The 59,517-nt window shown below is 42.5% G+C and overlaps 1 protein-coding gene across 1 annotated transcript; it reads right to left on the reverse strand.

Annotated features, from left to right (window-relative positions):
• Positions 1 to 23,102: 23,102 nt before the first annotated feature.
• LOC130134844 (uncharacterized) lies at positions 23,103 to 46,580 on the reverse strand. Its single transcript, XM_056302587.1, has 2 exons — positions 46,019 to 46,580; positions 23,103 to 23,344 (listed from the first exon to the last, which is right to left on the reverse strand). The coding sequence occupies exons 1-2, from the start codon at positions 46,578 to 46,580 to the stop codon at positions 23,103 to 23,105; spliced, it is 804 nt and encodes a 267-aa protein (XP_056158562.1).
• Positions 46,581 to 59,517: the final 12,937 nt, after the last annotated feature.

Below are 59,517 nucleotides of genomic sequence, written 5' to 3' on the forward strand. Positions count from 1 at the left end.
CAGAAACATTGTGGCCAACCTTTGCAAGTGAAATTAGAATTTTTTGAAGTGCCTACATGACATTTTTAGGAAATCCTTAGTTTAGGGATTAAAAGTGGTTTCAACCCCTAAAAAAATCTTAAAACCCTAAAACAACATAAATCATGGAATGAACACGCTTTTAGAGCTTTACTAGGTATTGAGTGTTTTGAATTGGCTTCCTTTTAGAGATAATTTAGGATTGCTTTGCTTGATTGCAATTGATTGTGGTGTTAATGATGATTGATTGATTTTCCATGATTAGAATGGTTAGAATTAGTGGATAGACCTCGGAAACTCGTGTGACACGTTAGACACATTATATCGTTTTAGGTACCGTAATGGCGTTAGAGATCTCAATTTGAGATCATTAGTGTAATCAAGTCCCTTTACTCAGAATCTCTGGTTCACAAAATCGTGGTATTTCTCTCATACCTCGATTAGATTTCTAGTCAATCTACCAATAATGACTAGTGGCGACTCCAAATCGAAAATTTAGATTGCATAGAAAGATAAAAATTACAATCCGCTGTCACATGAGGTATGGTCTGGGAGAGGCTCCCGTTTGTCGAGTGATGGGATGTCTGTGGGACATTTTGGCGAAATATCCGTATCGAACCGTACTAGCTCATTCAGGGACAGTTTCCCCATTCATGACAAATGGAAGTACTTCCTTAGCGTGACAAAAAGCGCGGCACGACACTCATGATAGCTTGAAGGGATCAGTCAAGCTAGTGTTCTTGGTACTGATGAAGATAGAAAGATCCTTGATCCTATCATTGCATGTCATTCAGTTGGTATCGTCACTGAAGATCATCAACCAGGTCACTCATAATCTGCATCAGTGATTGTGTGCATTGAATCATCATGGTGATGCATTGGCTCTAATGATGGTGAGATATGCATTAGGAGATGACTGTTCGTAGTATAGAAAATAGCCATTACAGGACTAGACTCCGTTGCTTGAAAGCAGGATAGAAATCAGAAAAGCAGCGGACAATTTTTCTACTTAAGGATAGTGCATCAGACTCTATTTTAGGAAACCTATGACAATATCATGAAGAGATTACAGGAACAGTCCCAATCTATCTAAAGGTCTCTAATGACTCTCAAACGGCTAGCTGAGCGTCCTTGAACATCTCCAACGGATAGATTGAAGACTTCAGTATGTAAGGAGTAGCATAGCTTAAGAAGAGGGTTAGACACATGGGATACTATTTGTACGATCTACGTTAGAAATCGTCTCCGACCTTGTTCTGCATTTCTCGCTATATTAGTTTAGTACTGTAATAGATGATAGTCAAGTCTATACATGTAAGTGTAGTGAGTGTATCCTGATAGTGTGATCAATCAAGTGAAAGGAACATCATTAGCAAATTGTAACTTGCACTCCTGATTACTAGTGAAATCTAGCCGTTGTTAAGGTTGTTTAGTTGGAGAGTAGATGTCGGCTTAGGTACAAAGCCAAACCACTATATATCACTGTGTGATCCTTGTACTACACTATCTTCTTTGCAAGAGTTTTCTCTGTTCTTCAGAAGAGTTCACCCTATCCATGGAGATAGCTAAACCCTAAAATCTCTAGTCTCTTCTCCCCCTTCTTGCCCATGGCGTGCAAAACAACACTATACCATCCTCCCACTTACTGATTCACGGAACCATTCCACCCAAACCGAATCCTCTCTATCGCTTGCCTTACCCAAAAGTAGAACGAGTGAGTTACTATCAATCCATCCTCTTTTAACCAATGTTCACCAGAAGTGACATGCCACCTTAGATTTCTAGCGCTTACGGAAAATGTTTTAAAAAGTAATGTCACTTAAGTGATCAACTGATAGTTATGGCACCAAGTGATCGTTGTTTAAAAGTCATGGCATCAAGACAAAAATTATGGCACTCAAGTGAGCGTCGTGGAAAAGTTATGTCACTTGTGGTGTTCTAATCCTTATAAACATATATTGAAAGCCTCTATGTGGTGGTAGATGGTGATTTTGTTGTCCATGCAATATGCACAAGAGTTTTGAAAATAAAAGCTTACAAATTGGCCCAATAATAACTATAATTGGGAGCCATGCTCCTTGTTTAAGGAATGATGTATTCGTGACACGATGCAAGTAATGTGCTTATTTCGAAGTAATTACAACAATAGTTTGGACCCTTAAAAAATTAATAAAAAATGTCCTATGCGGGTGTACTGTGGTTGGAACTGTTGAATAGAAATTACAAGTTGTCAAAAAATTTACCATTTTAGAAATCAACTAACAACCCAATGAATAGTGACAAACGTGACCTACAATCAAAAGGTTATGTAGCTATCAGCTGATTGTCTAGCTTGCAAAAGTTCATTATTGTAGTATTTATATTTTCTAGACGGCCTAAGTAATTTGTTGATTACACAAGTCATCTCTCTTGCCCTTGATATAGGTATGGTTACAAGTTTTAAAATCACAATCAATTGTGCAAAATATTATTTATATGAGGTGATATAATGGTTTCTAGGAGATATCGTGTTCGTATAATCTTTCACTGTCGAATTGAAATATAACAAATATGAGTCATTCAACAAATCCGGTTGTGACATTTTACCTTTCAATCTAATATTGAAGGCTTCGGACTTTATTTGGGCCCATCATGTGTAACATGATGAGAAAGTCCCTTCATCATAAAAGTTCATGTACGTAAATTTTCGAGTGGAGCTGAACTTTATTCGGGCTCATCACATGTAACATGATGAGAATCCATGCTCACGAGGAGCTAGGCCCATGAAGAGAAGACCAAATAAGTCAACAACACGTAGGTCCAAAAAAGAAAAAATGAAACGACAAACCAAACTAATTGAGGCCTTTATAGCACCATAATTCCTTCCAAATGGATCCCTGATTGTCACTACTTTAATAATTGAGTTCAATCAGATTATTAAGTTCAATAGCTTTGCACTAACCATGACATAATTACACTATTTGAAGGGTGGAATTTAGAAGGAGGTGAAAAAGTCAAGGACTTCATCATCGAGGCCGTCCACATGATTAAGACATCGATTGGAAAAAAGAAAAGAGAGAAGCACAGAAAAAAGAGATTTTCGAGGAAACTGGGGCAAAACAGAGTTTCTGTTGTTTATCCTAAGTCCAAGTTCTAGGGCTATTGACCGATGACCAGAGTGTCGAATCAATTCGCACAATGCGAAACCAGAAGGCGAATTTAAGGAGCTGCTCGGTTTCGTTGGAGTCAAGCTCGCTGTTGCTATCGCCTTGACTTCCATTGGTTCACAATTTCTAGTTCTCAGCATTCACACCGTGACGGGGACAATAACATAAATGGGCCGTGTCGTCTTTGAATTTTTAATTTGTTCAATCTGATCTCTAAATTTTAATTCAATGTGCAATGTCGTCCATTAACTTTTAATTTGTTCAATGTGGTCTCTGAATTATTTGCATACTTGATTAGTTCAAGGACAACATTATACATTGGGTCAAAGTTCATGGACTATTTGTGTCATTTCTCTTTTACAAACACTCTCACACTCTATTGAGAGACTGAATTAGTTCGTTGCTTGAGCAATGACCTCGAGAAGTCTACTTGATATTTAGCAAAGCCTATTTCTTGGCAATACTTATTTGAATTAGTGACAAACAATTTTTAATTGGCAGTAATGATTCGGAAGCAGCAAAACATAGCGTCATCAGACCTGATGCTCGTGAACAGCTCTGGCTTATCAGTAAACCACTCGGGGATATCGCGCACAATCTGAACATTGTCTTTCAGATAATCAATAAAATGATCCACATCGGAAATATCCTCAAATTTCCTGTATGGATATGGAAAGATCTATTGAAAGCACGCAAGACGTTCCACGATACCAATTAAAGCATAAAAAGTTCGTCCATAACTCCATCTTCTTTGTTGTGATCCAAATTTCTTCACAAGATGTCATCCTATCTAAGAATGTGCAATTGGTTACTGACGTAACTGGTCAATGATGAATGACTAAGAAAATACATAGATAATTCTATGTTGGGGGAGTCGACCCATGTCCACTATCAACTATCTAAAGTTTTATTTGGAAAAACTTTCCCAGTAGAGCCGAAGCCTGGTGTGAAGCTATTGGGAAAACTTATTTCCTGATAGACATACTCGAAACATATTCGATCAACGCGGAAAACGTGCCCACTGATCATCAACTTGTATCACCGATCGTACAGACGCATCACATAACAAACATGCCTGGTATTGTCACAGATTAAATGCCACTTTGCACTTGAGAGTGATCTTCGATCGTCTTTCATACCCACTTGCATTCCAAAGGGAAACCAGAGAAGACGTTACTTTCGAAGGGGCGTGTTCTTATGCATATATGAAAAATCATGTTAGTTTTTCCAAGGGAGGTCTACTATTTATAGTAAGAGGCAATTAACCATCTTGGGGCCCTTTGTGGTTCATGGGTCGGGTTTGGCCCATCTTGGGCGACCCACCCATTATGCCTGTAACATTCTCAATTTCAGTCCTTGGGAAATGGCTATGGATCAAATTTGGTGGTTTTCCCAATCGAAACCAATTTTACTCTTGTTCTGGAAAATCCAGATTCAGATCCTCTATACCCCTTTCGTTTTGTTATTTTTGTGTAGACTTTTGTGATCCGAATTTTCAAACACTTCCTTCTTAAAAGTTTCTCCAAACATCTTGAAGTTTTACATACTTTAATTTAAGAATTTTTGGACTTGATATGAGTAGTACGATAGCCCAATTTTGGACCGTGTAAAACTGCCCAGAATAGGTATTTCTGTGATGTTTACACTTTCTCGATTTTCTACAAACTTTTGTAGGCATAATTTGAACAAACTTCCTTCACAAAAGTTGTTGAGAACTTCTTTCTCTATAACATATATAAATTTGGGAATTTTTAGAGATGATTTGGATTATGAAAAGAGTTTACTTTGAGAAGCAAGGGTTCTATTCCAGCGAACTGTTTTTAGTCTGTGTTTGATCTACTAAAAGTTATGTTTACAGAAAGATTCAGATGTTGTGTTCTTCATATAAAATGTTTGTTAAGGTCGTTTTTATGACATATTCAAATTTTGGAATTTTTGGAGTTCATTTACTATGTTTTTAAGCCCGATTTCTAGAATAGTACAAAAACTGCCGGTTTTGTCAGATTTCAAAGATTCATCATTTTCTATATGAGAACATTTGAATCTCGACATGATGTCTTCTGGTGATTTAATGTGCTCATTCTGAGATTTCAATTGAGATATTCTAAGCTTTGATTGGAGGTCACACGAAGGGGGAAACCGAGAGGGAGCTGAGAGACAAAAAGGAGGGTTCTAGAAAGACAAAACTTGGTGAACAAGTTGGCAAAGCTTGGTGAGCAAGTGGTCAAAGCTTGGGGAGCAAGTTGGCTTGCCTATAAATAGGCTTGGTTCCCCCTTAGTTACCACACTACTTCCCCGTCTCTCTCTCATCTCTCACCCTCACGCCAAACACTTCTCTCTCTCTCTCTCTCTCGCTATTTGCTGCCGCCAACCGCCGTAGACGTTTTATTGTGATTATAGGTGATTATAGGTGAGTGAATTTCCTAACACTTGGATAAGGTGGTGTGTTACGTGGTTGGAAGGCGGCATGTAAGTGGATTCCCTAATCTCGGGATGGAAGTTATGATGCGTTGTTGGCTTGAGTTCTCACCCGAGCTTTATTGAGACTTGCGTGTTGTTATTTGTCTCGATGTTGCACGTATCGCTTGTTACCATGCTTGATGTTTCCATCTATGCTTGTTGATTTATAAGAGGATAGGACATAGTGTTACGAGTTTGGCTCGAGTAGTGACCGTGTCTGTGATGCTCGATGTTTGCATGAATGCTTCTTATTTTGCTTCATAATTGTAAGTCAAGACACGTACGAGTCATGAAACGGGGTGTCGTATGGTTTCATACTCATGTTGTGGCGTCACGGGACGAGTTCGGCTTGGTGCGGTTTACATTAGGATGTGTAGATCCTGGCCAAGTTCAGCTCCGAGCCGGCGCTCGGCATGCCGGACCGAACCACGTGCCCTCGACTGCGACCCGCATGTTAGGCGAATGTTCTAGAGATCATGATTACACAAGCACGGCACGCCGTTGGGTTTGATTGCATGGACTAATGAAATCAAGATAATAAATCGGCTGGTGTGAACCATGATCTGTGATCACTAAATAAAAGAAGAAGACCGTCCTCACATAGCGTTGGCGGTGATGCCTCGATAAACTAACGCCGGGATGCCCTAGTTGAGCTAGGATGCCTGGGTTGAGCCCAGATGCCTCGGTAAACTAGTGCCGGGATGCCCTAGTTGAGCTAGGATGCCTTGGTTGAGCCCGGATGCTTAGGGTGAGCTAGCCCCGAGATGTCTCTATTGAGCCGGGATGCCTTGGTTGAGCCAGGATGCCTAGCATGAAGCTGGATGCCTCGGTTGAGCCGGGATGCCCTGGTTGAGCCAGGATGACGATACATGAATCTTATATGTGTGCTAGTATGTGATAAATGAAGTCTATATGTGTGCTGGTATGTGTGGTTATTGAGAAGCCGAATTTATGTGATCGGATAAAGGTGAGTTTCCATGTGAACATAGCAAGGGTAAGGTCAAAGTCTTTGCTATTGATTTGCCATAGACATAAAGTGGGGAAAATATTTGTATGCGTTAGTACAACAGCGAGGCATCATCCTGCACGAGTATTAGTGAATTTACTCATTGAGTCTCCCCGACTCACTCCCGTTGTTTTTCCTCTTTTCAGGTCTGTAAGACGGAGGATGACGTAGAGGAGCTAGGATTAACCTCGGCCTTCACTTGTGATATGATTTGTGCGTGGACGGCCGATGGAAAAAGGGCTTGTAAAATATGTTTAAGTAAAATGGCAATAATGTGTCTTGCCTGTTATGTTTTTCCTGATTTTCAGCTGTTATTATGTTTGGAATTGTTTATACACGTTTTCGCATGTGTTTAATAATCAAATGTTACATATTAATACAAGGTTTGCTCATGATGCTTGTCATAACCCCATTGTTTGTTCTGCTTGTGATTGTCCCGAATTAATTGCTTCCGCTTGTGCTTAGTCAAAGATAATAGCGAATGGGATGTCACACTAATAACCCCGAGGTAAGGACATTACAATGCCTTTCATCTATCACTCGCCCACGATGGGCTAAACACAATTCTCTTCTTTGTAAAGTTCATATTGGCAAATAATCCGTGCGACCAGCATACTAGGAGAGCTCGTTGCTATACATTTGTTAGGAATATATAACATCTCAAATTGGGCATTATCCAGAGTAGAATCAGCCACATTTGTATATCTCTTGATCTCTTTTAGTATCTCGTATATTGTATATACAATTATGATTTACTCAAAATCATAATTGGTCGACCTGTGAATACAAATATAGAATGTGACATTATAAAACAAATTGATCTTCCTCTTTCCTTAAACCTCTTCATTTCAGTCCAACTCGCTTATCTACAAATGCCCCATTAGACCGAATAATCATGATCATCGGCAACATCCTAAGATAACAAACATTGAATAGAAATTTTGAGAATAAGTAAGAGTCATGAGAGCACTTAATTGAGGAACTATTGTCCTCAAGAGTCTCACATGGCTTAAAAAGTTCTGATCATAACTTTTGCCAACTCTTATTGGTCGTCCCATGCATACGTAATATGAAATACGTATTACGGTATTCTCTCCTTTCCCATAGAGTGTATGTCTTTACTCTTAATACTATACATATGATAGTTCAGACATACTCAATGTCTAACTTGAGTTTACAAATCTACTCTATTCATAAGCATCTATCAGAACTCATATCTGGTATTAAAGACAGCTAAAGTGAAATATGTACGTCATTTCACTTTTGGACATAATAATCTATATGTCCTCATCTTAACATTCTGTTAAGGCGACATCCAAACTTCAAGCTTAAGCTCTCAATTATCACATAGACTTAAAACTGTCTCATCTCTATTTATCACACAGCGAGTAGAGGCAATTACTCGTGTGAGTGGGCTAATCTCTTATATGTCCGACATACCTTTTCAATATAATGCACTCAGCATCGACATTCATAAATGTCATACAAACTCATAGGCATTGATAATAACAAACTTCATTAATAGTGAACATTCAGGGAAAATTACAATATTCAGTACATCATATTCTACATAGTCCTAGAGATCTCACATGACCATGTAAAACTTCTCTAGGAATCGGCTTCGTCATAAGATCTACTATAATCTTTTGCGTAGATATGTACTGCGCGTTCGCTTCCTTTCGTGCAACCATGTCCTTGACATAATTATATTTGATATCTACATGTTTGGTCTTTCCATGGTACTTAGGATCTTTAGTGTACACTATTGCTACTTGGCTATCACAATAGACCAATAATGGGTTTGCAGCATTCTTAGTAACACCTAAGTGATCCAAAAATCTATCAAGCCAAACAGCTTCTTGTGCCGTTGCTGATGGAGCCACGAACTCGGCTTCCATTGTGGATAAGGCCACACACTGTTGCTTCTTACTACTCCAAGATATGGTACCATTATTCAGTAAGAACACATATCCAGAGGTGGATTTCCTTTTCTTTAAATCTCCTCCCTAGTCAGCATCAGTATGGCCTTCAAGGTGCAGATCACTTCCTTGATAAGTCAGCGCATAGTCGGTACTTCGCTTTTGATATCTCAGGATTCTTTTGACGGCGATCCAATATGCTTGACCTGTATTGAAGTGGTATCTACTTACCATTTTAACTACATAACAAATATCAGGCCTCGTACACATCAAAGCGTACAACAAGCTTCCAACAGCACTAGCATATGGAACTTGTTCCATTTGCTCTTTTTCTTGTGGAGTCTTAGGGCACATTCTGTCGCTCAATGTTTCACGTTGCAATAGGAGTATCTATCGGTTTACAGTCTTGCATACGAAATTGCTCAAGGATTTTATTCACATACGGGATTTCTTTAAGCAATCTCTTGAAATCTTAACTCAAAGAATGTATGCAGTTTCACCTATATCTTTCATCTCAAAATTGGAAGATAATCAATTCTTAACTGTATTAACAAACTCCATATTGCTTCCGGCAATTAGTATATCATGAACATATAATGATAAGATCACAAATTAATCTTTGGATCTTTTGATATATACACAATTGTCTTCACTAATCATTATAAAATCACATGCCATTATGGCATTATGAAAACGTATATACCATTGTCTCGAAGACTGCTTAAGGCCATATATCAACCTTAATTATCGATACACCTTGTGCTCTTGGCTTTTTTGTAATGAAACTAACAGGTTGTTCCACATAAATTTCTTCCTCTAATTCTCCATTGAGGAATGCAGTCTTTGCATCCATTTGATGTAATTCAAGATCCATACTAGCTACTATTGCCAAAATAAGGCAAATAGAGGTAAATTTAACCACGGGAGAAAAAATTTCTTCAAAGTCAACTCTTTCTTGTTGATTATATACTTTCGCCACAAGGCGAGTCTTATACCTCTCTATTGAGCCATCAGCCTTACGCTTTATTTTGAGAACCCATTTGTTCTAATGACTTTGTGTCCTTTTGGAAGGTCAACCAATTCCCAAACTTGGTTTGATCTTAATTACTTCATTTCTTCTTCCATTACATGCATTGATTTTTCCTTACCATGGCATATTAGAGCCTCATTCACATTCTTCGGTTCATCTTCATCCTACAGGGCGATCATGAAAGCTTCTCCTTCGATGTCAAAACGTCGACGGGGAATCCTATTACGACTTGACTGTCGTATGGGAGACTGTACTCCTGATGACTCATCACGTTCCATTGCGCTCTCACTCGGATTAGATATTGGTAGTATCGTCTCATTAAGTGATTGCAATTGTGACTGGGTTGCACTCAACTCCCCACTTGTCACAATGCTCTCACTGACTTGACTATCACAATCCACAGATCCGTATAGTGAGTAATCTCTACCTACTTCACCCTTTTTAGGAAATTCATTTTCTAAGATGTGACATCCCATGATTCAAACTCAGTTATACTTCTGCTTTCTTGCTCACTTATGAACACATACCCTTTTGAGTGCTCTGAGTATCTTATGAAAATACTATTTTTACCTCTTGGGCCTAATTTTCTATACTTGTGAGAGGATTCACGAGTATAGGCTGCACAACCCCAAGGTTTTAGAAAGTTTAAATCAGGCTTTCTGTCTGTCCATAACTCATATGGAGTAGAAGCAACTGATTTAGAAGGCACACAGTTAAGTATGTAGGTAGCAGTTAACAAAGCATCACCTCAAAAAGTGATAGGCAAGTTAGCTTATGCCATCATTGACCTAACCATTTCTATTAAGGTTCTGTTTCTCCTTTCTGCAATACCATTTTGTTGAGGATTATGTGGAATAGTTAGTTGTCTTTCTATTCCCTTTTCATCACATAAATTTCTGAATTGATCTGACAGATATTCTTGACCTCGATCGGATCTTAATGCTTTTATTTTTTTGTCTAATTGATTTTTCACTAAGCTCATAAATCTTTTAAAGTAATTGAATGCCTCGGACTTAAGAGAAATCAAATCGACATGTTCGAATTGAGTATGATCATCAATAAATATGATGAAGTAAACAGCCCCATGCCTTGCTCTTACATTCATTGGACCATAAATGTCTGTATGGATTAATTGCAAAGGAAACTTAGCTCTTGTTCCTTTTCCAAATGATTTTCGCGTTATTTTTTCCTTCTAGGCAATGCTCACATATGGGTAAATCAACCTTTTTAATGTTGCCCAATAAGCCATCTTTAGCAATCTATTCATTTTTTGTTGGCCAATATGATCAAGTCTAGCATGCCACACATTCACATCATTCTCATAAAAATCAGAGAATGTAACTAAGGAATAACTAACATTAACTTCACAATAGTTAACATCTAACACAATGAAACCATCTAAAAAATATCCGTAACCATAATAACTTGTACCTAAAGACAAGTCTGCACCACTGTTATAGAAGTTTACATTAAAACCAAGTCTTACTAAAACCAACACTGAAACTAAATTCCGACGAATCTCTAGAGCAAATAACACATCATGTAGGAACAATGTGCGTCCACCGCGCATCAGTAGTTGACAAGTGCCAATGTCTCTGACCTCAACTCTGGAATTATTCCCCACATATATCCATTCCGTTCCTTGTGGAACTCGTCGGAACTTCACGAAGGCTTCTCTACCCTTCGTTACATGGTCTGTGGCTCCCGAGTCTACAGTCCACAAAGGATTAGATTCAGTTAGAAATACTGAACTAGATACATAAGTAGCACTTTGATGAATGCTAAGGGTTTCTACTTTCTTTGGCTCACCACAGTAATGAGCAAAGGGACTCTTCTTGCTATAATTGTAACATTTCACCCTTGAAATTTTCTTCTTGAAAGGACGCTTTTCTTTCTCCCGTTGGTTGAGCCTTGGTTTCTTCCCTGAAGGACTTGCTCCCTTGCCTTTCCACTTCTTTGACCTAGCAGGGTGCTTCCGCTTGGAGCTCGAAACTCCATGCGAGCTAGAACCAGCAAAGTAAATATCAGTTTCTAGCTTAGCCACCATGAGGCAATCTTCTTCCAGCTCAAGATGTCACATAGCATCCTCGAAGGTCTTGATACCCTCATTGTGGGTCAAGTAGATCTTCATATGTTTCCAGCTTTGAGGCAATAAGCGGATTACTACCTGTACCTACTGTTCATCAGTGAGTATATGACCGGCATCCTTAAGCTCACTTATCATAGTCGATATATGTCTCAAATGTTATTTCATGGTCTTTCCATGAGACATCTTGTCTGAGTTGAAACGAATAGTGAGTTGTCTCAATTTGATCACAGAAGTTCGACTAAATCTTGTTGCCAATGCGGCCCACATATCTTTGACGTTCTTAAAACGTCCGAACTTTAGCATGATGTCATTGTCCATGTTTCTTAGCAACGTAATGCGAGCAAGAGAGTTATTCCTTTTCTAAACAGCAAAGGTATCTTTATCCCTTTTGTGCTGGGCAGTAGTCCCATCCTCAGGTTCTTCCACAACCTGGTTAAGAGCTTCGAGTGCCTTTTGCTTTTCCAACACATATTGAATTTTGAGACTCCAAATCTCATAATTGTTGCCATTCAATTTTTCTCCCTTATTAAGTTCAGCCACTATGTTCTTAGTTGCTGAAGCCATTGTATCTGAACATTTCAGACATATATGCACGAATTATTAATGCCTATCTTAATGCTTCATCAGTATCATAATTACATAAACTAATCACATTAATGAATAGTTTCACAAAAGGTCTTAGAGTCGACAGGTCACTAAGTTCCCAGTCATCGTCTAAGAATCCTAATTTGAAACTGTCATTAACATAATCATTTATGTAAAAGGAATTTGGTTCTTCAAAAGTTATACAAACTTTTAAGAACTTCCCACATAACATGCCATATAATATGGCATTATCAAATAAAAGGCCACAAATTTCCATAACCATATATTTCATAAGATATTCACAAATATTCAAGAACATCTAATATGAACTTGAAACATATCATAAGTGATTCCAAATCCTAAAGGAATAGTATCAAGTGTACCTATCCAACATATAGAAAGACTCATGAAATTCCTTAGGGAATTTCATTTTCTTTGGAACAAAAATAGAGGCTCCCGAAAAACCCCTAGATTCGGGCCATGGTTTGCGTCGAGACCTATTCAATGCAAGGGTTGACGTCCTCATTGCCCCAACCCATATGTACTCTTGCAGACAATTCTCTACAAGCATCTTATGACTTGGACCCTTTAAGGTTTCTCCAATCTTATCAAGCATTCTTCCCAACTCTTCAGGAATAGTATATTTAGGGCTCCGACCATCACATATTCTGGCATTTTGAAACCGTTCCAAATGATATCTTGTATTATTTTGTTGACCTTGATGATGTGTGTCATCATGTCATCACCAGCGTCCCATTGATAAAGAGTTAGCTTGATTCTAAATTTCTCAAGCCTCTCCTTTTGAGCCGCCGTTCTTGGGATTATCGGAGTGTGTCTCCAACGTACCATTGTTCTTGCAACCAATACAGAACAAAAAGGATTACTCATAATCCATAATACATTAATATAGGAAATGCTTATTCATATACATGTGACCTAGCACTTGTATTTCAAAAACCATAGAGAAATACTAGAGAACATGTCAAAAAAAATATACCCCAAAGTACGCATACATAGGGTTCATCATGCATTTTCACATTCATAAGTGCAGCAAACATGTCATATGAATATACTATAACGTAGAACATTCCAATACGAGCATGCCGATAGCAAGAACTCCCAAATCGGAGTTCAAATGACATCGTACGGGCCAAAAAACTGCGCGGGGTCATTTTGGCTGGTCTGAACCCATCCGATTTGACTGGTCTAACCGGTCCAACCGTTGGCCGGGTCGGGTAAATAGGTCTCCGGGTCGGGTCAATGGTCAACAGGTCTCCAGTTCGGGTCTCCGGGTCGGGTCGGCTAGGATCCGGATCAACTAGATCCGTGCCCCGCTGACGTCAGCATCTGCGGTTGGTAGTGACCGATGCACCGCTTCGCCACGACCGCTCGTGGCATTCATGCACCGTCGTGCCCATGGTGTGTGTTGGCGCATGATGGCTCATGCGGCCTCTTCCGACGACGCGCCACCCCTCATTTTGCTCATCTCGACGAGCACTTTCTATCTATATAATCAAAAACAAGTTTTGATGAAAGACACAAATCGAAACATGTATGAACAGTACGTCGACACAAAGAAAACGGGCAAAAAACGAGACCGAAATGAAAAACAGGCAGTATACACTTCAATGTTAGAGACCGTACACATGCATGATTGGGAAACAAGTAAGCGGGTTGTGATACCAATGTTGGGAAAACTTATTTCCCGATAGACATACTCGAAACATATTCGATCAATGCGGAAAACGTGCCCAATGATCATCAACTTGTGTCACCGATCGTACAGGCATATCACATAACGAACATACCCGGTATTGTCACAGATTAAATGCCACTTTGCACTTGAGAGTGATTTTCGATCGTCTTTCGTACCCACTTGCGTTCCGAAGGAAAACCAGAGAAGACGTTACTTTTGAAGGGGTGTGTTCTTATGCTTATATGTGTTGACACCTGATTTTTTAGCTCATTTTTTTTCATATTTTCAAAAATCTCAAAATTAGGACTAGGCATCTTGGCCAAGCCTAGAAACCTATTTCTAAACCAAAAAATAATTTTTTAGCATTTTCCTGCATTTTTCCTTAATTTCTTTTAGTCAAAATAAGTGAGAAAATCAAGAAAAATAGCAAATGGAATCAGAAAATTCCATAAAAATAGTCATTTGTCTTATTTTAAATCCAATTTCATTAATACATCATCAATTTTGAAAAATCTCAATCGGGTGTATGTTTTTCCCAAAATTGGGCAAAATCAAACCCAAATTGAACCAAAAATGCAATTAAATCTTTTCTAGTCATTTTTAAATCATAGTGTCTTCACAACAAATGATTCTGAGAGCTTGGATTACACTAATTGCACAATTTGTCAAAGAAATCAGAAAACCCCAAAATTCAATTGAAAATTAAGAATTTTGAGCCTAAATTGGGAATCGTGCCCAATATGAAATTTTCGAACTATGAGACCATCATTTCCAGGGTTAATCAGATGTGGGTAATTCAATTTTGGCATCAATTTTGCCTAATCAAGTCATTAGGGCATCAAATTGAGTAAAACTCTATTAACCCGAATACAAAAATGTGAAAATCTTGGACATGATCATCATAAAAATTGGGGAAAATCACATATTTGGGTTCAAATATATGATGAGGAATTGAATTTTGGGGTTTAATTTTGAAAATTTGGTCAAAATTAAGCTTAATTTGCGAATTTAGACCAACCCGGGTCTGCCGGGTCGTCCCGACCCGACCCGACCCGACCCGGGTTGTTCATCTTTTTCGCCTTACTCATTCAAAGACCCATTAAACCCAGAAAAAAGCATTTCAAGCCCGTGACTTCACCAACCTTAATCCCACCACAAAAACGTGCGAAATACCGATTTAATAGCTGGATAATCACCGGCTGTCATCGGTTATTCAGTCTAACCGATTCAAAGTCGGTTCTAACCGAATTTGGGCGGGAATTTTGATGAACAAAAACGGAAAAAAACTTGAACATTGGAAGAGGGGGTGTTCGGAGAAATGCCAGAGAGGGAGAAAGAGAACACCAGAGAGCAAGAACGAAAGAGACTGAGAAACAAAGGTGTGTTGAGGTCTCGTGGGCCGAGTGATCGGCGTTTTCCCGGCGGAAAACGCTGGCGAATCGGTGCCGATCGTGGATCTCCATACTTGGAAATCCAGTAGCGAGTTGACCGTGAAGCCCTAAAACCGAGCTCCGGCCGGCGAGTCCAGACCTTTCCCGATGGAATTGAAGACATCAACTTGAAGCCTGAGCATCAAAGAACAACTTCACGGGCGCAAATTAGTCCGGGAACTACGATTTGTACACATTCGAAGAAGGTAAATATCGCTCGTGATCATTTTTTTTTCCAGAATTTCAGAATAGTGTTTTAGTTTGTTTGTGCATGTTTTTCTATGGTTTTACTATATTAGGTGCCTAAAATGTGTTCTAATCATGTTTTACTTGGTTTGATTGCATTCTTGATTGGAAAACACGCATAAAACGTCTCGGTTGCTCATTAAATCACCTCGCCGGAGATCGGGAGTCCTCACCGGAGCGTCACCGTGGCCTTAGGCCATTCAAGTTAGTCTTCCTTGATCTTTGCTTGATGTTTTGTTAGTGATTAGAATCGGTGTAGACGGCTAAGGCGATTAGAATAAGAATTTAAAGCTTGGAAAAGCTTGTTTTGGTAAATTGCGACTTAGGGTTTTTGAATCGGTTTTTCGCCGGTCAACAGTAGTCCGTCGGTATAATGGTTAGGCTAAATTGATAGTAGATGATCAAGACAATACTCAGAACCTAAAACAATGAAAAAAAACTCACCGGAAAGTCGTCGGATTTCGATCCAAAGTCACGGCCACGAAAACACTAAACTGCAGTCATGCCCATTAGGTGTTCGATCAAATGCCTCAATGGAAAAGGCATTAAACGGCGTCGTTTTTTGGGTGTTGTGTTCGCCGGGGAAGACAACCGGCGCCGGCACCGGCAACGCCTGATTCAGTCAAGCCGAACCGGGTTGAACCAGGCCGGTCTGGTTCATTTCCCGGCAGGAAATTTTATAAAATAAAAAAAAATCTAAAAAAAATCTAAAAATATAAAAAAAATTACTAAAAAATTCAAAAAAATTTCATAAAAAATAAAAATTCAGAAAAATTTTGGAAAATCAGAAAAAAATTCAGAAAAATAGGAAATTCACAAAAAAATAAAAATTTTCTGAAAATTCAAAAAATTTTCAGAAAATTCATAAAAATTCAGAAAATACATATAGAAAATATGAAAAATTCAAAAAATCTAAAAAAAATTGAAAAATTGGAAAATTCATAAAAATTTTCAGAAAATCATAAAATCAATTCCCGGTTAATGAAATTTTTAGAAATTCAATTTTTGAAAAAAAAAATCAAAAATTTTAAAAATTCACAGAATGGTCCAAAAACACTGTGGCCAACCATAGAAAGTGAAATTTGCATTTTTGGAAGTGCCCAAGTGGCATTTTTAGAAAATTTCAAATTCAGGGGTTATAACCCCTAAAAAACCCTAAAACCCTAAAAAATGTAAATCATGAAATGAATAAGCTTCTAGAGCTTTATTAGGATTTGGATGTTTTGATTGATTTCCATTTTTAGAGACCATTTAGGATTGATTGATCTAATTGACATTGATTGTACATTTAATACTTGTTTGGTTTTTCCTGCGATTAGAATGGATAGAATTAGTAGGTAAGTCTCTGAAATTTGCATGACACGTTAGACATCGTATCGTTCTTAGGTACCGAAAGGGCGTTAGGGATCTCGATTTGGGATCAATAACGTAACCAAGTCCCCGACTCAGAATCTCTGATTCGTAGAATCGTGGTATTTCTCCCGTACCTCGATGAGGTTTCTAGTTTACCTACCAATAATGACTAGTGACGACTCCAAATCACAAACTTAGACTAAATAGGAAATGACCATCCGCTGTCACGTGAGGTATGGTCTGGGAGAGACCCTTACATGGAAATACCTCCTTAGCGCGCAAATCCCGAAAGCCCCCGAAAAAGCGCGGCGCGACAGGCTTGGCGACTCAGCTGGGGATAGCCTTTTCTAAGTGAACTTAGGCCTAGATAGAACGATATGCTTGTGTTTTGTGCTTGCAAGGATCCCAGGTACGTCCTGCTAATAATAGTGTTAAATGATTTTGCAGGCGGGTGGTATAAGGGGTGTAGTCTTTGCTAACCCTTGTTTTGCAGTTTGGTGTTGGGATTGAATGTGTTTTGAATGAATTTTAGAAGTGCTGGTTGGTTATTAATTGCTATGCATGCCTTTAAGTTGCTTTAGTACTACACCATTAGCACATACTACCTGTGGCCCAACCCCGGCTACATTTAGGATTACCCTTAGGAGGTATGTGTTTAGGCGAAACTATGAGCCGATTGCTCATGGGATCATTCAAATGCAATACCGATCACCGAGGTGGAATAATATTCCATTACTTTAGGTCGATTGCCTATTGGAATGGAATCCCTTGTCTATTAAGGTGGTGACCTTGAGTCTTTAGCATATCCTACCCTTTTAGGCGTCAAAACTTCATTGGTTGCATTCGCTTGTTTTTGTGGTTGTTATACCTAAAACCAAACAAAAATGTCATGATAAGCAAGTATCGTTCCATTCCATTCTTTTACAATTATGCATGTTAGTTGGCACGTTCTCAAAAAAATGCCTAAATGACATTCAATGCTTGGTCTAAATGCCCTTTCATTTTAGAATGCATGATTAGGGCGTCATATTCCATTTGACAATTCTTTCATTTTTAGATGAAATGTATAGGTCCATGGCGGATTTTCCATGTAATTCAAGTGCTTATTTGTTCATTTCAATGTATTCGAAGTTGTAAACCATAGTTTAGGACTTTATGGTCTAAATAGAGTATGACAGAATGGGCATTTACATCACACAATGAATTTGTCCATAATCTCAACTATATGCTCTTTTAAGGTTTAAACGGACTCAAAATAACATTTGCATTACTTTCGAGGCATGCAAGTGTACTTTACCTCCGTTTTACCTCGAAAGGACATATGATTGAAATGGAGGCATTAAAATTGATTTGTAATCCATGGTGATTAATAACAAATCTTTTTGCATGATTAGGCTCAATGGGAAAACTAGACATCCAAGTAATTTCCATTCCTCGAAAGGAACTCGTTGCTTGGTGGAAAGGCATGTCCAAGGACAATCAAACTTATGTCCAAGAAAGACTTGGATATCTTCTCGAGCTTATGCATGTGGAACATCAAGTTAGCTTAGTTCAAGCTTTGACACATTTTTGGGAAGTTTCCACCGCCACATTCCAACTGGAGAACATAAATTGGTACTAACATTAGAAGAATATCAAGCCGCCATTGAAATTAATTCTAAACCTAGGGTCGTAGAGCCACCCATTGGATTTAATCCTGTGAGCCCTTTAGCCGAATTTCTTAACCTCAAAGCTTCCAAAATCGAAAAGTTAATCAAATCAAACACGGGTAGATTTCCATTATCCTTCCTAGTAGACAATTTTTCAAAACTTCCTAGGGAAATGGGAAACACTTAGGACCGGGTATTCATTCTAGCTTTCTTCGGCTTTATTCTATTCTCCGTATCCAGAACGGGATTAGACCCTTTAGTCTCTGTGATCGCAAGACAAGCATGTCTTAAGTGGGACTTCTCTAATATGCTTCTTGCCCAAACCGTCATTTTCTTAAACACATACCAAAATCGTGGGAGGGGTATCTTTCAAGCTTCTACTGATCTTTTGTCATTATGGTTCTTCTCACACATTCGACCATGGTGTCGTTTCATGAACATTCGCGAAATTTGTTTGGCGACAAATCCAATCGAACGATATATTCGTCTCCAAAGCAAATTACCCAAACAATATTTCTTAGATTGGGCCATTTTCATTAGAGCCCTAACTCCTGATCAAATCCAATGGCGGATTAATTGGCCAAAAATTAGCAAAGCAAAGATCACAAGCCGAGAGGGAAATGTGGTACCATTGCTTGGTTTGAGTGGAAGAACAGCTTATTGCCCTCTAAGGGTTATAAGACAATTCGGGATACTTCAACAAGTTCCACCGATATGGAATCCCGAAGAGTTCACCTTTGATATCCCAAGTGGAACTATACCTGAAGAAAAGAAGAATAGCCTTCAAGCTAAAATTCACAAAATTATCTTATCTTTGGATAACCCACTCGAACAAATAATCGAGTAGACAAAAAGCTTGGAAGAAGACATGAAGATTTGCATGGCCTCCAAAGAATACATCAAATGGATGGAAAATAAGCGTCCAATTGATGTCAAGCTATATGTCCCATTGAGCGTTGTACCGGATCCTATAGATGAATATGTCCCGGAATACATTGTTCCAAATATGCCTGGAGTGGAACCATACATTCCTGAAGAGGTCGTGATCGATGTAGAAGAATGGGAATCTCGAGCCAAGGAATGGGAGGAATATCAAAAGACAGAAGCTACCATAGCTAGCAAGAAGCTTAAGATTGGATGATTTAGATTTCCATTTGAGTTTAAAATCTCGATGTTAAACAATTTCAAATTTTATATGCAATGATTAGTTGATCACTTTTTAAACATGCATGGATAATTTCAAAACATGATTTCAAAACATAAAGGAATCACCATGGATTACAATTCTTTGAATTGTATGATTGCTTGAGAAAGATATTGATGAAGAATTTTATACAAAGCCAAGGCTTGTATGAAATTTCTTATCCTTGACAATCTCATGAAACCATACAATTAAAAGAATGTAGGGTTTCATGATTATTTTACTATGCTAATATCGGGTCTTTTTTATGAAGCAGGTTGTTTAGCAACGGAAGGTAAAAGACCTCGGACTCGCTTACAAGTTAGAATGGTGGAAGAAGAGACTCGTGCTCGACTAGCTGAAGTCGAGAACCAAATGACCCAAATGGTTGCAATGATGGTAGAAATGAAGGCTTTTATTCCCGCATCTCGAGGATCTTATCCTGCTACTCCAAATGTGGGAACTTCAAACGCTACCGAAACACCGATTGAAGACCCAGTCAGAAACAAAGAACCGGTTCAAGAAAATCCTCCAAAGACTACGCCTGAGGTGGTAAATTTGGAAGATGATGATCAAATCAAGAAGACATCCAAAACAAAGGATGAAGAAGAAGCGAAAAGATTAGCCAAAATTGAAGAGTGCTTAGCAAGCCAAGGTTATGAACTTCAAAGGTTCGACAAGTTCTCGCCGTATGCGAAGGTGGTTGTTCCAGAAAATTATAAAGAACCAGAGTTCGTGAGCAAGTATGATGGCACTGGTTGTCCCAAAAGCCATTTGAAGTATTATCTCCGTAAGATGGCGAGATATTCAGATAACACACCACTTCTTATTAGCACATTTCAAGATAGTTTGAGAGGAGCGGCCCTTGCATGGTACACATCCCTCGACATAGAAGACTTCACTGAATGGGATCATTTGGCAGGAGAATTCTTTCGCCAGTACAAGTTTAATGTTGAAGTGCTCCCAACTAGAGAAGATCTCATCAGAACCAAGAAACGAAAGAATGAAGGGTTCAGAGCTTATGCTCAGAGATGGAAAGCTGTTGCCTCACAAGTAAAGTCCGCCATAAGTGAAGACGAGCTCATTGAGCTCTTTCTAAAATCATTGCCAATTGAGTATTATGACAAGCTTCATGTATCAGGCCGTCAAACATTCACCATGTTGGTAAAAGTGGGTGAGAGAATTGAATGAGGATTGAAAGAGAAGAAGGCTCAAGAAATAGCAACACGAAGGCCTTACCTCGCGAAAAAAGACAAAGAGCCCATCCGAGAAGTGGCTATGGTGTCTAGCCCAAATACTCATCAAGCATCATTTCCAATGTAATCAAATGTCGCTTGAAAAAATCCAAGGCAGTTCGAGCCAAATAAAAGACCCATGAAGCAATACACACTATTGCCCCGACCCCTGTCAAAACTATTACCAATGCTTTTAGAAAGGCATTGGTAGCCAAAGAAGTACCGAGAGACAATCCCGTAAGATTTTCTTGATACGATGAATCAAAAACCTGCACCTATCACATGGGAGAAAGGGGACATGATGTAGATAATTGTCCCACTCTAAAGTACAAGGTTCAATAGCTCATTGACAAGAAGATATTGAACTTTCAAGAGCCCGAGCCAAATGTACATCAAAATCCTCTTCCCGAGCACAATACGGTAAACATGATCAAGGATGAAGAAACAGTGATCAAGTCTGACAGTGAAGATGAATATGAGGTCAAGGTTAAAGCTTATCGTTTAGGAGATGCCCGCTTTTGTCAAGAAGCACTCCTAAAAGGTGAGATCATGGACAACTTAGGAGAAGACTCCGGAAAATAGAACTTCCAAGTGAAATATACCCTACCGTCATGGGCATTCAAAAATGAAGTAATTGTATCTGATGGCTGGGGTGGTATGGATGATGAAATCAGCCTTGAGGAGAAAGCCCTGCCTAAGAAGGAAATGCTTCAAGATGAAACAGATAAGGATGAAAAGGAGAAAGAAAAAGTCCGACAGGGTGAAAGGCGTTTCACCCACAAATCATCTAGGGAAGGTGAAATCGTAGACTTATTCGGTCAAGACAGCGGTAAATATAATTACCGTGTCAAATATACTCCACCACCATGGGCGTTTAAAAATGAAGACATTGTACCGGACAGATGGGGTGGCATGGACGAGGTCCCGATCAGCCAACTAAATCTCCAGGAGAACGAAGATCGGGAAGAGAAAAAGAAGAAAAAGACTCGCCGAGGTGATAAGCTATTTGTTCGAAAAGCATGAAGATAAGGTGAAGTTATTGATTTTTTGGGTAAAGATAGTGGCCGGTATAATTACTGTGTCAAATATACACCCCCTTTGTGGACATTCAAGAGTGAAATAATCACACCTGATGGCTGGGGTGGAATGGATACTGGCAAAGTCAATAGAAGCATGGTATCCATGATTACATCATTTCTAATCAAGCTTGAGGAGATAGATAAATATAAAGAGGAGGAAGATCCTGTCAAACCAATCACTATCCAACTTCCCATTGATCAGCTAAGGATCGAAGAAAAAAAACATAATGTCACGCCCCGAACCCCGACGAGGGCGCGACACCCCAAGATCGGTCAAAAAGTGCGACGTCCCAGGAAACATCGCCGACCCAACCCAAAACATCATAATCAAATGCAGCGGAAACGATTACACAAATCCCTGACGATATAATCATGGGGTAATAGGGAGAGACAAATCACCAAACCATCAAACACTATATTACACCCACAATATACAATATCCAATACAAGCTAGCACACCAGCAAACTTTCGAAACTAACGACCGCCAATAACAAAAAGGGACTAGCAGCCCGGTAGACTAACCCTTTATCAAAAAGACTCCTCACCAAAAATAGGTCCAACCCCTAAAACTCCTAACTAACCCCTAGTCGCTCTAGATGGGGGGTCCACTCAGAGTCAGATTCATCGAAGTCAGTCTCATTCCCTGAAGACTCCGAAGACTCAGCAGGCTCAGAATCAGCTTCGATCACAATGGGGTCATCTATATCTCCCGATTTCCACGGGACCTCAGCCGGTTCCTCATCCTCAAGCTCCACTTCTTCAGGCTCTTCCTCCTGTTCCGCTTCGGGCTCTTCTTCTTCGGGTTTCTCCTCGGGCTCTTCCTCGGGCTCCACCTCTGGATTCTCCACTGGCTCCATCTCTACGGGTTCATCGTCTGAGCCTAGATCCATTGGAATCGGTCCTTGGTAAGGTACCTCGAGCTCGGGTTGTGGTTCAGCCACCATAGGTACGGACTCAGCGGGGGTAATCGAAGGGGCCGACTATGCAGGGCCAGGGCCGGTACTAGTCAACTCACCATCAAGGGGAGGAACGGTAAAAGGATCCCAGTCTCCAAATGCATTGTAGGGAGCATCAAAACCTCTAGCAGGCCCGAATTCCTTTGCCCCATCCCGGAAAGTCCAGGCTGTATAAGTGTGAGTCTGCCACTCTGGGACACCTACGTCTACCTGAATCTCACTGGTGTGCTTAATCCAAGTATACTGTTCATCTATAGGGAACTCTACTGTTGAGTGGTCAAAAAGCATTGGTATTCCAAAACGGTGAGGCGGCTAATTATCTATTATCCAAGTCTGAGGTCTGAAATGGTTTTAAGTAAAACCATGAGATCACATCTCAGCAAGTAACACCCTAAACCCAACCTAGGCTAACACGTATCTCTGGTCACATTCAAGCACGCCAATCACACAATCAGTAAACCAGAACAATTGCAGGCACCAACAATTCAACTTGATACACACGAAACTTCACATGCTAAATCAAACGCTACCATTGACAACCGATAACATGCCATACTCAAAGATGCCATTCAAACTAAAACCACACCAATATTCGCATAATAGATACAACATCACACTTTCATCATTTCACTCAGGCGCACGCATCCAATTCATTTCTGACCCGCGTAAACACGCCTCAGGTCCAACAACACTTCTATAGCCCACGTAAACGAACATGCCTCAGGCTCAGTGTCTCTAGCCCGCGTAAACGAACACGCCTCAAGCGCAACACCGATCTCCTTTTTTTATAACACAACCCGCGTAACACGCATTAGGTTGAACAACACTTCTATAGCCTGCATAAAAACGCCTCAGGCTCGGTGTCTCTAGCTCGCGTAACACGCCTTAGGCGCAACATCGTTCTCCCTTTAACGGCATAACCCGCGTAAAACGCATCAAGTTGTGTAACATCCTGAATTTCGACCAATTTCAGGGATCAATGAGATTGATATTATTCTCATTTAATTTTAGTAAGTCTCACCCGGAACGGATCCTTCATGGGATACTGACTAATAGGGAATGGCTAATTAGGAAAACGGTACGTGGACAAGGGACCCGATCGCGAATCGAGCACTGATTCCGAGGAACGACGAGGGAATATTTTGGGCCAATGTGGGCCGATCCTAGGAGGTGATGGATTTAGTTTGGCCAGTGACGTACGATCGGATCGCGGGTGATTCCGCACGATCGAGAGTACGCGTGGCGAACAAATCCCGAACTTGAACCGAACGATCGTGACCTCCGGAACTAGCGATAATTCCGCGCATTCTCCTAGTAATCGAGACCGTCACGACTCGAGTAACCTTAGGTCGATACGCGTAACTCCTAAACAGCCACCCATTAGTGAGAGACCCTAAAATTGTAATTGAGCAATTTTGATCGTGAAATTGGATCCGGACTTGGACGTCGAATTTCGTGGGCGTGTGCGACTATTTTGTGAGAACGACGTCATTTTAGTGTGGCCAAATATATTTGGGGTCAGTACGGTCGAAAAATTGAAATTCGGCCCGAAATCGGAAAATGACGATTTTGCCCCTAGGCCTATTTTTGGTATTCCGCATTTTGGGAGAATTATTGGAGGGCAATTTGGGGATTTAATTGGATATTTCAGCCCAATAATTCAGAAATATTTTGGACTAAAATGCCCTTGGATATTTTGATAAGGTTTAATCCTAACCTTTGATTGTAAGGGCAAGATGGGCATTAATCAAGGATTGATCAAACCTCCTCATTACACCCCCAATAATTTATATTCTCTCTCACCCTCTCTCTCTCTTCATTTTTCCCTCCCCCTCTCGCCGGCCATCTCTCTCTCCCTCTCAATCTCGTCCATTCCTCTCTCTCTCGGCCGAGAGCCGCCGCTCGCCGGAGGAGCGCCGCCGTCCACGCCACGGCCACTCGCCGTGCACTGCCACCCCCACTGATCACCCCCTCACTCTCTCGCCGTTCTCTCCCTCCCTCGTTCGGCGTGAGGACCACGCCGGAGCCGCCACCGTGGGAGACCGACCGCCGAAGGCCGCCGCTCGTCGCCGCCGTGCCCGCTGCCAGGAACCGCCGGTTCAGCCGCCCTTTTCAACTTAGGATTAGGTGAATATAATCCTCTAAACCCTAATTAGGACAATTATGCATTTCTAGACGGGTTTAGGGTAATTTAGTGTTTGATTAGTACAATTTAAGGGTTAATTAGACCGTTAGAGCTTGATTATTGGATTATGGACTAGATGAGAATGTGCTAATTGGTGGCTGCCTTATCGGGATTGATTGGGACCAAGTTCGGCTATTTTGGGGGGGGGGGGGGAATTATGGTGCCGATCATAGTGGCTGGTGTTGTGATAATTTTGGTGGATTAACTGGTCGTGTATGTGGAGAATTATTGGCCTAGACAGACCTGTCCATGGCTGTTCATACCGGGGATTAATTGGACTAAGATCGGACGAGTTGGGGTTTAATTGTGTATGTTCGGAAATGCCTTAAATTGTCTAATTGGTGGCTGATTTATGCTGATTTGGAGGCGAATTAGAAGCAGAGAAAGTGCTGATTAGTGGCTGTCCACATCGAAGATTAATCGGATCAAGTTTGGACAAATTGGGAACTAATTGTATGATTGCCGGGAGTGCCTTGATTGACCGATTAATGGTTGATTTGTGCTTGAGTGTGCTCAATTGTATATTGCCATGCCGCGTCTTTGTATGGCCAATTAGTGCGGTGTGTGATTGGCCAATAATTGGCGTGAATTCTAGTGCCCAAGTTTATGAATTGTGAATGCCAATTGCGTGTTGTGCCAAATGGTGTTAAATTGGCTAAGTGAGCATGTTAATGCGAATAATTGGGCACGTGTGGTTGAATTGGATTATTGGTTTAATTGGGCAAGTTCTTGGCGGCATTGAACACGTTGTAATGCCCGTTGATTTTGGCATATTTTGTTGAGGTGCCTATGTTGGGATTTGATGCTCATAGTAGATTGCATTATTGCTCGAGTGCGGGAATTTCATGGCCACGCATTTCGTATGCTGAAAATGGGCATGAGACAAAAATTGTACAAGTATGCGGGCCTGACATGAGCATGTGATCACTCAAAATGCCCTGATACGTTTTACGCGGGGTTCAGATAAAACTGGCTGTGTGCATGTGTGATCACTAAGAACCCTGATGCGTTTTACGCGGGGTTGAACCGTCCTGATGCGTTTTACGCGAGACGATGCCCGGTTCTACCAGAAGACGGCCAGCCTGATGCGTTTTACGCGGGTTTTGGTCCGTAAGGAGATCGGTGTTGCGCCTGATGCATTTTACGCGGGCCAAGAAGTGTTGGTATTGATTATAGACCTGATGCGTTTTACGCGGGTCAGACCTGATGCATTTTACGCGGTTCGGGCTCTAATTGAGAAAATGAGCAGTGTGCCAGTGTGCAGTATTGAGCTCGATCATGATCATGGTCATAATGACGGCATGTGTATGCAAGAGTGGTTGGTAAGTGTGCGAGTATGTGCGACTCGTTGATTTGTGTGCGGCACAGGCACTAATGAGTATGAGCATGCGTATTGCGTACGTGTGATTAAGTGTGATCTCGTATGTGCCATGAGTATTATTGTGCTATGTCTAACCTACAAGGTCAGTGATGTACTCGATCTGGACCCGAAGGCCTAGGTTAATTGTTGTTACTTTGGCTGTTGCACTGTTCTGTGTTTAGTTTGCCTGTCAGGAGGTGCATGTTAGCTTAGTTTAGGTTTAGGGGGTTTTACTCGCTGAGATTCGTCTCATTGTTGTTAAAACCCAATATTTCAGACCCCCAGCCATGAACCCAGGAGGCTCGCCTCTTCGTTTTGGGATCCCCAGTCAAGTGGATAAGCAAGAGGTGGAGTACCCTCTAGGAGATGATCGATCTTATATCAAGCACTCGAGTGTAGTTTGGATTGACGAAGGCGGAGTATACCTGAAGCCGTATTCCTATATAGCTTGGACATATCGAGATGGCTTAGAGAGGAGACCGATCCGTTTTTGGTTCGTGGTGTATATGTTGTTGTATTGGATAATGTATATGTTTCCCTAGTTAATACTAGTGAATTTTTGTTATCCCATTGTGTGTTGGTTGGGGCTATCCTTGGTCTGTTGTTTGATATTGTACGGGTGTTTTCATATTGCTTCCGCATGTGCCTTGATCTTTGCGTTGGGCGTTGGGTCGGCGATGAGTCCTGGGACGTCGCACTCAAATTCGACCTATGTTTGGATGCTCGCGCGCCGTAGGGTTCAGGGCGTGACATCCCCGTTTGATTTGGTATCAAAGCAAGGTTAGCTCGGTCCAATTCGTTCGAAGCCTGGAGTGATGAGGAGCGATGACCTTGGGTAGCTTATAGGGAGACCTTTTGTGCTAAGTGTACCTCCTGACTATCTGTGCTTTGATTGAGTGCATATGTGAAATGACCCGTAAAGTGCAGGTGCGGCAGGACCTCATGTAAGTACGCGTACCTCCTTGAATGAGGTCTTGTGCTGTTTGAGCTTAGTCGCATGCTGAGTGGTTGAATGATGTTTTGATTCCCTGCCTAGGACCTTAGACCGGTTTAGCTTGGTTCAGGTCTCTAATTCCTGAGTGAAATCATAGCAGGTATGTGAGTGGTGATAGAAACCTAAAAGGTTGAGTTTGAGAGGTAGAGATATAAGGGGCCAATCAAGTTTTGAGAACCAAGCAGCAATGGACCCGTGAGTGGATAGGGTTGTGAGGGCACTTGAGGAAATTGGTAATCTTATAAGTAGGCAGGCTCAAGAGCGAGCTGCCACTAAAGCTCAGGCTGTTGAGGCCGCTGCAGCTGCTGCTATTGGTAATAATGAAAGTCCTGATTAAGGTCAAGAAAATGCAAGTGATTGGTAGAAGGCCACCAGATGAAGAGTGTTTCCTGCTGGTACCACTCAGATTTGGATTGTGTTTGTTGAGGCCTTCAAAGGCAAGTGCTATCCCGAGAGGGCATGAGAACGGAAGTTGGTTGAATTTATGAGGTTCCATTAAGGACAGATGACAGTGGACCTGTATGAAGCTGAGTTTGCTAAGTTATCCAGGTTCGCCCCAAAAATAATGAGGGACCCATTGGATAAGGCCCGGAAGTTCCGTGATGGATTGAAACCGGATTTCCGTAGTGAGACGATATCGCTGAGTCTGAAGGGCTATAAGGAGATTTGTGGACAGGCCTAATTAATTGATCATGATGTGATAGAAAGGGCTGCCACTTTTGTGATTGGTGATAGAGAAGAAAGGATAAACCTAGCAATTCTAGCTATGTGTGGCCTTGATGCAATTGTGGGCATAGGTTGGTTAGTTAAACGGAATGCTGTGCTGGATTACAGTGGCAGAGTGATTCAGTTTAGTCTAGCTGGACACCCTAGATCCGAGTTTGTAGGGAGTCAAGGAGGAACCTCGATCCCTTGAGTTTTACCAGTAGAAGCAGTCAAGTTATTGGATGAGGGTTGTTGAAGTTCCCTAGCAAGTGTGGTTGATTTGACGATAGAGGAAGTACGGCTAGTGGACATAGAAGTGGTGTGCAATTTTCCCGATGTCTTTCCTCAGGAATTGCCGGGATTGCCACCAGAAAGAGAAGTGGAATGTGTTACCGAGTTGGCCCTGGGACCGAGCCAATCTCGAAGCCGCCTAAAAGGACGTCATTGTCACAATTGAAAGAATTAAAAGTCCGGATGCAGGAATTGTTGGATAAAGGTTTCATTCGTCCTAGTGTGTCTCCATGGGGAGCGCCAGTCCTATTTGTAAGGAAGAAGGACGAGACATTGAGGTTGTGTATTGACTACCGGCTGTTGAATCAGGTGACGATTAAGAATAAGTACCCACTGCCGAAGATTGATGACCTGTTTGACCAATTGCAAGGAGCCTCAGTGTTCTCTAAGATTGACCAATGCCCCTGCTGCCTTCATAGACCTAATAAACAGGGTGTTCAAGGAGTTTTAGGACCGGATCGTCATAGTGTTCATTAACGATATATTGGTGTATTCGAAAGGCCCGGAAGAGCATGAAGTACATTTGACTGAGGTACTACGGACCTTAAGAGAACACGCACTCTACGCCAAGTTCAATGAGTGTGAGTTTTGGCTTAGCGGAGTAGCGTTCCTTGGACACATAATTTCGGGAGATGAAATTTCTATAAACCCTACGAAGATTGAGGCCGTGATTAAGTGGCCAAGACTGACATCAGTGACGGAGATTCGAAGTTTCTTAGGATTGGCTGGCTGTTATCGACGTTTTGTGGAAGGGTTCTCGTCAATAGCCACGACGTTGACGCAATTGCTTGAGAAGGAAACTAAGTTTGAGTGGGATGAAAAGTGTGAAAGGAGTTTTTAGGAGTTGAAGCATAGGCTGACAACTGCCCCGGTATTGACTATTCCGTCCGGGTCAGAAGGATTTGAGGTCGATAGTGACGCGTCATTAAGAGGACTTAGATGTGTTTTGATGCAGCATGGAAAGGTAGTTGCATATGCGTCGCGCCAGATAAGGCCGCATGAAATGAATTATCCGACGCATGATTTAGAGTTGACAACAATCGTTTACGCCCTTAAGATTTGGCGACACTATTTATATGGAGAGAAATTTCAAATTTATACCGGAAAGGCCAACCGGGCATTGTGGAAGGATTATGATTATGAGATACTATATCATCCCGGAAAGGCCAACCGGGCAGCTGATGCATTGAGTCTGAAGTTAAGTGTCGCACATTTGATGGTTAAGGAATGGGCATTGTTAGAAAAGGGTACGAGACTCGGGGTTTAGATTCGAAGTAAGTCACGTCTTGAGCTGGCTGCATTTAGGATTGAACCGAAAGTGCAAATCAAAATTAAGGCGTTGCGGTTTATGGACCCTGAGATTCAGAAGAGTCTAGAGATGGATGGCATTAAGAGGAAATCGAACTTCTAAGTGTCCGAGGATGGAATTTTGAAGTTTTGAGGATGTTTATGCGTGCCCGATGATTTGGAGCTTAAAGAAGAGATTTTATCGGAAGCTCATAGGAGCAGTCATAGTATTCACCCGGACAGCACGAAAATGTACCAGAATTTACGGTAGCATTATTGACGGAATGGAATCAAGGCGGATGTGGCCAAGTGTTTGACGTGCCAACAAGTGAAGGCACAGCGATGTAAGCCTAGGGAATTGTTGCGACCATTAGAGATCCCTGAATGGGAATGGGAACACGTCACGATGGATTTGGTAACGAGATTACCAAAGAGCCAGAGAGGACACGATTCCATTTGAGTGATAGTAGATCGACCGACTAAGTCAACGCACTTCCTGACAGTGCGAAAGGACTTAGAGTTGGAAAGGTATGCGGAATTGTGTGCGCGCCAGATAGTCCATCTTCCTGGAGTACCGGTAACGATCACTTTGGACCGTGATCCGAGATTTTCGGCCAATTTTTGGAAAAGTTTACAATCGGCCCTAGGAACGAAGTTACAGTTCAGTACGACCTATAATCCACAGACGGATGGCTAGTCTGAAAGAACGATCCAAACTTTAGAGGATAGGCTGAGAGCATGTGTATTAGACTTTCAGGACAAGTGAGAAGAACAGTGGCATTTGATTGAACTTGCCTACACTAACAGCTTTCAGTAGAATATTGAGTTGTCGCCATTTGAGACACCTTATGGCAGAACGTGTAGGACGCCAATGTGTTGGGATGAAGTAAAGGAGCGAAGTATCACAGGCCAGAATTAGTACAGCAGACGGTTGAAGCCATTGAGATCATCCGGGAAAGGCTAAGGATCGCACAGAGTCACCAGAAAAACTATGCCGATCGGAGGCGACGACCTTTGAGTTTCAGGTTGGAGATCATGTGTTTCTCAAGGTGTCGCTTATAAAAGGGATTATCCCGATTTGGCAAGAAAGGAAAACTTAGCCCGAGGTATGTCGGTCCATTTGAGATTTTGAAAAAGATTGGGGATATGGCTTATCGACTTGCCTTGCCGCCCAATCTGTCCCAAGTGCATAATGTATTCCACGTGTTGATGTGAGAAAGTATGAACCAGATCCGACTCACGTTTTGAGGTACGGGGAGATAGACATGGACGATAAGGTGTCGTACGTGGAAAGACCTATAAGGATTGAGGACAAAAAGGATCGTGTACTTCGGAATAAGACGATCCCGATGGTCAAGGTTGTATGGGAGCATCATGGAACCGAAGGCGCCACCTGGAAAAGCAAGGAAGTAATATGACGTAGGTACCCCCATTTGTTTGAGTAAACGTTTATGCTTGAGTTTGCTCAATTGTATATTGCCATGCCGCGTGTTTTATGGCCAATTAGTGCGGTGTGTGATTGGCCAATAATTGGCGTGAATTCTAGTGCCCAAGTTTATGAATTGTGAATGCCAATTGCGTGTTGTGCCAAATGGTGTTAAATTGGCTAAGTGAGCATGTTAATGCGAATAATTGGGCACGTGTGGTTGAATTGGATTATTGGTTTAATTGGGCAAGTTCTTGGTGGCATTGAACACGTTGTAATGCCCGTTGATTTTGGCATATTTTGTTGAGGTGCCTATGTTGGGATTTGATGCTCATCGTACATTGCATTATTGCCCGAGTGCGGGAATTTCATGGCCACGCATTTCGTATGCTGAGAATGGGCATGAGACGAAAATTGTGCGAGTATGCGGGCCTGACATGAGCATGTGATCACCTAAAATACCCTGATGCGTTTTACGCGGGGTTAAGATAAAACTGGCTGTGTGCATGTGTGATCACTTAGAACCCTAATGCGTTTTACGCGGGGTTGAACCCATCCTGATGCGTTTTACGCGGGGTTGAACCCATCCTGATGCGTTTTACGCGGGACGATGCCCGGTTCTACCGGAAGACGGCCAGCCTGATGCTTTTTATGCGGGTTTCGGTCCGTAAGGAGATCGGTGTTGCGCCTGATGCGTTTTACGCGGGCTAGAGACTCTGGGGGTGAAGCGTTTTACGCGGGCTAGGAAGTGTTGGTATTGATTATAGACCTGATACGTTTTACGCGGATCAGACCTGCTGCGTTTTACGCGGGTCGAGCTTTAATTGAGAAAATGAGCAGTGTCCCAGTGTGCAGTATTGAGCTAGATCATGAGCATGGTCATAATGACGGCATGTGTATGCAAGAGTGCATTGGTAAGTGTGCGACTATGTGCGACTTGTTGATTTGTGTGCGGCACAGGCACTAATGAGTATGAGCATGCGTATGGCGTACGTGTGATTAAGTGTGATCGCGTATGTACCATGAGTATTATTGTGTTATGTCTAACCTACAGGGTTAGTGATGTACTCGATCTGGGCTCGAGGGCCTAGGTTAATTGTTGTTGCTTTGGCTGTTGCACTGTTCTGTGTTTGGTTTGCCTGTCAGGAGGTGCATGTTAGCCTAGTTTAGGTTTATGGGGTTTTACTCGCTGAGATTCGTCTCATTGTTGTTAAAACCCAATATTTCAGACCCCCAGCCATGAACCCAGGAGGCCCGCCTCTTCGTTTTGGGATCCCCAGTCAAGTGGATAAGCAAGAGGTGGAGTACCCTCTAGGAGATGATCGATCTTATATCAAGCACTCGAGTGTAGTTTGGATTGACGAAGGCGGAGTATACCTGAAGCCGTATTCCTATATAGCTTCGACATATCGAGATGGCTTAGTGAGGAGACCGATCCGTTTTTGGTTCGTGGTGTATATGTTGTTGTATTGGATAATGTATATGTTTCCCTAGTTAATACTAGTGAATTTTTGTTATCCCATTGTGTGTTGGTTGGGGCTATCCTTGGTCTGTTGTTTGATATTGTACGGGTGTTTTCATATTGCTTCCGCATGTGCCTTGATCTCTGCGTTGGGCGTTAGGTCGGCGACGAGTCCTGGAACATCGCACTGAAATTCGACCTATGTTAGGATGCTCGCGCGCCGTAGGGTTCGGGGCGTGACATCCCTGTTTGATTTGGTATCAGAGCAAGGTTAGCTCGGTCCAATTCGGTCTAAGCCTGGAGTGATAAGGAGAGATGACCTTGGGTAGCTAATAGGGAGACCTTGTGTGCTAAGTCTACCTCCTGACTGTCTGTGCTTTGATTGAGTGCATATGTGAAATGACCCGTAAAGTACAGGTGCGGTAGGACCTGAGGTAAGTACGCGTACCTCCTTGATTGAGGTCTTGTGCTATTTCTAGCTTAGTCGCTTGCTGAGTGGTTGAATGCTGTTTTGATTCCCTGCCTAGGACCTTAGACCGGTTTAGCTTGGTTCAGGTCTCTAATTCCTGAGTGGAATTATAGCAGGTAGGTGAGTGGTGATAGAAACCTGTAAGGTTGAGCTTCAGAGGTAAAGATAAAAGGGGCCAATCAAGTTCTGAGAACCAAGCTGCAATGGACCCGTGAGTGGACAGGGTCGTGAGGGCACTTGAGGAAATTGGTAATCTTATAAGTAGGCAGACTCAAGAGCGAGCTGTCACTAAAGCTCAGGCTGTTGAGGCCGCTGCAGCTGCTGCTATTGGTAATAATGAAAGTCCTGATTAAGGCCAAGGAAATGCAAGTGATTGGTAGAAGGCCACCAGAGGAAGAATGTTTCCTGCTGGTACTGCTCAAATTTGAATTGTGTTTGTTGAGGCCTTCAAAGGCAAGTGCTACCCCGAGAGGGCATGAGAACGGAAGTTGGTTGAATTTATGAGGTTCCATTAAGGACATATGATAGTGGACCTGTATGAAGCTGAGTTTGCTAGGTTATCCAGGTTCACCCCAAAAATAATGAGGGACCTATTGGATAAGGCCCGGAAGTTCCGTGATGGATTGAAACCGAATTTCCGTAGAGAGACGATATCGCTGAGTCTGAAGGGCTATAAGGAGATTTGTGGACAGGCCTAATCAATTGATCATGATGTGATAGTTGGTTAGTTAAGAATGCTGTGCTGGATTACAGTGGCAGAGTGATTTAGTTTAGTCCAGCTGGACACCCTAGATCCGAGTTTGTAGCGAGTCGAGGAGGAACCTCGATCCCTTGAGTTTTACCAGTAGAAGCAGTCAAGTTGTTGGATGAGGGTTGTCGAAGTTCCCCAGCAAGTGTGATTGATTTGACGACAGAGGAAGTGCGGCTAGTGGACATAGCAGTGGTATGCAATTTTTCCGATGTCTTTCCTCAGGAATTGCCGAGATTGCCACCAGAAAGAGAAGTGGAATGTGTTTCCGAGTTGGCCCTTGGACTGAGCCAATCTCGAAGCCGCCTAAAAGGATGTCATTGTCAGAATTGAAAGAATTAAAAGTCCGGATGCAAGAATTGTTGGATAAAGGTTTCATTCTTCCTAGTGTGTCTCCATGGGGAGCGCTAGTCCTATTTGTAAGGAAGAAGGACGAGACATTGAGGTCGTGTATCGACTATCGGTAGTTGAATCAGGTGACGATTAAGAATAAGTACCCACTGCCGAGGATTGATGACCTGTTTGACCAATTGCAAGGAGCCTCAGTGTTCTCTAAGATTGACCAATGCCCCTGCTGCCTTCATGGACCTAATAAACAGGGTGTTCAAGGAGTTTTGGGACCGGATCGTCATAGTGTTCATTGACGATATATTGGTGTATTCGAAAGGCTCGGAAGAGCATGAAGTACATTTGACTGAGGTACTACGGACCTTAAGAGAACACGCACTCTACGCCAAGTTCAGTGAGTGTGAGTTTTGGCTTAGCGGAGTAGCGTTCCTTAGACACATAATTTCGGGAGATGAAATTTCTGTAAACCCTACGAAGATTGAGGCCGTGATAAAGTGGCCGAGACTGACATCAGTGACAGAGATTCAAAGTTTCTTAGGATTGACTGCCTCTTATCGACGTTTTGTGAAAGGGTTCTCGTCGATAGCCACACCGTTGACGCGATTGCTTGAGAAGGAAACTAAGTTTGAGTGGGATGAAAAGTGTGAAAGGAGTTTTTAGGAGTTGAAGCATAGGCTGACAACTGCCCCGGTATTGACTATTCCGTCCGGGTCAGAAGGATTTGAGGTCGATAGTGACGCGTCATTAAGAGGACTTAGATGTGTTTTGATGTAGCATGGAAAGGTAGTTGCATATGCGTCGCGCCAGATGAGGCCGCATGAAATGAATTATCCGACGCATGATTTAGAGTTGGCAACAATCGTTTACGCCTTTAGGATTTGGTGACACTATTTATGTGGAGAGAAATTTCAGATTTATTCCGACCACTAGAGCTTCAAATATCTGTTTCCTCAAAAAGGAGTTAAAAATGAAGCAGTGTCCATGGATGGCATTGTGGAAGGATTATGATTATGAGATACAATATCATCCCGGAAAGGCCAACCGGGTAGCTGATGCATTGAGTGTGAAGTTAAGTGTCGTACATTTGATGGTTAAGGAATGGGCATTGTTAGAAAAGGGTACGAGACTCGGGATTTAGATTCGAAGCAAGTCACGTCTCGAGGTGGCTGCATTTAGGATGGAACCGAAAGTGCAAATCAAAATTAAGCCGTTGCGGTCTACGGACCCTGAGATTCAGAAGAGTCTAGAGATGGATGGCACTAAGAGGAAACCAGACTTCCAAGTGTCCAAGGATGGAATTTTGAAGTTTTGAGGATGTTTATGCGTGCCCGATGATTTGGAGCTTAAAGAAGAGATTTTATCGGAAGTTCATAGGAGCAATCATAGTATTCACCCGGGCAGCACGAAAATGTACCAGAATTTACAGTAGCATTATTGACGGAATGGAATCAAGGCAGATGTGGCCAAGTGTTTGACGTGTCAACAAGTGAAGGCACAGCGATGTAAGCCTGGGGAATTGTTGCGACCATTAGAGATCCCTGAATGGGAATGAGAACACGTCACGATGGATTTGGTAACGAGATTACCAAGGAGCCAGAGAGGACACGATTCCATTTGAGTGATAGTAGATCGACCGACTAAGTCAGCGCACTTCCTGGTAGTGCGAAACGACTTAGAGTTGGAAAGGTATGTGGAATTGTGTGTGCGCCAGATAGTCCGTCTTCCTGGAGTACCGGTAACGATCACTTTGGACCGTGATCCGAGATTTTCGGCCAATTTTTGTAAAAGTTTACAATCGGCCCTAGGAACGAAGTTACAGTTCAGTACGACCTATAATCCACAAACGGATGGCTGGTCTGAAAGGACGATCCAAACTTTAGAGGATAGGCTGAGAGCATATGTATTAGACTTTTAGGGCAAGTGAGAAGATCAGTGGCATTTGATTGAACTTGCCTACGCTAACAGCTTTCAGCAGAATATTGAGTTGGCACCATTTGAGACACCTTATGGCAGAACGTGTAGGACGCCAGTGTGTTGAGATGAAGTAAGGGAGCGAAGTATCACAGGCCAGAATTAGTACAACAGACGATTGAAGCCGTTGAGATCATCCGGGAAAGGCTAAGGATCGCGCAGAGTCGCCAGAAAAACTATGCCGATCGGAGGCGACGACCTTTGAGTTTCAGGTTGGAGATCATGTGTTTCTCAATGTGTCGCTTATAAAAGGGATTATCCCGATTTGGCAAGAAAGGAAAACTTAGCCCTAGGCATGACGGTCCATTTGAGATTTTGGAAAAGATTGGGGATATGGCTTATCGACTTGCCTTGCCGCCCAACCTGTCCCAAGTGCATAATGTATTCCGCATGTCGATGTGAGAAAGTATGAACCAGATCCGACCCACGTTTTGAGGTACGAGGAGATAGACGTGGACGACAAAGTGTCGTACGTGGAAAGACCTGTAAGGATAGAGGACAAAAGGATCGTGTACTTCGGAATAAGACGATCCCGATGGTCAAGGTTGTATGGGAGCACCATGGAACCGAAGGCGCCACCTAGAAAAGCAAGGAAGTAAGATGACGTCAGTACCCCCATTTGTTTGAGTAAACGAGTTGGATTGCAAATTTCGAGGACGAAATTTTTATAAGGGGGGAAGAGTTGTAACATCCTGACTTTCAACCCATTTCCGGGATCAATGAGATTGATATTATTCTCATTTAATTTTAGTAAGTCTCACCCGGAACGGATCCTTCACGGGATACTGACCAATAGGGAATGGCTAATTAGGAAAACGGTACGTGGACCAGGGACCCGATCGCGAATCGAGCACCGATTCCGAGGAACGACGAGGGAATATTTTGGGCAAATGTAGGCCGATCCTAGGAGGTGACGGATTTAGTTTGGCCAGTGACGTACGATTGGATCGCGGGTGATTCCGCACGACCGAGAGTACGCGCGGCGAACAAATCCCAAACTTGAACCGAACGATCGTGACCTCCGGAACAAGCGATAATTCCTCTCGTTCTCCCGGTAATCGAGACCGTCACGACTCGAGTAACCCTAGGTCGATGCGCGTAACCCCTAAACAGCCGCGCCGTTAGTGAGAGACCCTAAAATTGTAATTGGGCAATTTTGATTGTGAAATTGGATCCGGACTTGGACGTCGAATTTCGTGGGCATGTGCGACTATTTTGCGAGGGCGACGTCATTTTAGTGTGGCCAAATATATTTGGGGTCAGTACGGTCGAAAAATGAAAATTCGGCCCAAAATCGGAAAATGGCGATTTTGCCCTAGGCCTATTGTTGGTATTCCGAATTTTGTGAGAATTATTGGAGGGCAATTTGGGGATTTAATTGGATATTTCAGCCCAATAATTCAGAAATATTTTGGACTAAAATGCCCTTGGATATTTTGATAAGGTTTAATCCTAACCTTTGATTGTAAGGGCAAGATAGGCATTAACCAAAGATTGGTCAAACCTCATCATTACACCCCCAATAATTTATATTCTCTCTCACCCTCTCTCTCTCCTCATTTTTCCCTCCCCCTCTCGCCGGCCATCTCTCTCTCCCTCTCAATCTCGCCTATTCCTTTCTCTCTCGGCCGAGAGCCGCCGCTCGCCGGAGGAGCGCTGCCATCCACGCCACCGCCAGCCGCCGTGCACCGCCACCCCCACCGATCACCCCCTCACTCTCTCGCCGTTCTCTCCCTCCCTCGTTTGGCGTGAGGACCACGCCGGAGCCGCCACCGTGGGAGACCGACCGCCGAAGGCCGCCGCTCGTCGCCGCCGTGCCCGCCGCCCGTCGCCGCCGTGCCCGCCGCCGGTTCAGCCGCCCTTTCAGCTTAGGATTAGGTGAGTATAATCCTCTAAACCCTAATTAGGACGATTATGCATTTCTAGACGGGTTCAGGGTAATTTAGTGTTTGATTGGTACAATTTAAGGGTTAATTAGACCGTTAGGGCTTGATTATTGGATTATGGACTAGTGGCTGATTTGGGAGTAATTTGGGGAGCTTAATGGAATGTTTGAGGGTAATTTATTGGCCGAGAATGTGCTAATTGGTGGCTGCCTTATCAGGATTGATTGGGACCAAGTTCGGCTATTTTGGGGGGGTAATTATGGTGCCGATCATAGTGACTGGTGTTATGATAATTTTGGTGGATTAACTGGCCGTGTATATGGAGAATTATTGGCCTAGATAGACCTGGTCCATGGCTGTTCATACCGGGGATTAATTGGACTAAGATCGGACGAGTTGGGGTTTAATTGTGTATGTTCGGAAATGCCTTAAATTGTCTAATTGGTGGTTGATTTATGCTGATTTGGAGGCGGATTAGAAGCCGAGAAAGTGCTGATTAGTGGCTGTCCACATCGAAGATTAATCGGATCAAATTTGGACAAATTGGGAACTAAATTGTATGATTGCCGGGAGTGCCTTGATTGACCGATTAATGGTTGATTTGTGCTTGAGTGTGCTCAGTTGTATATTGTCATGCCGCGTGTTTGTATGGCCAATTAGTGCGGTGTGTGATTGGCCAATAATTGGCGTGAATTCTAGTGCCCAAGTTTATGAATTGTGAATGCCAATTGCGTGTTGTGCCAAATGGTGTTAAATTGGCTAAGTGAGCATGTTAATGCGAATAATTGGGAACGTGTAGTTGAATTGGATTATTGGTTTAATTGGGCAAGTTCGTTGTAATGCCCGTTGATTTTGGCATATTTTGTTGAGGTGCCTATGTTGGGATTTGATGCTTATAGTACATTGCATTATTGCCCGAGTGTGGGAATTTCATGGCCATGCATTTCGTATGCTGAGAATGGACATGAGACGAAAATTGTGCGAGTATGCGGGCCTGACATGAGCATGTGCCTTAAAACTGCGTTTTACGCGGGGTTCAGATAAAACTGGCTGTGTGCATATGTGATCACTAAGAACCCTGATGCGTTTTACGCGGGACAATGCCCGGTTCTACCGGAAGACGGCCAGCCTGATGGGTTTTACGCGGGTTTTGGTCCGTAAGGAGATCGGTGTTATGCCTGATGCGTTTTACGCGGACTAGAGACACTGGGCTTGATGCGTTTTACGCGATCCAGGAAATGTTGGTATTGATTATAGACCTGATGCGTTTTACGCGGGTCGAGCTCTAATTAAGAAAATGAGCAGTGTGCTAGTGTACAGTATTTAGCTAGATCATGAGCATGGTCATAATGACGGCATGTGTATGCAAGAGTGCATTGGTAAGTGTGCGAGTATGTGCGACTCGTTGATTTGTGTGTTGCACAGGCACTAATGAGTATGAGGATGCGTATGGCGTACGTGTGATTAAGTGTGATCGCGTATGTGCCATGAGTATTATTGTGTTATGTCTAACCTACACTGTCAGTGATGTACTCGATCTGGGCCCGAGGGCCTAGGTTAATTGTTGTTGCTTTGGCTGTTGCACTGTTCTGTGTTTAATTTGCCTGTCAAGAGGTGCATGTTAGCCTAGTTTAGGTTTAGGGGGTTTTACTCGCTGAGATTCGTCTCATTGTTGTTAAGACCCAATATTTCAGACCCCTAGTCATGAACCCTGGAGGCCCGCCTCTTCGTTTTGGGATCCCCAGTCACGTGGATAAGCAAGAGGTGGAGTACCCTCTAGGAGATGATAGATCTTATATCAAGCACTCGAGTGTAGTTTGGATTGACGAAGGCGGAGTATACCTGAAGCCGTATTCCTATATAGCTTGGACATATCGAGATGGCTTAGAGAGGAGACCGATCCGTTTTTGGTTCGTGGTGTATATATTGTTGTATTGGATACTGTATATGTTTCCCTGGTTAATACTAGTGAATTTTTGTTATCCCATTGTGTGTTGGTTGGGGCTATCGTTGGTCTGTTGTTTTATATTGTATAGGTGTTTTCATATTGCTTCCGCATGTGCCTTGATCTCTGCGTTGGGCGTTGGGTCGGCGACGAGTCCTGGGACGTCGCACTCAAATTCGACCTATGTTGGGATGCTCGCACGCCGTAGGGTTCGGGGCATGACAGGTTGGCGGTCTTCCGGTAAAACCGTGCATTGTCCCGTGTAACATGCTTCCGGACGGGTTCAATTCCCCGCGTAAAATGCATCAGGGATTATGTTATCACACGTGCACACATTTTCCATTTATTAACTAGACCCCGCGTAAAAACGCCTCAGGGTATTTAATGACCATGTAACACATCGGCACCCAATCTCATGCCAATTTCATACGACCGATTCGCACACATCATCCAACATATACAGGCTACCACCAGTGAGCCATGCCAATTCACAATTTTACCAATTCAATTTGCACGTGCACAATTTAACGCGAATTTTTGCATTTTAAGCCAAATTTCACCACTCACGGGCGTCGTACTCCTACCGACAACCCCAAACCAACACGCACTATGTCTCAAACACCAATATGCATCAATTCAGCCACAGAATAAACAGTGATTCGGCCACCACAGAAAAATCACTATAAACGGCACATTTAGGCCTGCTTTTCACGCAATAAGTCACAATAATCACTCGTAATTATTCTAATCACAAAATCAATCAATCCTAACCTCCAATCCACCTCAAAAAATCATCACAATTTCATCCAAATAGCTTAGCCAAAGCAGTCCAACCATTTCTCTACGAATAACCCCTAAAACTTGCTAAAACGGGCCCGAACTAACCCGAAATTACCCGTTATTCTAGGCGAGGGTTAGGCCAACTCACATGAAGGACAGTGGGCTGAGGAAGTCACGGCCAGAGAGGGAGGAGAGGGAGAGAGTGATCGTGAAAAATGAGGGAAGAGAGAGAGAAAAGAAAGAAAAGAAAAGAAAAGAAAACCTAGTCTACCCCTAGGTAAAATTACCATCCTACCTCTCTCTCTACTTTTAATCCGACGACCACGATTCGATCTTATCTAAAAATCGATGGCCCAAATCGAATCCCATCAAAAATATCCAAGGGCAAAATTGGAATTTCACAAAAAGTGCAGGGGCAAAACCGTCAAAAAATTTGTATCTCTAAAGTTGGTGTAAAATGACCAAAATGCCCCTCTCATTTATACTTGTCCTTCATAAAATCTCAAGGGTAAAATGGTCATTTTCCATTTTCTTCCAAATTTCCAAATTTCTGACGAATTCGAGCAAATTCAAAAATGACCACGGTACTTCTGACGTCGTCCAAATATTGTATCATGACTATCGAAATTTTCGATGCCCAAACTCGGTCTCTATTTAATAGCCAAACTCAAATAAACACAACTTGAGCTTATCTCAAACTAACGGGCAGCTTCCGGGAAAATTCGTGTATTCGACCGGTGGTCGATACTAAATCGAACCACGTTTAAGCTCACTTGAGTCATGACGACCTCGATTGTCATATAATTACGAAGATCAATCACCAGTTCTAAAGATCGCGATCGTTTGGAACAGGTTTGGGATCGTTCGCAAATTCATATCCTGGCGAGGCGGAATCACCCGCGATCCAGTTATATGGCATTCGCAAATCGATCCATGACCAACCTTAGATCGGTCTATATTAGCCCAAAATATCACCTCGAAATCCTTATGGTCGAAAGTCCGTGCATGATCAAGTTCTATGGCTGCGCGAATTAAATTCCCTAATTAGCCTTTCTTACTGGTTCGTATCCCGAGAGTGATCAAGTCTGGGCAAGATTTGCTACAAGTGCGTTATTGAAATCATGCATTTCATAAATACCAAGTGGGTCGAAATTTGGAATGTCACAACTCTTTCTCCCTTATAAAAATTTCGTCCTCGAAATTTACAATCCAAGCCAAACTATTCAAACAACTAGGGGTAATGACGTCTCATCAGCTCCTCGCTTTCCCAAGTAGCGCCTTCAGTCCCGGGGTGTTCCCAAATCATCTTAATCCTTAAGACTTGTTCCTTCCTATCCTCGATCCGCATCTGTCTTTCCGCACTGCCAAAAAGTGTACTGATTTTGTCAATCTATCCATAATCACCTAAATGAAATCATGGCCCTTTTGGCTCCTTGGTAATCCCATTACAAAATCCATAGTCACGTGCTCCCATTTCCACTCAGGGATTTCCAATGGTCGCAACAATCCTCCGGGCTTGCAATGTTGCGCTTTCACTTGCTAGCATGTTAAACACTTAGCTACATTTTTAGCTATGTCCACCTTCATGCAATTCCACCAATAGTACTGTCTCTAGTTCTGATACATTTTCGTACTACTAGGATGTATGCTATACTTGCTACGGCGTGCTTCCGATAAGATTTCCTCCTTAAGTTCTGCGTCATCGAGCACACACAACCTTCCTCGGAACTTCAAGATCCCGTCTTTGGATACTTGAAAGTTCGCTTTCCTCTTAGTAACATCCATTTCCAGAATTTTCTGAATTTCTTGGTATGTAGATTGTAAAGCCTTAATCTTAGTCTGGATTTCTGGTTCGATCCTTAGTGTGGCTAGCAAACTCGAGACTTGACTTACTTCAAGTCTAAATTCCGAGTCTCGAACCTTTTCCAACAAGGTCCATTCCTTAACTAACAAGTATACGATGCTTGACTTTCGACTTAATGCTTCAGCTACCCGGTTGGCCTTTCCGGGGTGATACAAAATATCACAATCGTAATCCTTAAGTAATTCCATCCAACGACGCTGTCTCATGTTAAGCTTTTTTTTAGAAAATAGATATTTCAAACTTTGATGGTTCGTATATATCTGAAATTTCTCTCCGCATAAGTAATGTCGCCAAATCTTAAGGGCGAATACTATTGCGGCCAATTCCAAATCGTGCGTCGGGTAGTTCAGCTCATGCAGTCTCAACTGTCTTGATGCGTAGGCCACTACTCGTCCATTTTGCATGAGTACACACCCTAATCCTTTTAACGACGCATCGCTATCAATTTCATATTCTCCTAGTCCTGATGGAATAGTCAACACCGGCGCCGTTGTCAATCTATGTTTTAGTTCTTGAAAACTCCTTTCAAATCTGTCGGTCCATTCAAACCTTATTTCCTTTTTCAACAAATGTGTCAACGGTGTTGCTATTGCCGAAAATCCTTCCACAAAACGTCTATAGTATCCTGCCAGACCCAAGAAGCTTCGAACCTCGATTACCGTCGTCGGTCTCGGCCACTTTATCACAGCTTCAATCTTTGCCGGATCTACTGAAATTCCATCCCCCGAGATCACATGTCCAAGAAATGCTACACGACTGAACCAAAACTCGTACTTACTAAACTTGGCGTACAGTGTGTGTTCCTTTAAAGTTTGTAGAACTTTACTCAAATGGAACTCGTGCTCTTCCGGGCTCTTCGAGTACACCAATATATCGTCTATAAAGACTAGACCAAACTGATCCAAGAACTCTTTAAACACACGATTCATCAAGTCCATAAAGGCAGCAAGGGCATTAGTCAAACCAAACGGTATTACTATAAACTCATAGTGCCCATACCTCGTCCTGAATGCTGTCTTCGGTATATCCTCTTTCCTAATCCTCAACTGATGATATCCCGTCCTCAAATCAATCTTAGAAAATACCGAAGCCCCTTGTAATTGATCAAACAAATCATCTATCCTTGGTAAGGGATATTTATTCTTGATAGTCACTTGGTTCAACTACCTATAATCGATACACAACCTCAACGACCTATCTTTCTTCCTTACAAACAACACTGGCGCTCCCCATGGAGACGTACTTGGACGAATAAAACCTTTGTCCAACAACTCTTGCATCTGAACTTTCAATTCTTTCAATTCCGATAACGACATCCTATAGGGTGCTTTCGAGATCGGCTCTGTCCCAGGGGCCAACTCGATTACAAACTCTACTTCTTTTTCTGGTGGCAATCCCGGCAATTCCTGAGGAAAGACATCGGGAAAGTTGCGCACCACGGCTATATCCTCTAGCCTCGGCTCCTCAATCGTCGAATCAACTAGTGACGCTAGGAATCCTTGGCACCCTTCGTCCAACAACTTAGTCACTTCCAGTGATGAAATCCAAGGAATTGAGGTTTCTCCTCGATTTCTCACAAATTCGAATCTAGGATGTTCAACCAGATTAAATTGGATCACCCTGCTACTACAATCCATTATAGCCGTCTGCTTAGTCAATCAATCCATGCTAGTAATCACATCAAAATCATACATGACTAAGACTGCCAGGTCTATCCTTTCTTCTCTATCACCAGTCACTATCTTACAATCCAAGCATCCTAACGAAACTAATACCTGATCAATCAACGGAGTATTAACGCATAACACAACTTCAAGTGATTTCGGCTTCCCGATATTCTTCTTAGGCTGCGCATGACAATGATTCTGTGCCCGGAAACAGATTCTGCGCAGAAATGATTCTTTTTGATTCTGTGCCCGGAATTGATTCTGAGTATTTTAAGGCATTTGTTAACGGCCCAAAATTCCATCCCTGGAATAGAAAAAGAACATAAATGCGTTTGGTAACGCCACAAAATTTCTTTTTATTAATAATATTTTTAAATATTTTAATATTTCTTTCTTTTTTTCTTTTCTTTTTTTCTTTTCCTCCTTCTTAGCCATAGCCTGCTCGCCGGCCATGACCGGTAAAATATTTTTTTAAAAAATATATATTTTTAATTTTTTTTTGCCATGGCCTGGTTGCCGGCCATGGCCGGTAAAATATTTTTTTTATTAATAATATTTTTTATTAAAATATTTTTATTAAAAATATACATTTCTATTTTTTTGGGCCATGGCCTAGTCGCCGGCCATGGCCAATAAATTTTTTTTTTTATTAATAATATTTTTTATTAAAATTATATATTTTTATTTTTTTGGCCATGGCCTGGTCGCCGGCCATGGCTGGTAAAATATTTTTTTTATTAAAATATTTTTATTAAAAATATATTTTTTTCTTTTTTTTGGCCATGGCCTGATCGCCGGCCAGGGCCTGTAAAATATTTTTTTTATTAAAAATATACATTTTTATTTTTTTTGCCATGGCCTGGTCGCTGGCCATGGCCGGTAAAATATTTTTTTTATTAAAATATTTTTATTAAAAATATATATTTTTTTCTTTTTTTACCATGGCCTGGTCACTGGCCATGGCAGGTAAAATATTTTTTTATTAAAATATTTTTATTAAAAATATATTTTTTTCTTTTTTATGGCCATGGCCGGTAAAATATTTTTTATTAAAATATTTTATTCTCGTCAGATCCGGCGAGGGCGGTCCTCGGGCCGGACATTAGAAGCTAAATTAAAAACCAAGAAAAGGAAGAAGAAAAAAAATTGATTCTCAAAATTGTTCCCAGGAATCAAGAAGCTACGTTTTTTATTCTTGATTCTGCTCCAAAAGCGATTACAGGAACAATTTTTGACAAAATTGTGCCCAGAATCAAAAAATTAAACAAACGCATTTCTGTTCCCAAACTGATTCTGGGAACAAAAGAATAGAATCAAACACTGTTTGGCAAGTTGTCATGCGTAGTCTTAACGGGTGGGACAAAACACTGATTTCCCGCCATCGGTTTCTTTCCGAAGTGGCAGTTGTCCCTAGCCGGGGCAAACCTCGACTTAGAAGCGGTACCGCTATCCGCCAAATCACGCTCAATCGCTTGGGACCGCTCATAAATCTCATTATAATATCTTAAGTTCAATGAAATCATTTGGCTACAAAGGTCCGGTTTCAACCCACCTCGGAACCTTCGAGCCTTGTCCAAAGGATCCTCTACCATCCTTGGGGCAAACTTGGATAATCTAGAAAATTCTACCTCGTACTGATCCACAGACATTTGTCCCTGACGCAATCTCATGAATTCAGCTAATTTTCGTTCCCGGGCACTCTCAGAAAAGTACTTACCATTGAAGACTTCCACAAACATCGCCCAAGTCTGGGTGGCACCAGCAAGGAACACCCTTCCTCTGGTAGCTTTCCTCCAATCACTTGCGTTTCCTTGGAACTGGTACACCGCCAGGGTTACTTTCTCTTCTTCGGTGCACCCTAGTACCTCAAAGGCCTTTTCTAATTCCTCTACCCAAAGCGATGCAGCCTCATGGTCGCCTTTACCATCAAACTTTGAGGGTTTCAACTTCAAAAATTGCTCTACTAACTGGGGCATCTGCCTATTCACATTTACTGGTCCTTGGGCTTGTCCTTGACCTTGACCCTGATTCCCATGATTGGCAACAGCAGCAGCTGCAACGGCCTCAGCGGCCTGAGCTATATTGGCAGCTCGCTCCTGAGTCTGCCTACCCATCAAAGTCCCAACTTCCTCAAGTGTCCTTAAAATTCCATCAACTCTGGGGTCTTCTACAGCTCTAGTTCAAGCACCACCTCGACCTCTTACTCCCCTTTCTACACCCCTTCCTGCACCTCTTCCTTGGCCGCTCATTCTCACAACTTCTATCACTCACCCACTTGCTATAATTCCATTAAGGAATTAGAGACCTAGGCCAACTATATCAGTCTAGACCTAGGCAGTGAATCAAGATGATAATTCACTTAGCAGGCAATCACCACCACAACACGAGATCACAATCAATAAGTTTCGTGTACTTACCTCGAGTCCAGACGCACCTGCACTTCAACCATTAGAGCACTCAATTCACCCATAAATCATAACAAACAATCCAGAGATACGCGTAGCACTAGACACACCTATGGCTCACTAAGCTCTCCCTAAATAGCTATAGCTACCCCTGGGTCTCCTCTCCTTATCACTCTAGGCTTCGACCGACTTGGATCGAGCTGACCTTGCTCTGATACCAATTCAACTGGGATATCACGCCCCGAACCTCGACGAGCGCGCGACACCCCAAGCTCGGTCAAAAAGTGCGACGTCCCAGGAAACATCGCTGACCCAACCCAAAACATCAGAATCAAATGCAGCGGAAACGATTACACAAATCCATGACGATATAATCATGGGGTAATAGGGAGAGACAAATCTCCAAACCATCAAACACTATATTACACCCACAATATACAATATCCATTACAAGCTAGCACACCAGCAAACCTCCGAAACTAACGACCGCCAAAAACAAAAAGGGACTAGCGGGCCGGTAGACTAACCCTTTGTCAAAAAGACTCCTCACCAAAAACAGGTCCAACCCCTAAAACTCCTAACTAACCCCTAGTCGCTCTAGAGGGGGGTCCACTCAGAGTCAGATTCATCGAAGTCAGTCTGATTCCCCGAAGACTCATAGGCTCAGAATCAGCTTCGATCACAATGGGGTCATCTATATCTCTCGATTCCCACGGGACCTCAACCGGTTCCTCATCCTCAAGCTCCATTTCTTCAGGCTCTTCTTCCTGTTCTGCTTCGGGCTCTTCTTCTTCGGGTTTCTCCTCGGACTCTTCCTTGGGCTCCACCTCTGGATTCTCCACTAGCTCCATCTCTACGGGTTCATTGTCTGAGCCTAGATCCATTGGAATCGGTCCTTGGTAAGGTACCTCGAGCTTGGGTTGTGGTTCAGCCACCATAGGTGCGGACTCAGCGGGGGTAATCGAAGGGGCCGACTGCGCAGGGCCAGGGCCGGTACTAGTCAACTCACCATCAAGGGGAGGAACGGTAAAAGGATCCCAGTCTCCAAATGCATCGTAGGGAGCATCAAAACCTCTAACAGGCTCGAATTCCTCTGCCCCATCCCGGAAAGTTCAGGCTGTATAAGTGTGAGTCTGCCACTCTGGGACACCTACGTCTACCTGAATCTCATTGGTGTGCTTAATCCAAGTATACTGTTCATCTACAGGGAACTCTACTGTTGAGTGGTCAAAAAGCATTGGTATTCCAAAACGGTAAGGCGGCTGATCCATTATCCAGGTTTGGGGTCTGAAATGGTTTTAAGTAAAACCATGAGATCACATCTCAGCAAGTATCACCCTAAACCCAACCTAGGCTAACACGTATCTCTAGTCACATTCAAGCACGCTAATCACACAATCAGTAAACCAGAACAATTGCAGGCACCAACATCTCAACTTGATACACACGAAACTTCACATGCTAAATCAAGCGTTACCATTAACAATCGATAACATGCCAGACTCAAAGATGCCATTCAAACCAAAACCACACCAATATTCGCATAATAGACACAACATCACACTTTCATCATTTCACTCAGGCACACGCATCCAATTCATTTCTGACCCGTGTAAACACGCCTCAGGTCTAACAACTAGCCATCGATCTCTGACCCGCGTAAACACGCCTCAGGTCCAACAACACTTCTATAGCCCGCGTAAACGAACACGCCTCAGGCTCAGTGTCTCTAGCCCGCGTAAACGAACACGCCTCAGGCGCAACACCGATCTCCCTTTTTATAACACAACCCGCGTAACACGCATAAGGTTGAACAACACTTCTATAGCCCACGTAAAAACGCCTCAGGCTCGGTGTCTCTAGTCCGCGTAACATGCCTCAGGCGCAACACCGTTCTCCCTTTTACGGCACAACCCGCGTAAAACGCATCAGGTTGGCGATCTTCCGGTAAAATCGAGCATCGTCCCGCGTAACACGCCTCAGGACGGGTTCAATTTCCCGCGTAAAATGCATAAGGGATTATGTTATCACACGTGCACACATTTTCCATTTATTAACTGGACCCCGCGTAAAAACGCCTCAGGGTATTTAATGACCATGTAACACATCGGCACCCAATCTCATGTCAATTTCATATGACCAATTCGTACACATCATCAAACATATATAGGCTACCAGTAAGCCATGCCAACTCACAATTTTACCAATTCAATTCGCACGTGCACAATTTAACGCGAATTTTTGCATTTTAAGCCAAATTTCACCACTCACGGGCGTCGTACTTGTACCGAAAAACCCAAACCAACACGCACTATGTCTCAAACACCAATATGCATCAATTCAGCCACAGAATGAACAGTGATTCGGCCACCACAGAAAAATCACTATAACGGCACATTTAGGCCCGTTTTTCACGCAATAAGTCACAATAATCACTCGTAATTATTCCAATCACAAAATCAATCAATCCTAACCTCCAATCCACCTCAAAAAATCATCACAATTTCATCCAAATAGCTTAGCCAAAGCAGTCCAACCATTTCTCTACGAATAACCCCTAAAACTTGCTAAAACGGGCCCGAACTAACCCGAAATTACCCGTTATCCTAGGCGAGGGTTAGGGTATCACTTACTTGTGATTCCACACAAAATCAAGCCCTCAAAGGTGGCTGGACAGAGAGTAAACAGCAGCGGCGCGCGGCGGTTTCTGAGGTGATGGTGTTTCACGGTGGAAACAGAGAGATGGTGGTTGCGGTAGTAGTGCACACGACGAAGGGCGAGCCAATCACAAAATCAATCAATCCTAACCTCCAATCCACCTCAAAAAATCATCACAATTTCATCCAAATAGCTTAGCCAAAGCAGTCCAACCATTTCTCTACGAATAACCCCTAAAACTTGCTAAAAGGGGAACTAACCCAAATTACCCGTTATCTACGGGTAGGTTTCATGTGGGAAACAGCGGCGTCTCACGAGAGAGCGGCGGCGATGGTTTCTCTCGGCTGTTCTTGGCTGAAAAGGGGTGGCTGGTGATGGTGTTTCACGGTGGGAAACGAGAGAGAGAGATGGTGGTTGCGGTAGTAGTGCGACACGACGAAAGGGCGAGCGATGGTTCGACGAAACGGCGACGAGCGGACGGCGATTGGCTGGCCGGTTGGCCAACTCACATGAAGGAGAGGGGGCTGAGGAACTCATGGCCAGAGAGGGAGGAGAGGGAGAGAGTGATCGTGAAAAATGAGGGAAGAGAGAGAGAAAAGAAAGAAAAGAAAAGAAAAGAAAACCTAGTCTACCCCCTAGGTAAAATTACCATCCTACCCCTCTCTCTACTTTTAATCCGATGACCACGATTCGATCTTATCTAAAAATCGACGGCCCAAATCGAATCCCATCAAAAATATCCAAGGGCAAAGTTGGAATTTCACAAAAAGTGTAGGGGCAAAACCGTCAAAAAATTTGTATCTCTAAAGTTGGTGTAAAATGACCAAAATGCCCCTCTCATTTATACTTGGCCTTCATAAAATCTCAAGGGCAAAACAGTCATTTTCCATTTTCTTCCAAAATTCCAATTTTCTGACGAATTCGAGCAAATTCAAAACTGACCATGGTACTTCTGACGTCGTCCAAATATTGTATCATGACTATCGAAATTTTCGATGCCCAAACTCGATCTCTATTTAATAGCCAAACTCAAATAAACACAACTTGAGCTTATCTCAAACTAACGGGCAGCTTCCGGGAAAATTCGTGTATTCGACCCGTGGTCGATACTAAATCGAACCACGTTTAAGCTCACTTGAGTCATGGCGACCTCGATTGTCATATAATTGTGAGGATCAATCACTAGTTCTAAAGATCGCGATCGTTTGGAACAGGTTTGGGATCGTTCGCAAATTCATATCCTGGCGAGGCGGAATCACCTGCGATCCAGTTATATAGCATTCGCAAATCAATCCATGACCAACCTTAGACCGGTCTATATTAGCCCAAAATATCACCTCGACAATCCTTATGGTCGAAAGTCCGTCCATGATCAAGTTCTATGGCCGCACGAATTAAATTCCCTAATTAGCCTTTCCCTACTGGTTAGTATCCCGAGAGTGATGAAGTCTGGGCGAGATTTGCTACAAGTGCGTTATTGAAATCATGCATTTCATAAATACCAAGTGGGTCGAAATTTGGAATGTCACACACAACCTGTGATTATCACTCTCCCTCCAAAAGAAAAGTTTGATACTAAGTGTGTACCTTGGGATTACTCCCACAGAGAAGTCGATGCCATAACCCGATCAGGGAGATGCAATGTCCCGAAAGAAGGTGAGCACGAAAAGAAAGGAGTAACCGAAGAAGATGTCAAACAGTTGCTTTCGGTCATGAAGATGAGCAAATTTGAGGTAATTGAACAGCTAAGAAAGATGCCGACACAAATTTCTCTGTTGGATCTCTTCAAAACTTCAGAAAGCCACAAAATGGTGCTTATGAAGTTTCTCAATAAAGTGCACGTCCCGGAGACGATTAACGAAGTACAATTGGAAGACTTTATTGGCACTATTCTTCTGAAAGATCAAATTGCCTTCTCCGATGAAGTTTCCCAATTGATGGGCGTTCCCATAATAAAGCTCTGTATATTGTCGTCAAATGCCGGGGCAAGGAGGTGTCATGGGTGCCGATCGATAATGGTTCCGCACTTAATTTGTGCCCACTAAGCACACTGCATCGCTTGGGGATTAGCGAAGAGCTCATTAAACCTTCTAAAGTAACTGTGCGTTCGTTTGATGGAATGAAGAAAGAAGTTGTTGGCGATATCAAGCTCGAGGTAAACATAAGCCCTGTGCCTTTTCTAATTGATTTCCAAGTAGTGGATATTCCGAGGACTTTCAACTTATTACTTGGAAGACCTTGGATTCATATGGCTGGCGCCATTCCTTCAAGTCTCCATCAGAAGGTCAGGTTCGTCATTGATGGCAAGATGATCACCGTACACGGGGAGACGGATTTCGCCACTTATAAGGAGAGTATAATACCGTATGTCGAACCCAAAGTGAAAGAAGAACTAAGTTATCATTCCTTCGAAATGATTTAATGGTGCAAATTCCTGCAGGTTGCATCATGAAATCCCCGAAGTTCTCAACACCATCCATTATGTCTGGAAAGGTGTTATGCTAGTATGGATTTCCTCCCGATAATGGTCTTGGATCGAAATCCCAAGAAATCAAGGAACCTATCACTCCTCTTGCTACAAGAATGAAGCACGGAGTAGGTTATATTCCAGATAACTCTAAGGATCACCATGGAGGCCAAGGCCAAGGTCGAAAGAACCATGGAGGCTGTAAGGGTCGAGGTGATAGCATCATTAATCCATCCATATGAAGGGCAAAGCTAAAGAGCTTCCCTATCATCAGATTCACATCAAGGAAACTTTTCCTGGACCTTCCAAACTACTTCAAGAGGAAGACTTACATGCAGAGGAAGAATCTGTTCTGCCAGGTTTATTCGAAGAGAATGTCATCAACGTTATCATAACTGAGGCAGAAGATACCTACGCACTGGAGTAGGAAGTTTCTCTCGAACTTTTGTAACTAGCTTTTTCCATTGCATTTTGTTGATTACCATTTCAAATTTCGTGTGATTTCATTTGCAATTTCAGTTCAGTTGCAATTTACATTCCTGTTGATATAGATGTAATCACGTTTTTCAATTCAATAAAAGTAGTCAAATGTTTTGTTAAGGACATGTAGAAACAAAATCAAACTTATGATGAACATTATCCTCATTCGTGAGGCTTGAGGCTTTGGGTTTCTATATTGCTCCTCATTGCAAAAATGATTTTAAGAGCAAAGAAGTCTGATGATATGAGGACTAGCTCTGTCTTTATGTTTTTTCCAAATAAATTTCAAAATGAATTTCCAAAGAGGTTTTTCATAGGACCACGTGCGTTACTTACTTCATATGCAATTACTAATAATGTTTGTTACATGTCAGGCATGAGCATTCGCATATCCATAATAGGTTCATATGTGGCCCAAATCTTTCCGAGGAGATCACTTGCGATATTGAAGAGGATAATGAAGATGAGGAATGGATCAAAAAGGAATGGATTTGTCATGAAGAATCGAAACCACTCACATTAGAGAAAACGATCACTATTAATCTGGGCAACAAAGAAAATCCCAAAGAAGTTAAGATTAGAGAAAGTCTTTCCTCGGCAGAAGTAGAAAGAATCACAGATTTGCTCAAAGAATATCATGATATATTCGCATGGTCTTATGCTGACATACCAGGCCTTGATCCAAGCATAGTTGAACATGCTTTACCAATTGATCTAAGTATTCCACCAAAGAAGCAAAAACTGACGCGAACGAAGCTGGACTTGGCAAAGAAAATAGAAGATAAAGTGATGAAATTGCTCAAAGTCGGTTTCATTGAAGTAGTACCATATCGAGAATGGGCTGCCAACATAGTACCCGTAATGAAGAAAGATGGTCGAGTACGGGTGTGCGTTGATAATCGCGACCTAAATAAAGCAAGCCCTAAGGATGATTTCCCACTTCCACATATAGATGTATTAGTGGATAGCACTGCTGGGTTCGAAACATTTTCATTCATGGATGGTTTCTCAGGATATAATCAAATCCTCCTGAAGAAAGAGGATAAGGCGAAGACGTCTTTCATAACACCATGGGGCACATTTTGTTACAATGTGATGCCTTTCGGTTTGAAAAATGCTGGTGCCACATATCAAAGGGCAATGGTAACTTTGTTCCATGACATGATGCACAAAGAAATCAAGGTATATGTGGATGACATGATCGCAAAATCCAATTAAGAAGAAGATCATGTTGAAGTGCTTCGCAAATTGTTTGAAAGACTTAGAAAGTACAAGTTGCAGTTGAACCCTAATAAATGTGTATTTGGGGCAAAATCTGGCAAACTGTTAGGAATTGTGGTCAGTAGCAGGGGCATCGAAATAGATACCTCTAAGATCAAAGCAATATACGACTTAAAGACTCCTTCTACGGTAAAAGAAGTGAGAAGCTTGTTGGGGCGATTTGTAACATTCTGAATTTTCGATCATTTTTCCGGGATTTATGAAATGAATATTTTGGCCAATGCACTTGTAGTAAGATCTCACCCGGAACCGCGCATTCTCGGGATGCTAACCTTAGGGGTAAGGCCATTGTGGGATTGAGTTCACACGACCAAAGAACTCGACCTTGGTTCGACCTTTGACCATAAGGATTGACGAGGGAATGTTTTGGGCCAACAGAGACCGATCTATTTGATTGATCGTGTCCGCTGGGAACTAGTGATAGACCCTCGCAATTATATGACAATCAAGGTCGCCTTGGTTCGAGCAAACTTAAACGTGATTTGACTTAGTGTCAGTCACGGGTCGAGAGCGCGTAATCCCAAAGAGCCACATGTTAGCAAGAGATAAGCTAAAGTCGCGATTGTTCGATTCTAGTCATTTCTTAGAACTCGGGCCCGGGAATTGAGAATTTTGAAAGTGACAATTTTTAGCGGCCGATGGCGTTTTTGGTGTGGCCAACCTTGGGGCCACCCATTTCTGTAAAAAAATGGACTTCGGTCCGGGACCGGAAAAATGACCGTTTTGCCCCTGGGACCGCGAACGAATTTTGAGGACTGGATTAAGTCGGGCGACTAAGAATTACCCAGTATGGCCGAAAATAAGAGGACAAGAATGCCCATCTCCCTTTATGGTTAATTACTCTTTTACCCTTTGACTTTTTGGATAAGGACGGATATGGGCCGTTGGATTTTGGATAAGATCAATTCTTGGCCATTGGATCGGAGGGGTAGATAGGGGGTATTTTGGTAATTTCCGGAGTGCAATTATTGGGGATTCCATTTAAATATCTATTTCTCTCTTTCTCTCTAATTTTCACTCTCTCATTCTCTCTCCTCACCCTCCACCGATCGGCTCTCCCTCTCTCTCCCTCCCCGTGCGTGAAGCCACCTTGGCCGGCCACCAGCTCGCCGCTGCCTGGTCACTGCCCTCCCACCGGTCACCGCCGCCGCCGTTCCTCCTCTTTCCCGGCCGTGCATCCTCACCGTCCGCCTGTCTTTCTCTCTCTGTTTTGCTGTTCCGTTCGGCCCCGTCACCACCGAGCCACCCCTGGCCATCCTCCCCTGGTCCATACGACCAGATCACCACCCCCAGCCGCCCGATCACCGCCCGCCAGCCACTTGTCCACAGTGGTGCGCCCGCCGCCTGCGGCTGCCGGCGCAGCGCTACTGTTTTTGGGCCGTTCATTCCAGCCTCTGTCCAGCCAACTTGTCACGCCTTTTCGAGGTAAGTGACTCCCCCAAACGTTACCTAGGACCTCGGGTATTGTTAGACACGTTTAGGACATGATTCGGGTAGTTTAGGTGACCGTTTTGGAGCGTAGACCGAGGTTGGTTGTTGGGTTGTTGTGGACTGATTTGGTGGTTGATAACGCGTGGTTTAGTGGACTCGGTTAGGGCTGTGATGGTACGGAACGACTAGGGTGAAATTGTATGATTGATTGGTAAGATTATGCCTTGAATAGGCTCGTATGTGTGATTGGGTAGTTTGTGGTTATTGGTTGATTTTAGACTGAATGTGATATGGCCGTGTGTGGCCGTGAGGTGTGGTGATGTGATCGCGCATTGAGGTCGCGTGCTAAGTGTGTGTGGTTGTGTGGTGCACTCGTGTGACGAGGATGTGCATTTGCGAAGTGTGCGTGGAGTGTGAGATTGTGTGTGTGTGGCGTGAGATAGGGTGTGGACGTGGTGTATGTGTGGTACATGTGGAATGTGTGGAACGAAGGTACGGGAATGTAGGATTGGTTGGAAAAGTTCCGTCCTGAGGTGTGTTCGTTTACGCGGGACGATGCCGTCCCTGACGAGGTGACGATGCCCGGCCCGACGGGGTGACGATGCCTGACAAGGTTAGAAGACCGTTGGCCTGATGCGTTTTACGCTGGCGCGGTAGAGAAGGAAAGTTGAGAATGTAGGATTCCGTCCTAAGGCGTGTTCGTTTACGCGGGACGATGCCGTCCCTGACGAGGTGACGATGCCCAGCCCGACGGGGTGACGATGCCTGACGAGGTCAGAAGACCGTTGGCCTGATGCGTTTTACGCGGGCGCAGTAGTGGTGGAAAATCTGGGAATGAGTTGGACTTGGCTTGACGTGTGAGGATTGTGAAAGTTGACGCATGGCGCGAGTTCGTGTGCGAATGTGGCTTGTATCGCGTATTGTAGTGCTCAATTATGGGGTAAAAACTGCTAGGCATGGTATGGGACGTGCCCAAGTGGGTTTTGCCTTATAATCGAGGCACGCGCGCGGCTGTAATGCATTACTGTGGCATGTTGGCTGTATTGTTATCTAACGTGTAGGGACGTGTATGATGGATTCCAGGTAGGATCATATGTGTTTGTTAGCATGATTGGACGTTGTGTGTTATGTATGTTTCGTTTGGCGGTACGTGAGAGCCTATGTGGAGTTTGAGGTTGTGCACTTATTGAGATTCGTCTCATAGTTGTATAACCACAATTTCAGACCCCCAGCCTTAAACCCAGGAGGCCCGCCTCCCCGTTTTTGGAGTATAAAGAGCTGACCATGGTGCCCTAGTGGAGCTGCAGGCTGTGCAACTATTGCAGGTGATTCCCCCCGTATCGAGTTCAAGAGATCTTCCGGAGGCTCGAGCCAGAGGATGCTGAAGCAGAGTGGAGGAGGGCTACCATTAGGTTTCCCTAGGGTATTTTAGGGGTTGCGTAGAATAAGTCTGACCAGTCACCTTTTGATAGTTAGGTCGACCTATAGTGAAGCTAGGTTAACCAAACCATCTGATCATGTTGTTATGTCGATGGTTGTGAATGCTCGTTTGTTAGGTTTGTTTGTAATACGATGTTTGTATACTCGGTGCAATGGTATTGTATAAAAATGAACGTTGTTGTTCTTTGACTGTCTTGGTGATCTGCCCCGTCGTCATCTTTTTAGTCAGGGGTTTTTATATTCGCTTTCGCATGTGTTTCTGATGTTTGGGTTGGGTCGGCGATGTTCCTGGGACATCGCAATTATTCGACCGGAGTGGGATGTCGCGAGCTCGATGGGGTTCAGGGCGTGACACGATTAATTACATTGCTCGTTTCATAGTTCAGCTTTCTGAGACTGCTAAACCATTCTTCAAATTGTTGAAGAAAAATGCCAAAGTGAAGTGGGATGCAGAATGTCAATAAGCCTTTGACAAGATCAAAGAATATCTGGTATGCCCACCAGTGTTGGTACCACCAATCCCTGGAGTCCCGCTGATCTTATATTTGACGATTCACTATGAGTCGTTAGGAGCGGTGCTTATACAAAGAAAACCAAATGATAGTAAAGAACAAGCCATTTATTACTCGAGCAAGAAGTTCACAACATTAGAAATGAATTACCCTGCAGTCGAGAAGACGTGCATTGCATTGATTTGGGTATTACACAAATTAAGACAGTACACCCTTCATCACCAAATTTTGCTAGTGACTGAGAATGATCCGATCAAGTACCTTCTTGAGAAATCCTCCTTGGTCAGGAAATTAGCAAAGTGGCAAATCTTGTTATCTGAATTCGACATCAGAAGTTCATCCCAAAAGTCAGTCAAAGGACGAGCAATAGCAGACATGTTGGCAGAAAATTTGCAGAATATTGACAATCCTGAAGAACAACTTGATGATCATATATTGACATTGGTCGACGATAAATGGACCATGTATTTTGATGGTGCAACCAACTTATCTGGATCAAGAACTGGGGCAGTACTGATCTCCCTAGAAGGCCAACACTATCCGGTATCTGCCAAATTGGTATTTTCATGTACCAATAACATTGCTGAATATGAAGCATGCATTCTCGGCTTACAATTAGCCCTTTCAATGAAGGTAAAAAGGTTGTAAGTATATGGAGATTTTATGTTCATCATATTGCAAACAACTGGTGAATGGCAAACTCGAGATGCCAAGCTAATTCCTTATCACAGATACTTAGAAGAGATGATAGAAAACTTTGAAGAAGTAACATTCGATTATCTCCCAAGAACTCAGAATAATTTTGTAGATGCTCTTGCAACTTTGTCATCCTTACTACAAGCTGAAGATGGTATGGATATAAAACCATTGAGAATCAATATTCTTGAACAACCAGCTCATTGCATGATGGTTCAGGCAGAATTTGACAACGAACCATGGTATCATGACATCAAAAAATATCTTCAATCGGGAGAATTTCCTAAAGAAAGCCAATCAGGTGACAGGAAGTTTATAAGGAAGATAGCTAACAAATTCTTCCTCATTGGTCAAATCCTCTATAAGAAATCATTTGATTCAACCCTACTAAGATATGTGGATGCCACAGAAGCTGAACAGATCATGAAAGAAATTCATGAGGGTGAATGTGGACCGCACATGAATGGACATCTTCTAGCCCGAAAGATTATGAAATTGTGATATTATCGGATGACAATGGAAATAGATTGCATCCAGCGCATGAGATGTTGTCATCAATATCAAGTTTATGGAGACAAAATCAATGCACCGCCAAACGAGCTACATCAAATATCTAAGCCATGGCCATTTTCAATGTGGGGCATTGATATGATTGGTCCAATCAACCCGAAGGCCTCAAATAGGTACCGATTTATCCTAGTCGCTATTGACTATTTCACTAAATGGATTGAAGCAAACTCCTACACGAATGTTACTGCCAAGAATGTTGCAAGATTCATCAGGCGGGACATCATTGCTAGGTATGGAATTCCAGAAGCAATAATTACGGACAATGGTTCAAATCTAAACGACAAGATCATGGATGATTTACTCGAATACTTCCACATCCGACATCTGAACTCATCTCCATATCGTCCACAAATGAATGGAGCAGTTGAAGCAGCAAATACGAATATCAAGAAGATACCGGCCAAGACAGCCGAAAATTATCGTGATTGACACGAAAGGTTACCATATGCTCTGATGGCATACCGAACTTCAATTCGAACATCAATCGGAGGAACCCCATTTTCCTTAATTTATGGAATGGAAGCAGTGCTACCTATTGAAGCAGAAATTCCTTCATTAAGGATACTATCCCAATTGAAGCTTTCAGAAGCTGAGTGGATTCGACAAAGATATGAACAACTCAACATGATCGATGAAAAGAGATTAAGAGCTATATGCCATGGGCAAGCCTATCAGAGAAGAGTGGCTAAATCCTTTAATCGAAAAGTGAAGTTGAGGGATTTCAAAACAGAGGATTAGTAGTAAAGAAAGTCATCTTCAACAATTCAGATCCTCGTGGCAAATTCACTCCGAATTATGAGGGTCCATACATTGTCAAGAAAGTTCTTCCTGGAGGAGCATTGATTCTTATAGATATCGCAGGAACAGAATTGGCCTATCCTGTAAATGCAGATATTGTCAAGATTTTCTACCCATGAAATGAAGATGAACATTCAAGAAAAGATTCGGGTTACTTTAGAATATGTGCAATATCATGCATATCATGCATACCATGCATTTCATGAGCATGTTTATCTGTTTTGCAGAAGAAAGCAAAAAGAGTCTGAACCAGTTGGTGATTTCAGAATCCCCAATAGAGTTATCAAATGGTAAAAGGAAGTATTATTTCCAA

The sequence above is a fragment of the Syzygium oleosum genome, unplaced genomic scaffold, assembly GCF_021117445.2.
Source record: "Syzygium oleosum isolate NSW1041296 unplaced genomic scaffold, Sole_v2.1 Sole_v2.24, whole genome shotgun sequence".
Classification (NCBI taxonomy): Eukaryota; Viridiplantae; Streptophyta; class Magnoliopsida; order Myrtales; family Myrtaceae; genus Syzygium; species Syzygium oleosum.

Coding starts and splice junctions, on each gene's coding strand:
- LOC130134844 (XM_056302587.1), bottom strand. CDS start 46,580: ATGGGTAGGCAGACTCAGGAGCGAGCTGCCAATATAGCTCAGGCCGCT. Junction 23,345..46,018: donor CAAGGCTCGAAGGTTCCGAG/GTGGGTTGAAAC, acceptor ACCACTCAACAG/TAGAGTTCCCTATAGATGAA.